The sequence below is a fragment of the Corylus avellana genome, chromosome 2 (genome assembly GCF_965113065.1).
Source record: "Corylus avellana chromosome 2, dhCorAvel1.hap1.2, whole genome shotgun sequence".
NCBI lineage: Eukaryota > Viridiplantae > Streptophyta > Magnoliopsida > Fagales > Betulaceae > Corylus > Corylus avellana.
In genome coordinates this window covers 30,854,734-30,926,822 of record NC_142491.1, presented here as the reverse complement: position 1 = coordinate 30,926,822, position 72,089 = coordinate 30,854,734, and the positions used below count along the sequence as shown (strand labels likewise).

General features: G+C 34.9%; 5 protein-coding genes and 1 pseudogene across 8 annotated transcripts in view; 3 read left to right on the top strand and 3 right to left on the bottom strand.

The window, feature by feature from the left end:
• The window catches only part of LOC132166868 (receptor-like protein 53), a 2,395-nt gene extending 334 nt beyond the window's left edge, over positions 1–2,061 (bottom strand). The window contains exon 1 of the mRNA XM_059577712.2: positions 1–2,061. This exon is cut by the window's left edge and continues 334 nt beyond it. Coding sequence (XP_059433695.2) covers positions 1–2,061 — 2,061 coding nt within the window.
• A 1,404-nt stretch (positions 2,062–3,465) lies between these two features.
• LOC148587612 (thaumatin-like protein 1) lies at positions 3,466–4,599 on the top strand. The gene is made up of 2 exons (XM_088513804.1): positions 3,466–3,623; positions 3,758–4,599. The coding sequence occupies exons 1-2, from the start codon at positions 3,557–3,559 to the stop codon at positions 4,456–4,458; spliced, it is 768 nt and encodes a 255-aa protein (XP_088369930.1). The 5' UTR covers positions 3,466–3,556; the 3' UTR covers positions 4,459–4,599.
• An 8,571-nt stretch (positions 4,600–13,170) lies between these two features.
• Positions 13,171–15,495, bottom strand: LOC148587611 (receptor-like protein 3 pseudogene; annotated as a pseudogene).
• A 19,244-nt stretch (positions 15,496–34,739) lies between these two features.
• LOC148587610 (replication protein A 70 kDa DNA-binding subunit B-like) lies at positions 34,740–37,063 on the top strand. The gene is made up of 8 exons (XM_088512720.1): positions 34,740–34,851; positions 35,068–35,263; positions 35,723–35,862; positions 35,937–36,015; positions 36,123–36,255; positions 36,411–36,571; positions 36,698–36,818; positions 37,034–37,063. The coding sequence occupies exons 1-8, from the start codon at positions 34,740–34,742 to the stop codon at positions 37,061–37,063; spliced, it is 972 nt and encodes a 323-aa protein (XP_088368846.1).
• A 3,397-nt stretch (positions 37,064–40,460) lies between these two features.
• LOC132162728 (Far-red impaired responsive (FAR1) family protein) lies at positions 40,461–47,066 on the bottom strand. Of its 2 annotated transcripts, XM_059572953.2 has the most exons (5): positions 46,890–47,066; positions 45,669–46,093; positions 43,634–43,702; positions 41,944–42,161; positions 40,461–40,980 (listed from the first exon to the last, which is right to left on the bottom strand). In XM_059572953.2, coding segments are annotated over exons 1-4 (699 nt in total). In that variant the 5' UTR covers positions 46,891–47,066; the 3' UTR covers positions 40,461–40,980; positions 41,944–41,957. The 2 variants fall into 2 exon arrangements, with proteins under 2 accessions (XP_059428936.1, XP_059428945.1); XM_059572962.2 differs by lacking the exon at positions 43,634–43,702 and having other exon boundaries at positions 46,890–47,060.
• Positions 47,067–48,501: 1,435 nt separating this feature from the next.
• LOC132167937 (protein FAR1-RELATED SEQUENCE 5) lies at positions 48,502–60,197 on the top strand. 3 transcript variants are annotated; one of them, XM_059578985.2, is made up of 4 exons: positions 48,502–48,689; positions 49,754–50,157; positions 55,631–55,848; positions 59,848–60,197. In XM_059578985.2, the coding sequence occupies exons 2-3, from the start codon at positions 49,759–49,761 to the stop codon at positions 55,832–55,834; spliced, it is 603 nt and encodes a 200-aa protein (XP_059434968.1). In that variant the 5' UTR covers positions 48,502–48,689; positions 49,754–49,758; the 3' UTR covers positions 55,835–55,848; positions 59,848–60,197. The 3 variants fall into 3 exon arrangements, 2 of the variants coding, with proteins under 2 accessions (XP_059434968.1, XP_088369932.1); XR_015911537.1 differs by lacking the exon at positions 48,502–48,689 and adding an exon at positions 55,980–56,104 and having other exon boundaries at positions 49,736–50,157; XM_088513806.1 differs by lacking the exon at positions 48,502–48,689 and having other exon boundaries at positions 49,737–50,157.
• The last annotated feature ends 11,892 nt before the right edge of the window (positions 60,198–72,089 follow it).

Genomic DNA, 72,089 nt, shown 5'->3' with positions numbered 1-72,089 from the left:
AAATCCACATAATCCTATATTCCCTTCATAGAAAGTTTCCAAGAATGTAGCAAATTGTTTTATCTGTGGAATCTTTCCAACCAATTGATTGAATGAAAGGTTAAGGACCGATAGGAAAATAAGACCATCTGCAAGTTGGAATGGAATCTCACCCGTTAACTCATTGCTTGACAAGTCTAGTGACTCAAGATTACTCAATTTTCCATAAGATGGTGGGATTTGGCCTATGAAAGCGTTATGAGACAAGTTGAGGGTATATAGTGATTTGAGTTCTCCTATTTCTCTAGGTATTGGCCCGTAAAAATTGTTGCATGAGATGTCAAGGACGGTGAAGATAGTTAGGATCTTCTCTAGCTCCTCATGTAAACCTTTGGCGGTAACTGTAACCTTATTTTCATAATAAACATCCAAAAGAACACCTTTAAATCGGAGTTGATTGAGCTGAGATGGGGTCTTATTTTTGTTTTCCATCATTGCCTTCCAACTAGAAAAGTATTTTATAGGAAACTTACCAACAAAATTGTTTGAGGCTAGGTCTAGAATTTGAAGGATCAACCATGTGGTATTAGGATCTAGACAATCAACGGGACCGTAAAATTTGTTAGATCGCAAATTAAGGACTCGCAACATGGATATGTTGTTCAAGTAACATGGGAAGACATCCTCGATTTGGTTGTTCCCGAGCTCTAAAACTTCCAAATATGTGCATTTGGCCAGAGAATTCGGTAGCTTTCCTTCTAGTTGGTTTCCATTGAGATTTAAAGCTTGTAAGCCACAATTGCTAGGAAACGAATTAGAAATTGCGCCAGTGAGGTTGTTTCTCCTTAGATTCAGCACCCCTAAAGTCTTGCTCATCTCAATTAAACACCGGGGAACCGTGCCACTCAAGAAATTATCAGACAAATATAGAGTAAGAAGATTTGTAGCATTGCATATTGATGTAGGAATACTCCCATAAAATTTATTACTCAAAAGAGAGAAGAAATAAGTGTAAGTAAGGGAGTTACCAATGCTAGTTGGTATGACAGAGTTGAAGTTATTTTCCGAGAGATCCAAGTATATAGCATATGATGGGAGAACCGAGAGTTTCCCTTGGAGCTGGTTGGAGGAAAGGTCTACGACACTCACAAAAGACATGTTGAGTAAAGGGAAATTTGGAGTCTCCAGATAGTTACAAGAAAGATTCAATGAGTAAAGATTACGAAGTCCCCATATCCATCTGGGTATCTCCCCTTGAATCTCGTTGTCAGAAAGGTCTAGATTAACTAATTCAGATTGGTTTCTCAAGAAATCAGGAATTGTTTTCAACTTGTTAGAAGCCAATTTGAACGTCCATAACCAAGGAAGGGAGGATAAAGAAAAATTAGTTTTATCATATTCAGTCAAAAAGCTGTGGTTTGAAAGATCAAGATATGAAAGACTTGTCAACTTTTGAATCATTCTAGGCTGCAAGGAGCCGCTAAAGTTGTTTGAAGAAAGTGAGAGGATCTTAAGACCTTTGAGCTCAAAAACAGACATGGGTATTGGCCCTTCCAAGTTGTTGCTGCTCAAATCAAGGGTGTCAAGCAAGTAAGAAGAAACGTTTGGAAAAAATTCATTGAGTTGACCAGAAAATTGGTTATTAGAAAGTTGTAATTCCAGCAGTGATGGAAGGGAAAACAGAGAAATTGGAATACTTCCTTCTAGTGAATTATAACTCAAGTCAAGAAATTGGAGATATTGAAGACTGAAGAGGAGGCTACTCGTATTGTCAAGTGTACCCAAGATGGACTCACGGCTTAGGTCAACACCAATAACACGCCCTTCGCTGCAAGTTACACCTTCCCACAAACAGCAATCCACACTATGATTCCAGTGCACCAGTTTTGTGGACCGACCACTGTCGAATACGAGGCTGTTCTTCAATTGGAGCATCAAGCTGGATTGCTGATCACCAAGATATTGACCAGATGCCAGAGAGATACAAAAGTGGAGGAGAAGTAAACATATGGGCATCAAGAAAAGCCATGGAAAGAAGGAAATTTTCATTGGAGGGGGTAACAGGATACACCCGAACAACATGAAATTGAAGAGTTGATGAAATCAATAATTCATCAGGAGAGTAAGACCGATGAACATGAGCTTTCGGCTAAGAAAATTCGTGGGTTTCTTGACTTTCCAAAAAGCAAGAAACGCGGTTTGGTTAGACCCTCGGTAATCAGTAGGCTTCCTTGTCAATTTCCAGAATCACACCTTTCTGGGGTCCCCTTCCTTTAATTGTTACAAAGTGAACTCACTATTCCGACTAAAATGGTCTTAGATGAAATTTTTTGAAACGATTTATAAATTTGACACGAAATTAATGGATTATAATTTAAGTGTTTGACTTATTTAATTAAATCAATTAAATTTAAATTACTTTATATAATTTTATATTCATAGTTCAACCTAATTTGAATTCTAGTATGTCCAATACATACCTACGATGTTGCCAATTGCTCTCTTCCTTAGCATAACATATCCACGTCATTACATTATGCACTATTTTGCTGTTTTAGTACTATCTCATCTATTTAAACCCAAAAAAAAGAAAAAAAAAAAAAAAGAAAAAAATGGAAGCAAATTAACCATTAACCACTATACTGAACTTTTGAAATAACTGCGGGGAGTTTTTTCGGTTGTTGCAGATTTGATGTGTGTTTAATTGTATAATAGAATGATCTATTTATAATTAGATGAAGCTATAGAAGAAATAAATACAATAATTACAAAATCACGTAAAAGCACAAAATATTTCATAAATCATAGTCTAATTACCATATAAGAATATAAAGCTAAAAGAACCCTCGATGGGTTTTAGAAAATTAAAATTTTTTAGCATACTTATAGAAACAAAATGTTAAATTATTAAGAAGATAAAAATTATTTTTAATATAATAAACATTCCACGAGGATATACTTGTATAATAAACATTCCACAAGGATATAATAAGGCAAAATCAAATCAAGCTTTAATAATCCATTTAGCAATGCCGCTACTACGGTCCATGAGGTGCCATGGAAAAGCTTTTTGCTCCCGCTGGTTAAATTTATTTTTTATTTCAGCTAAAAAAAATTAAGGAATTAAATGAACTTTCTCTCTATTTTTATATAAGAAACAATATAATATAGTATTCGAGGGATAGTTTAATTGACTGAGGATCACGTCTCATAAAGTAGAGGTTATTAACTCAAATTTTTCCTTCCTCTCTTTTGGGGACATGTAAAAAAAATATATATAATATAAATTTGAAAAACTTTCGGTCTTTAAAAATTATAAATAAAATTATTTGACTAAATAGCTTTTTCTTTACCGTTAATTACGTCCGGCTTCATCCTACAATATAACAAATTAATTAATTAATTAGAAAAAAAAAAAACACTGAAATAACAAAAATAACCAAATATAAAAATAAAAACAAAAACAAAAACAAGAAAAGTTAAAAGAGTTATTTGAGCCTGTTCAACTCAAACTCCTCCATCTTCTTCCTCAAATTTCAACGTTCACTTCGTCAGCTTCATCTTCTTCTTCAATCCTATGGGTCGTCGTCGTCTGCTACTCTCCGCCACCGTACTCACCCTCGTCACCATCTCTTCCCTCTCAGGTGACCACAAAACTCACACTCACCACGAAAAAAACCCTTTTTTTTTTTTTTCTTCTCTTAATTCCTCAATTTCCTGCTAAGTGCTAACCCACTTCGTTTTTTTTTTTTTTTTTTTTTTTTTTGGGTCTTCACAGAGGTCCGCTCTGCTTCCTTCAAGATAGTCAACAACTGCCGGCGCACGATATGGCCGGCTTTGCAATCCAACGGCGCGACGGAACAGCTCCCCACCACCGGGTTCGCTCTCAAGAGCGGGGAATCCAAGAACATATCCATTCTCGAGTCCTGGGTGGGTCGGATATGGGGTCGAACCCACTGTGGCCAGGACTCTAGTGACAAGTTTAAGTGCCTGACCGGCGACTGTGGGTCCGGGGCTCTTGAGTGCGGCGGAGGTGGGTACCAGCCACCCGTCACGCTTGCAGAGTTCTCGATTAACGGCTTGGCAGGGTTGTACTTCTACAACGTCAGCGTGGTCGATGGGTTCAACCTCCCACTACTCGTCGTGCCCAGAAGTGTGAGCGGTGCAGGTGCCTGCGACTATACTGGTACTGGGTGCTTGGTGGACTTGAACCGTGCGTGTCCCAAGCAGCTCAGCGTGACACGTGGGGATGGAAGGGAAGGTGTTGTCGCTTGCAGGAACGAATTCGAGGACGAGTTCAGTGACCCCAGCGTGGCGCCAATATATAGGCAGTCGTTGTACTTGCGCTTTTTTAAGTCCGCTTGCCCACGCGCGTATATTCAGCCGTTCGAAGTTAAGATTGGCTTATTTACGTGTGCCTCCGCCGACTACATTATCACATTCTGCCCCTCACCTAATACGGGTAAAACTACCGAATAACCTTATGGTATAAATTATTTTGTGTTGGTATCTTATGCAAATGTGGGGTTAGTTTTGGCATTTTGTAACGATGCATGGTTTGCCACGCTGTATATGGATAACGAAGTTATGAACCTTATTGAGGTGTCAATTTATTTTTTATTTTTCATTTGCTTAAACGTTTAGTGTTAGTATTTATTTAATTGATTAATGTAATATACTACACATTCCTAAGCCGAGTCCTTAGATCAATTATTATTAACAAAAAAAAAATTCAAGGTCGATGAACATTGTCATATCAACTCAGTGAAATATAAATATATAGAATCTGATGTAGTATTTTGCATTGCTCTATTTAATATCGAGTAATGTTACATAGAATACTACTATCCTACTACTATGCTAACATGTCGACCTAACGGTGTTAATCCATTATTAGATCATTTTTATATATTTGCATCCGAATTATATATGTTTTTATTATTCACATCCGCACGATTATTGTAGTTATTGAATACGGTTATTATCTTTATTTGCATTTTAGATAAGGGGCCTATTTTAGTATCTTGGACATTCTTTTGGTCTTTATTACATAATATTTTAAACGCTTTTGAAAATAATTTAGGCCAATTTTTAGTGTTTTGGACTTGCTTTATTTCATTTTAAGCCCTAATGTTTTGAAAATATATTGATCTCTTATTACTTTTGCATTTTTTCCCAAGTGAATGAGTAAATTGTGAAGAAAAAAAACATAAAACAATGTAAATATAACATATACTTAATTTAAAACGATATTTTTTTGAATTTATTAAATATAATATATAAAAAATATATAAAGTAAATTTTATATAAAGAGTATGCGGATGAAGTTAATCACCACATTTGCATACCTTGAAAAAGCTATCTGCATTCACATTTGCGATTAGCAAATAGTTGCAAATAGCGGATGCGGACGGTTAATATCTGCCTTTATGTACACCCCTAAATTCAACCTCAACATAGTGCAGTTATATAATTTTTTTAAAATGATATTGAACACTTTTTTCTTGGCACTTTTTTCTGGTTTTTCTTTTAGTATCTTCTAGTTTTGCGTGGGCTCATTGGAAGACTTAGGTCTCGTTTGATTCGCGGAATGTCTAGTTCATTAAAAAATGATTAGTTACTAATAAGAATAGAAGAGTGTGGAGTAGACTAGCTACTCACATTCCTTTGTTTGGTTGTAACGTTAGAATAGAACACGGATTATGTATTCCTTCATTTAGTACAATGCAATATGTTGATAAATGGAATCATATTGTGATCAAATTTTCTAAAATACCCTTATAATACAAATATAACTTATATTATTAAGGACTTTCTTTCTTTATTTTTTGAAACATAAACAACTATACTATAATTTATTTTTTATTTTTAATTATGTCAGGTACGTGGTCTTTTTTATTTTTTGCAATTATGCTACAAAATTATTTATATAAAATAATCACATAATCATCATATCACCATTTAAAAAAAAAAAAAAAAAAAAAACTACGAAAAACACATCAACCATCTTGATATCATTTTGTAGGAACTCAATTAAAATGATATAGCAATTGTTCTTAATTAAAAATATATAACCAAACATCTTAACCATCAATAAAGGAACTTTATCATGTTCCTTGTAGCTAAACTTAATCATGCCATAACTGTAAGCAAACAACACACGTCTATATTATAAGGTATATGAATACAAAGAATACACACTGGAGTCAAATTTCATTCATGGTTTTTTTGTTTTTTTTTTTTACAATATATAAACAACAACAATTGTTATGAATTTTGTTTACAATATATATACATACCAAAAAAACTGGTATGTGATAATCAAAGGATGCCATAAAATATATATATATATTAAAAAAAAAAAGGAAACTAAAAAAAAAAAAAAAAAAAAAAAAACTGGCACAGAAACGGAGAGAGAGATAGAGAAACAGAGAGAGAGAGGGGGATGAAAAAAAAATTGTTTACAATATATATGCATACCAAAAAAACTGATATGTGATAATTAGAGGATGCCATAAAAAAAAAATAATAATAATAATAATAAAAAAAAAACAACAAAAAAAGAATCAAATAACAAAATAAATAAAAAAATAAAAAACTGGCACTTAAACGGAGAGAGAGAGAGAGAAACAGAGAGAGAGAGGGGGGATTGAAAAAAATTTGTTTACAAAATATATATATATATATATATATATATATATATATACCAAAAAAAAAAACTGGTATGTGATAATCCGAGGATGCCATAAGAAAAAAAAAAATACTGGTATAGAAATGTAGAGAGAGAGAGAGAGGCGTGAAAAATCGTTGCTTTGTAGAGAAACGGAAAAAAGAGAAATAGAGAGATAGATAACGAAATAGAGAAGAAACAGAGAAGAGAGATCGAAGAGAGGGGGAGAGAGAGTTGCAGTTTGAGAAACGGTGTGGATGCAAGGGGGTGGGGTTTTTTTATAGCAATTTACACGATTAATTTAATCCGACAAAAAAAGATTAGGTAAGCCACTCATTTTTTAGTAGCTTAGCTAACCGTGTATGTATGAGATTAGTATGGACAAAGTTTTCCTCCAAACTGAGTTGAAGGAATTTCCTTCAACCTAGTCCATCAAAGTGACATGTGTCCATTTTTTTAATAACATGTGAGATGCACATGAATTTTTAATAAAATGTATTCCAACTTTGACCATGCTATTAAAAAATAATGTGCATCTCACATATTCAAGAGACACATGTCATTTTTATAAACTAGGTTGAAGGAAATTTCTCTAACCCAATTTGGAGGAAAACTTTATTACATGATTGACAGTGGAAAAGCAAGGGTGGCCAAGTCTAGAGTTTCACATTAAAATAGAAGCTTTTATTCCTATAAATGCAATGAAGACAGGAGCATTTGTGGATGAACATCTTCGAAGCCTTAAAGGGTATAACCCGTTTTCACTCTTGCCTTTTAGGAGGCCACCCCAAACCCCCAATGGGGTCACCGCGAGCCACCCCAAACCACCTGGTGGTGGCCGCAAGCCACCCCATAGGGGTTGGGTGGTGGTCGCTGTCATCCCTGGCTACCCTTCAATTTTTAAATTTTTTTTTAGATTTAATTTTTTAAATTAAATTAATAAAAAATTAATATTTTAATCATATAAAACGGCACGTTTTGAGCGGCCCTAACGATTGTTAAAAAATTTTGACGGCAAGGATTTTATTGTCATTTCAATTGACTCAGGGAGTAAATTTTCGAGAAAAAAAAAAAAAAAAAAAAAAAACTTAGGAAGTTTTAAATTTTGGAGGGTTGACTCAGGGACTTATTATACATTTTCCCTTGTTTATATTATTATGTGTTTGTGATGCCATGAGATTAAATTTAAGACTTCTATACTTTTATTTTATATAAATACGCATAAACACAAATACAGAGAGATTATATATATATATATATATATATATATATATATATATATATATATATATATATGTGTGTGCGCTTTTGTATTTATTTAAGTCTATCTCCCTAACGAAAAAAAAAAAAAAAAATTGTCCCCCCACTCCATAAATCCTAGGCAGGTTAATAACCTTTCCTATGCCAACCAGATCAATGCAGCAAAGGGATGGATTTAAAATATTAATAAATAATACAAATTTTTTTTTTTAAAAAAAATGAAAAGAAGAAGAAAGAAATTGCTATAATGTACTAGGTCATTTCAAAACTTATTTGTCCAAATATTAAAGCAAAATGAGCCCATAGCTTTTTGTGACTAGTAATGCCACGGAATCAGATCCTCTCCAGTGGATTTCAATCGAGAGGAGTAAGTTCCTTTTGAGTGAAGAATAAAATTGTTATATATATATATACACACACACAAAATTCTACCTTTCATTTGGCTAAATGACCTTAGGCTGGGCCGAACAAGCTAATTTGGAGTGGTTTCGACCACTCCCATTAAGGTATTAGGGGGTAGTGGGACCACCCCAATGGGACACACGGGGTAGCTTAGTCACCCCGTTGGTCAAATTGGGTCATTTCGCCGCGCATGGGGGGAAGCCACCCCCAAATGGCTCGGCCACCTCCCACTTTTTTCTTTTTTAGTTTAAAGTATTTCTTTTTTTTGAATTTATTTTGTTTTAAGTTTAGGTTTAGATTTTGGTTTTTTCTTTCAATTTTTTTTAAATTTTTTTTTTTTTTGGAATATTAACCTTTTGTTTTAAGTTTATGTTTATATTCATACTTTAACCCCCCCCCAAGTTATTTATGTTTGCACTTTACCCCGAATGCATTTTTGAAAGTTTTGGCTGAAAAAGGTCACGTGCCATGCACTTGACTTGGTTTCCGTCCAAATAAATAGATTTGATGGACGGATGATATTTTTTGCCAATGTCAGATACATTGTGAGGGTCTTTTGTCAATTTTTAAACATTGAGTGCCAAAACACAAATGCGTGGATACTTCATAAGGGTAAAATGTATTTTTTCCTATTACAAATATATGTATATGTATGCAAATCTTTTTCAGGACAATTTACATATAGTATATACTATTCAAATGGTAAAGATGTTCAGAAAAAAGCCCCAAAACAGTGAAAGATTTTGAAGCGAATTATGAAGCATCCAACACAGAAAAGAAATATTTGAATAATTTTTATAAGAAATGCAAAGGGAAATATGAGCAGGTACCTTGGTTGTTGTCTTTCTTCTGCATCTTATTTGCTATGGGTAAATATATTATAAATTCTTGAGTCATTCCGCCAAAACTGTAAAATTCCTAAGTTTTTATTTTTTATATTTTACTCCATGGATTAATCAAAATACTAAATAAATCTCCACCATTAAATTTTCTCAAATTTGTGTAACGCCTCTTAGTCCCAATCAAAATACATCGTTTTGCCGCATCGGCATAATAATTTTTTTGAAAAAATTTTTTTTTGAAGGGGTGGCCGGCTTCCTCTTTGTTTTTGGGTTTTTAATTTTCGCATGGTTATGTGAGCATTTGTGGTCGTTTTGTGTTTGATTTTGGCGGGTATTTCTCGTTTTGGTGAATGGTCCTTATGCTTTCTGGATGTTTGTTTTCTGATTAAACTCCCTAGTTTTTTTTTTTTTTTCCGGGTGTTTGATATTTTTGGTATTTTCTGTTTGGTTGCTGAGAATATGTTGGGAAAGAGACCGAAGCGTATGTTTATGTTGTTTTGGATTGGTCAAATGTTATACTGTATATCTGAGTGGTAATTTACTGATTTTTGTTTCCTAGGGCTGGTGTTTGGACCGGTGATGGCTTGGATGGTAGAGGTAGACGGTGATGAAGAGGCCAAGGGTGCAGAGATGATGTTCGATGAAAGGCTTCAAAGAGAAAAAGAAAGGTGGTATGCTGTTTAACTTGAATCACTTAAATTAGATTTATCGGTGGCTTGTAGTTTATATATACTCATGTTTGTTCTTAATATGAAACTAGAAGTTGGCCTGACGCCCATTTGTTTTTCTCCATGTACTAGGAAAAGAAGAAGAAAAGTCTAGATAAGTTTTTCTATTCAAATAATGCCGTCTTGACAATGGTACGTAAGACGAACTATGCAGGTCTACCATGTCATTTCAATGCCATCCGGGGGTGGAATCACCCTTGGCTTGGGGGCAGAACCATGTCATTTCAATGCCACCTTGGGGGCGAAACCACCCTTCGGCTTGGGGCAGAGCCCCCCCCAAGCCATGGGTTGGTCCTCAATTTTAATTTTTTCTTTTTAAAAAAATTGTCATTTAAAATTTAAATTTCTCTCCTATGATTTGTTTTTTTTTTTTTAATTTGCCCTACAAATTAAAAGTTTTAGTTCCGACCTGATGCCACCTTGAAGTTAGATAAGTTAAGGCTATAAGAATTAGCCGGCCACCTAAAATAAGTTTACAAGATTAAGGGTGTGTTTGATAAAAAAAAAATTTGTGAATTTTTAACTTGAATAGCAATAAATAATGATTGATGTGATATATATTAATTTTTGTGTGAGAAAAAAAAAAAAAAAACAATTTAAGAAGATTTTTTTTAAATTAAAAAAAAAAAAAAGAAAAAAAAAAAAGAAAGTAAAAGTAAGGATAGAGAGTTGCCAAATAGCACCAAGACTCCATCACAATGCCATGCCGTCTTGACAACGGTACATAAGACGAACTATGTAGGTCTACCAAGTCATTTCAATGCCACCTTCAAGTTTGGGCTATGTTGATAGTTATTACACCAAAGATCATCTTTGCTTGAAACTCACATCTACTGACTATTCACTCATAGGTCTTACGTTGAGTCAATCCAATCAGAATAGTTTGTCATTTCAATGCCACCTAAAACCCATCACAATGCCGTCTCGGCGACGGTACATAAGATGCAAGTCTATTTTAGTGAATCTCAATTTTCGTTGAAGATGTTATAAAACCCAGCACAATGCCGTCTTGGCGACGGTACATAAGATGCAAGTCTACCACGTCATTTTAATGCCACCTTGAAGTTTGGGCTATGCTGATAGTTATTACACCAAAGATCATCTTTGCTAGAAACCCACATCTATTGACTATTCACTCATAGCTCCTACGTTGTCAGTGAAGGTCACCTTGGCTCAAAAGTCAATCTAATCAGAATAATTTTAGTTGACGATGTTGGTGATTCGGACAAAACAATTAAAGAGGTCATTAAATATTTGGTTGGATCCGTTGAAATATGAAAAAAGAGGAAGAAGAATTGGGGAGAGAAAAGCCAGCAATGTTTGATTAAAATGTCATATTGACAAAGAGTGTTTGATTAAATGTCCAGATGGGGGACCTTGACCAGCTCATGCCCATGTACTCGATGATGATGAGTTAAAGAGAGATATTTTTGTATGGATTTTCTCCATCCGATATATAAAATTGATACGAGCATATGAGCAATACATGTTTTTTTTTTTTTTAAATGAAAAAAACTAGATGCTATAACTGGCCAAAATTATTTGCTTGGGACAATAATCATACAAGACACACGAGACATCCTTCTACAAAAAGATTCCAATATGCACCAAACTCCGTCACAAGAAAGTTTGCTTTGTATTTCAATTCCATCAACAGCAGTTGTCTTCCCCAATATATGTAGTATTAGTAGTAGTTTAGATTTGCATTAATTAATTTATGATGAGATATCATTCTCTGGGGTGACATCAGCTTTTCTATTTTTTTTTATTTATCTGAACAAATACTTCTGGTGCTGCATTGTGCTGGTAAACCATGTTTAATTTGGTTGGATGAAGTCTTAATCTAACTAATAAATATTAATTACCATATGTTGAATTGTGGCATATATTTTTCTTAACTAGATGCCATTGAATTTTTGAAATTTTTTTAGACAATTATTCATATTTGAAGCTGCAATCATCCTTTCAACCATCTTATATCCATTATGTAGAAACAAAATTATGCCAACAATAATAATTTTTAATAATCTATCTCTTTAATTATCTCATGTACTAAATACATGGGTTCTGAACAATTTTTTCAAAGCGCTTACATTTGGTTTAGCAGATATTTAGCTAAAGAACACGCTATTTCTTTTTTAGTTACTCACTTTTTCAAATATATATGTCCATCCACTCACAACTAAAATATTATGCTTTAGTAGTTTTTCATGTTTACAGTGTTCACTTTATCAGTTATAGAAATAATTTTAAAGCATTGTAATGTCAAGTGTAACTGTTATTCTAAACTCATGGTATAATGGAAAGCCAACTCAGTGTGAAAAGTCAATGATTTCTATATTTATTAGGACTGTAGACTCATATATCCGTTCTGCAATTGTGGTGACGTCCCTACAATCGTGTAGATGTTGAAGGTAGCAGGTTTGGCGTAGTTAAGGGTGCGAGCTTAGAAGTCCATGGTAGAAGAACTCTGTAACACTTCTGCTTCAAGTGGTATGATATTGTTCGCTCTAGACCTAGCCTACATGGTTTTATTATTGGATTTATCCCATAAATGCCTCATACCATTTAGAGAGAGCATATTTTATATAAATACATCATATTTTTTACACTTAGGCAATATAAGACATTACAAACTCAAGTGACCTCTACTTATGGGTGTCGACTTTAGTTAAGTCTGCCTTTGTGGATTTGTATAGATGCTTAGTATGGCATGTTGTATATTTAATTAAGATTTAGTTGTAATGAATTTATGTGATGAATTAGTATTTCTGGTGTGTTTTATTGATAAGTCTGTCAGGTTAATTAATTGAAAGATAAAAATTATTATAGGTTTTTCAGCTGCGTTAATTGTTTAAGGTTGTAATAGTGGTGTCTCGTGGTTAACTGAGAAGAAAATTTCACTTTTGCCCTTGAATTTAGGGATGGGTGAGACAAAGAGTATGATTGCAAAATATATGAAAAATTAAGAGTAGCAAATGAAAATTTTCCTATTTATATAGAATACTATCTATAGCAAAATTGAGACTTGAATATTTACTCATAAACTATGTAATTGTGGTTGCTTTCATATTTTTTAATACTTATTTATAATTTTTTTATTAAACCTAATTTGCTGGATACAACCTATTTCTTAATGGAGCACCTGGTCAATGTAGTCATACAACCTATTTCTTATTTGGAGACTGTCGCAATGACTAAATAAGCTTTGATTTTACACTTCCGACCGATGGCAAATGGCATAACAAACAATGTAAACAAGATTAGTTTATTTTCTCCACAACGGGGATCACAGTGAGTGCAAATTGAAAATATGAAAACTAACAAAACCATAGCTTATTCAAATTGATGACAGACTCTAAAGCAACCGATTGACAACATACATACTCTAAAAGGACCGATATACAATTTTAAAGAAGAAGACTACACACTTATCTTTTAGGTTATCAAGGAATTGGAAATATGCAACTCTCCACTTATAGCTAAAAAGTAATGGACCGCAAATTCCCCAAAAGCCTGTAATGAAGCCAAGAGCAATAGTAATAAAGAGCCATGGGATTCTAGGCCCGTTGTCTTCATCCTGAGTGTCTCCATTGTTGCTAACAATGTGAGGACACTCATGTGAAAGTGGGGCACCACAGAGTCCAGGATTGCCCTCATATGCAGAAGCATTAAAGCTTTGGAGTTGAGTGCCTAATGGTATTGGTCCATGCAGATCATTGTTTGCAACACTAAAATGTGACAAAAAATTTAGACTACTTAGTGATGCTGGTATTTCGCCGGACAATTGATTTGCAGAGAGGTCCAATATTTCCAAGTTTGTGAGCTCAGATAATTTCTCTGGAATGTTGCCGGAGAAGTTGTTATGACTAAGATCCAGAGCATGAAGCAGCTTCAAACGACCGATCTCAATGGGGATATTGTCGCTAAGACAATTGTTTGTAGCCAATATTGATGGTCGCACGTTTAACAGAAAATTGTACTGGATAGTACTTCTTCTTGAGGAGCCAAAAATTGGTAAATCCAAATAATTGTTGTCTTCTAGAGCTTTTGGTGACACTAATGCTGGCAATGCACCAAGTTCCTTTGGGAATTCACCTGAAATGAGGTTATTAGAGATATCCAACCCGATGAGCATTGGAAGAGTCGACAACCAATTAGGAATTGAACCCGTTATACGGTTCGAATTTAGATTAAGGTATTCTAGCTTCTTAAGCTTTGATAACCATATTGGTAATTGACCTGTCAGTTGGGAGTCGGCAAGATCCAAAAATTGGAGATTTTCAAATCCATCAGACCCAACCATCGTATCGTCAGCTGGCATTGCCTCATGCAGAAAATTTCCTGCAAGGAAAACTATCTTGAGAGTCTTGCAATGCATCAAAATCCTGATTGCGCCTGTGATATTGGTCAAACTATTGTGAGAAAGTGAAAGGAAGGATAAGAATTTCAATTGAAGCACTTCAGGTTGGATTTGTCCCTCCAGTCGATTTTTAGCTAGTCGAATTGCAATTAGGGACTTGCATGAGTAAAGGCTTACTGGCAAGTAACTGGAAAATTCATTAAACGCCAGGTCAACTATAGTAAGTTGATGAAGACCAGAGAAATTAAGTGTGAAGATATCTCCATCAAAGAAATTGAAGCGTAAAATCAATTCTCTGAGATTTGTGCAATTCATCAAAGATGGGGGCAAAGAACCTGTTAAGAAGTTCCCACCAAGGAGTAAGTGCTCTAATTTGAAGAGCTTCCCAATATCTACAGGGAGTTTGCCACTCAATTTATTTCCATATAAATCAAGGTAGGTGAGTTTGGCAAGGTTCACAATGTCACCACTAATGGGTCCTGAAAGATTATTGAAAGGTAAGGAGATTTCTTCTAATCCTATCACATTGTATATATCATGAGGAAGCAATCCTGAGAGAGAATTAAAACCTGCCCGAAAAACCCTTAGTTTGGAACATTCCCCAAGCCCACTAGGAATATGACCACTATGATGATTATGGGAGAAATCGAAGAGCTTAACAATGGTAGAATTAACACAAGGAGATGAAGGAATAGGACCTGTCAAACTATTGTTGCTGACATTAAGTTGAGTCAAGTTCCAAGCTTGTTGGAGGAAGGAAGATTGGATTGTTCCATACAAGCGATTACTAGAAATGTCAACAATTTGAATGGAAGCTGGCCAACCAAATATGTCTTCAATATCTCCAAATATTTTGTTGTAACTCAAATCAAGGACTTTTAGTTGAGTTAAGGATGAAAACAATTTGGTAGGGAGAGGACCCAAAAGTGAATTGTGTGAGAGATTAAGGTGGGAAAGACGTGTGAGGTTTCCGAGATAAGGAGATATGCTCCCATTGAGGCCTTTAGAAGGTAACCAAATATGGCTGACTTGACGTTTATGATCACAAGAAATGCCTTCCCAGTGACAACAATCAATGGAAGACCAATTTAGTGGAGGAGAAGATGTACGGTTGAAGGCTAAGGACATGAGAGAGTCGCGTTCTATTTGATTGCAGGCATGATTCATGGATAAAATGCAAAAGAGAAGCATGGTGAAAAGGAGATGATAAGGGTTTAGATATAGCATGGTTCTTGTTTGATCTATCAAACCAGAAGAAAAATGGGTAAGAAGTAGTCCTTAAGGTACACCTTATATATATATATATATATATATATGGCTCTAACCTCCAACTTTGCCCAAATGGTAAGTCTATATAGTCATGTCAACTTTGCCAAAACGACAACTAGGGATATGCTTTCATTTTTTTATTTAAATATTATTTTTGAAGAATTTTTTTTTTTTTTTTTCTAACATTCATATATTTAAAAATTTGTCATTTTTCTAACGTTTATATTTTCAAAATTTATCTAAAGAATGAAAGAGAAGAAGAGGAAAGAAAATTCGTGAGGAGTGAGAAACAAAATTTTTAGGGGAAAGTCCACATAACCCCCTCAAACTACCACTCAATTGACAATATCCCCCCTAAACTTTCAATTATGACAATGTCCCCCCCCCCCCAAACTACCAAAAATTGTCAATGTTCTCCCCAATGACGAAATTACCCTCAGTAAAATATAAACAAAAATATTAAAACTTCTAGAAAAAACCTAAAACTAACAAAAAAAAAAAAAAAAATCCAAACTTGGCCAATTTTTTCTTTTTTAAAATCAATTTTATAAGAAATATTTTTTAAAAATTTCGATTTTTTTTTTATAATTATTTTTTTTTATAAAAATTGAAAATTTTTCGTTTTTTTATTTTATTTTATAATTTTATTTAAATAAAAATTTACGTTTAAAAAATAAAATTTTCGCTTAATAAAATGAAATTTTTTGTTTTTTAAAACTAAATTAAAAAAATTCCCTTTTTTTTAAAAAAAAAATTGTTTTCACAATTCAAAAATTTTTAGTTTTTTTAAAAAATCAAATTTTTTTTTTTTTTTAATTTATAGGAATATTTTTGTCTTATTGAGAAATCTAGAGGGGCATTTTTGTCTTATTGCTTGCCTTGGAGGGAACATTGTCAATGTTTTGGTAGTTTGGAGGGGACATTGTCACAATTAAGAGTTTGGGGGGACATTGTCAATTGAGTGGTAATTTGAGGTGGGTATGTGGACTTTACCCAAATTTTTATTTGTTTAATAAGAAGTGTACGTGGTCCCCCACTTTTTTCCTCAAAGTGGGGGGCAGGTTGGACGCTAAAAAATTAAGTAAAAAAAAAAACATTTTTACTCTCTTAAGTAAGAATTTTGTTAAAATAAAGAGCTAAATGAGAACGCATTTAAGAATTTCAAGAGTATGTATATCCTAATGAAAGACGCACAATCAGCCACATCATCTCCATGTACTAGGAAAAGAAGAAGAAAAGTCTACATAAGTTTTTCTATTCAAATAATGCCCTCTTGACAACAGTACTTAAGACGAACTATGCAAGTGTACCATGTCATTTCAATGCACCAAGGGGTGGAATCCACCCTTTGGCTTGGGGGGCTGAACCATGTCATTTCAATGCCACCTTGGGGCAGAACCATCCTTTGGCTTGGGGCCTAGCCCTCCAAGCCATGGGTCGGTCCCAATATTTTTTTTTTTTTTTTAAATAGTCATTTAAAATTAAATTCCCCCTATGCAGTTTTTAAAAGATTTTGCTCCACAAAATAAAAGTTTCAATTCCGCCCCTGATGCCACCTTAAAGTTAGATAAGTTAATGCTATAAGAATTAACCGAACCACCTAAAATAAGTTTACAAGATTAAGGGTGTGTTTGATAAAAAAATTTTGTGAATTTTTTGCTTGAATAGCAATAAGTAATGATTGATGTGATGGATATTAATTTTTGTTCTAGAAAAAAAAAAAAAAAAAAACAATTTAAGAAGATTTTTTTTTTTAAAAAAAAAAAAAAAGTAAAAATAAGGATAGAGAGTTGCCAAATATCACCAAGACTCCATCTACGTGGTAGACCTACATAGATGAACTATGTAGGTCTACCACGTCATTTCAATGCCACCTTGAAGTTTGGCCTACTCTATAGTTATTACTCCAAAAATCATCTTTTGGACTTGAAACCCACGGCTACGGACTATTTACTCAGCTATTTCTTTCTTTAGCACTTTTTTTTTTTTTTTTTCACATAAAATAATATTTAAAGAAAATAAATAGTAGAATAGAAAACTTTTTAGAGTGTGTATGAAAAAATGAGTAACGACAGTAAAAATTTATACTTTTTCAATAATTATTTTGCCTACTTTTATTAAAGGATTGAATTCCCTTAGAATTTTCTTTAAATTTGAAATTCTTAAATTCATAAATTTCAGTCATTCATTTCGTCTAAGAGTCTAAAATAAGTCATGTTTCAACATATCCCCAAGAAGTAGCTCAATCGGTTGGGACTACACTTAATGAAGTAGAGGTCATTAGTTCGAATCCCCCTCTCCCCTCTTGTGCGGACATGTCAAAAAAAAAAAAAAAATCATGTTTCAACATTTAATGAGAAAGTTACCCTCAAGAAATTTAATAAGTCATATTTGTTCATTAAACGTTAAAACATAGCTTATTTTAAATATTTATATGAAATCAACAGTTAAAATTTATTAATTTAAAAATTTTAAAAAAATTTAATAAATCTCAATCCTCGTTGAAGATGTTTTAAAACCCATCACAATGCCGTCTTTGCAACGATACATAAGATGCAAGTCTACCACGTCATTTTAATGCCACCTTGAAGTTTGGGCTATGCTGATAGTTATTACAGCAAACAGTGGCAGAGCCATGTTGCCCCTTGGGGTTTAATTTTTTTTTTTTTTTTTGCTTTAAAAAAAAAAAAAATGATCTTTTTTACAAAAAATTCTTTTCTTTTTACCCTCAAAATTCTTTTTTGTTTTAACTCATGGCACCTTCAAAAAATTGTTTTAACCCACGGCACTCTCAAAAAATTCTAGACAATTTTTTTTTTTTTTTTTTTTTTTTTTTTTTTTTTTGTATTTTTATCTTTTTGATATAATGTCGACATGTTACATTTTTAATATATCAATTTGAGCACATATGTATGAACTTTTATGGATATTTTTTGTAATGCATATATTGTGTGAATTATCAAATTTTTATGATAAAGAAAATTTTTAAGGCATAAAAAAAATTTTAGTGTCACGTCCAATATAAAATGGTTGGCTCGACCGCTGATAGTGGAGGACTTCTTTCGTGAGGACTTCTTTTGTGCATATACTTTTCACCGTCCTCTTTCGTGCATATCCTTTTCACAGGGGTAGTGGAGGACTTCTTTTTTCAAAGTCATGTCCAATACGATTATTGTAGTAAAAGATAATTTCTGAGTGATAAGTTAAGGAGACCAATGCCACTCACGCTTATTCTATTCCCATACCAACACAACTTGTCAAACAAGGGAATGAAATGTGTGTATATAATTGGTTCACTTTCCGTTTGTTAAAGGCTTTAGAGGTTTAAGTGGAAATATATTTTTTTGACGTAAAAAAAAAATATATAAGATTTTTTTTTTTTTTTGGAAAAATGAAAAATATGGACGTTTTGTATGAAAAAGTGAAAATTTTTTGTTTTGTAATGATTTTTTTTTTAACAGTAATAAAAAGTAATTGGTATAATATAAAAAGTAAGAATGTTATGAAAATGAAAAGGTAAGATAATAGTATCCAGTCTCAAAGGCCTTTGCCAAATGAAACCTAGGAGTTGTTTGTTATCAATTTGTGAAAAAAAAAAAAAAGAATAATAATTAGTATAGAAAAGTAAAAATAATGATATTGAAAAGTAAAAATTTTTGTTTTGTAATGATTTCTTTATTTGAATTGTAGTAAAAAATAAATGATATGATATAAAAAGTAAATCAGTGGCGGAGCCACGTTGCCCCACGGCACCCCAAGGATTTTTATTTTATTTTATTTTTTGATTTTTGGTTTTAACCCATGGCACCCTCAAAATAAAAAATAAAGAAAAAAAAAATCTTTTTACAAAAAATTCTATTCTTTTTACCCTCAAAATTCTTTTTTGTTTTAACTCACGGCACCTTCAAAAAATTGTTTTAACCCACGGCACCCTCAAAAAATTCTAGACAATTTTTTTTTTTTTTTTTGTATTTTTATCTTTTTGATATAATGTCGACATGTTACATTTTTAATATATCAATTTGAACACATATTTATGAATTTTTATAGATATTTTTTTGTAATACATATATTGTGTGAATTACCAAATTTTTATGATAAAAAAAATTTGTAAGACGCAAAAAAAATTTTAATGACACCCTCAATATAAAATGGCTAGCTCCGCCACGGACACCAAAGATCATCTTTGCTTAAAAGCCACATCTACTGACTATTCACTCATAGGTCCTACGTTGAGTCAATCCAATCAGAAATATTCATCATTTCAATGCCACCTAAAACCCATCACAATGCCGTCTTAGCGACGGTAAATAAGATGGAAGTCCACCACGTCATTTTAATGCCACCTTAATTCCACCTTGAAGTTTGGGCTATGCTGATAGTTATTACACCAAAGATCATCTTTGCTTGAAACCCACATCTACTAGCTCCTACGTTGTCAGTGAAGGTCACATTGGCTCAGAAGTCAATCTAATCAGAATAATTTTAGTTGACGAGGTTGGTGATTCGGACAAAAGAATTAAAGAGGTCATTAAATATTTGGTTGGATCCGTTGAAATATGAAAAAAGAGGAAGAAGAATTGGGGAGAGAAAAGCCAGCAATGTTTGATTAAAATGTCATATTGACGAAGAGTGTTTGATTAAATGTCCAGATGGGGGACCTTGACCAGCTCATGCCCATGTACTCGATGATGATGAGTTAAAGAGAGATATTTTTGTATGGATTTTCTCCATCCGATATATAAAATTGGAGTAATGATACAATGCACGCGGCGTGCGTGGCACGCCCACGCACGCCAGTGCAAAATTTTTTTTTTTTAAAAAAAAAAAATAATAAAATAATAAAAAAAAAAATTTTGTGCCTGGCGTGCATCACTGTTGATGCACGCCAGGCGTGCATTATATCATTACTCATAAAATTGATACGAGCATATGAGCAATACATGTTTTTTTTTTTTTTTAATGAAAAAAACTAGATGCTATAACTGGCCAAAATTATTTGCTTGGGACAATAATCATACAAGACACACGAGACATCCTTCTACAAAAAGATTCCAATATGCACCAAACTCCGTCACAAGAAAGTTTGCTTTGTATTTCAATTCCATCAACAGCAGTTGTCTTCCCCAATATATGTAGTATTAGTAGTAGTTTAGATTTGCATTAATTAATTTATGATGAGATATCATTCTCTGGGGTGACATCAGCTTTTCTATTTTTTTTTTATTTATCTGAACAAATACTTCTGGTGCTGCATTGTGCTGGTAAACCATGTTTAATTTGGTTGGATGAAGTCTTAATCTAACTAATAAATATTAATTACAATATGTTGAATTGTGGCATATATTTTTCTTAACTAGATGCCATTGAATTTTTGAAATTTTTTAGACAATTATTCATATTTGAAGCTGCAATCATCCTTTCAACCATCTTATATCCATTATGTAGAAACAAAATTATGCCAACAATAATAATTTTTAATAATCTATCTCTTTAATTATCTCATGTACTAAATACATGGGTTCTGACCAATTTTTTCAAAGCGCTTACATTTGGTTTAGCAGATATTTAGCTAAAGAACACGCTATTTCTTTTTTAGTTACTCACTTTTCCAAAAATATATTTCCATCCACTCACAACTAAAATATTATGCTTTAGTAGTTTTTCATGTTTACAGTGTTCACTTTATCAGTTATAGAAATAATTTTAAAGCATTGTAATGTCAAGTGTAACTGTTATTCTAAACTCATGGTATAATGGAAAGCCAACTCAGAGTGAAAAGTCAATGATTTCCATATTTATTAGCACTGTAAACTCATATATCCGTTCTGCAATTGTGGTGACGTCCCTACAATTGTGTAGATGTTGAAGGTAGAGGGTTTGGCGTAGTTCAGGGTGCGAGCTTAGAAGTCCATGGTAGAAGAACTCTGTAACAGTTCTGCTTCAAGTGGTATGATATTGTTCGCTTTAGACCTAGCCTACACGGTTTTATTATTGGATTTATCCCATAAATGCCTCATACCATTTAGAGAGAACATATTTTATATAAATACATCATATTTTTTACACTTAGGCAATATAAGACATTACAAACTCAAGTGACCTCTACTTATGGGTGTCGACTTAAGTTAAGTTTGCCTTTGTGGATTTGTATAGATGCTTAGTATGGCATGCTGTATATTTAATTAAGATTTAGTTGTAATGAATTTATGTGATGAATTAGTATTTCTGGTGTGTTTTATTGATAAGTCTGTCAAGTTAATTAATTGAAAGATAAAAATTATTACAGGTTTTTCAGCTGCGTTAATTGTTTAATGATGTAATAGTGGTGTCTCGTGGTTAATTGAGAAGAAAATTTCACTTTTGCCCTTGAATTTAGGGATGGGTGATACAAAGGGTATGATTGCAAAATATATAAAAAATTAAGAGTAGCAAATGAAAATTTTCCTATTTATGTAGAATACTATCTATAGCAAAATTGAGACTTGAATATTTACTCATAAACTATGTAATTGTGCTTGCTTTCATATTTTTTAACACTTATTTATAATTTTTTTTATTAAACCTAATTTGCTGGATACAACCTATTTCTTAATGGAGCACCTTCCTTTTTTTTTTTTTTTTTTTTTTAATTTGTGTAATACGTTTTGCTGAATATATGTTCTACATTGTCAGCGAAGGCCATATTGGCTGAGGAGCCAACCATATCAGAATAAATTGAGTTGCTCAGATCAAGGTCATTAATGATTCAGAGGAAATTTTCATCAACTCATTATGATAAATACTAAGTGTCCTCTACTATGTTGGAATTTCTTAAAAATTAATGTTTAGGTTCCTAAATAATTAGTAGAAGAGTAATAAATGACGGTTAAAAATGTTAGAAAAAATGTGTTTTCTCACATGTTAAAAAAAACCTTTGGGTAAAGTCCTCTTAACCCCCTCAAACTATCACCTCAATGATAATTTAGCTCACAAACTATCAATTGCGATAATTTACCTCCCAAACTACTAAAACAATGACAATTTTCTTCCAATTTTAATAAAATGACGAAATTACTCTTACTAAAATAAATAAAAAAAATACTAAAATTTATAAAAATTAAAAAATAAATAAAAAGCAAAACATGGGTGCCAAACCACCCCTGGATGGTGGCTGGTCACCCCCTAAAAATGTTTGGTAGTTTTATTTGGTCAAGAATTGGGAGAGCAAGGCCTTCTCTAAAGTTGATGGTGTGGGCAACGCCGGCTTTTTGGATGGTCGGCAGGCCAAGCTCGTAGTTTTCTCTGTTGATTTCCATGGCCAAGATCTGCAACAATCACAAATAGAATTTTTTTTATTTGTTGGGTTCATTTTTGAGAGGTTTAATTTGTAAATGTGTTAATGTTTTGTGTAATTTTAGTACTTGTCCATCATTAGGAATAGCAAGTGATGTGGCGAGGAGGGAGTAGCCTGTGTAGACGCCGATCTCCATGGTGTTCTTGAGATTTCTGGGGGTAGCGGTTTTCGGGGGTGGCCGGCCACCCAAAGAAGTTTTTGGTGGTGGCCCGAGAAACCCCCTAACACTTTTTAGCCACCCCATGCACCTGGGGGGGCTGCAAAGCCGCCCCTTGCCACACAAGGGGTGGTTCTTTCTAACCACCCATGTTTTTTTTTTTTTTTTTTTTAACTTTTGTTTTTTAATTTTTAATTTTTAATTTTTTAAATTCTTTTTTTGTTTTTTTTTTTTTCAAATTTTTAGGGATATTGTCTTATTGAAAATTCTATAGGGATAATTTCGTCATTTTGCTAGGGATGGGGAGCATATTGTCATTGTTTTGGTAGTTTGATGAGTAAATTATCGCAATTGATAGTTTGGGGGGTAGATTGTCATTGAGATGGTAATTTGAGAGGTTTAAGAGGACTTTACCCAAATACTTAACATTTATTAAAGTATGAATTTTCTCTAAAAGTATTTAAAGTATGGGAGAAGACGAAGAAGAATCGAAGAAAAGTCTGGAAATGTGATATTGCCTTAAATGCCAACTAGTTACCATCAAATTATTATTTCAATTGACAAAGAGGTCACTAATTAGATGGGTATACAAAAAGGTGGATTGAGATCCCCTAAAACTTTTTTAAAATTTGAGATTCTTAAATTCATAAATCTCACCCGTTTATTTCATCTAAGCGTCTAAAATAAGTCATGTTTCAGCATTTAATGAGGAAGCCATCCTCAAGGAATTTAATAAGCCATGTTTCCTTGTTAAATGCTGAAATATGGCTTATTTTAGATGCTTAGATGAAATGAACGGGTAAGATTTATGAATTTGAGAATCTCAAATTTAAAGGAAATTTTAGGGGATCTCAATCCCAAAAAGGTTGCCCAACAACATTTTTGTAGAAATACATAATGCGGAATAATAATATTGCGAAAATAATAACAAAAGAGAGGAAAGAGAGAAAAACATAGAGATTAAGGGGGAGATAATAATATTGTCAAACCCGCAACCTGCGCTTCCAACACTGCTACGTGGTTCTGGATATCGTTATCTGGAATATGTGGAGCTCCAGGTGGAGGAGGCAGAATCTGTTGGATCGGCTGGACGATTGCTGTGCCAACTACCACCTAAATTAATAGACAATATTCGGTACGTTTTACTCGCAAGTGCATAAGATCAAACGATAGTATAGTTAGGCAAATACGAGATCATTCCCACGAGAATTATTGATTTTGCTTAAAATTGATTTTCCAAATTAAAATACCAGAATCGTCACAATTTTGAAAAGATTAAAAAAGAAATGGAAAATACACTTTACCCCCTGAACTATCCACCAATTTGCACTTTTAACACAAATGTTTAAAAAGTGACACTTTACCCCACCCTAAAGTATCTAACATTGACACTTGACCTCCATGATGTACACTTTACTCCTGAAGTATTTTGAGTTGACACTTTACCCCCCTGAAGTAACTAAGTTTTGGCGGGGTAAAGTGTCAAGTCAAAATACTTCAAGTGTCAATGTTAGATACTTTGGAGGGGTAAAGTGTCACTTTTTAAACATTGGGTTAAAAGTACAAATAGGTGGATAGTTCAGAGGGTAAAGTTTATTTTCCCCTAAAAAGAAATAATAAAGAGAGGGTTAGAGTTTTGATATCCACCACTAATGAGATTAATTAAGATAACAATATCCAAATGTTACAATCATACTGGTATATTTAATGCTTGTCAACCTAAGGGCATGGTATCTACTTCTTAAGTTATTGATCTCCATAAGCAATGAATTAGACATGGTATCTACTCTAACTCTTTTCTTCCCTACAATATTTAGCATGATATCTACTGAGTTGTTCTTTAGGAAATCATAAATCTATGGAAATCGACAAACATATGAAGCCTAGAGCATGGTATCTACTCCCGGTTTTCCATGTTGATTACCCTAAGAACCCGTGATGAGATTCTTTTGTCACTTTATTAAGTCCAAGACTCAATCATCCAAATTAACTTAATTAACACATCCAAACACAAGCATATGATGATCAGGCACATTCATATGAGGAATTCAATTAACCAGAAAATAACCAATTTAAATATACCAAAATATGAATGTAACAAAGACACCAATATCGAAATCCTAAAAAGACATGATTAGGGCTTCAATTTAGCTCTAACAAAGGGTTTAGTTACACATAATTTAAATAAAGGGAAAAGAAAGAACCGATAATGCTTCTAGACTGAGCCTCCAATTCTTCTCTCCAAGATTGTCTATTTTTCGTGAGGCTTAGAGGTCTATTTATAGGCTTAGGAAAATCCTAGAAGCCCGAGAAAACTTAGTAAAATCGGAGGTCTAACTTCTAGTCCAATTAGGGTTTGGAAAACTTAATTTAAAGTGGAAAATGACTCTTTTTGCATCTGGGCTACTCGAGTGCGCTCGATCCGAAGGGTGTGCACTCGAGCGCATGCCTAAGCTTGATCCTACTCTCTACTGTGCTCAAACGATGGTGCGCTCGAGCCTTCTGCTTGCTGCGTTCGAGCACTGGTGCGCTCGAGCCTAAGTTGTGCGCTCGACCCCTTCCTCTTTGTAGCTTTTTACCAAAATTGGTATTTTATGCTTGAAACTTTCCATAAACGCTTCTTTTTCTTCAATCATCTAAAAACTGACAAAAACACAAAAAGGAAAGTAAACATCACAAAGTAACACAACTAAGAAATTAACATACGTAAATTAATGGGCTAAAATATGTATATTTTAGACCTTATCATACCCCGAAACTTACATATTGGTAATCTCTTAGCAATACTAAACTAAAAATAAAAAGAAAGTAAAACAGAAACTACTCTACCTCCACTGTCGTAGGAAACATGATTGTATTTAGCATATGCAACAAGCCTTTTAAACCCATAGGCATGCTTAGTAGGACGAGTGAAGTCCCGTGAGGGTTTAATAGAAATGTTACTGTTAAGTACTAAAATATTCATATTTTTAGCCCTTAACTTACATGTGTTAATCCTTTAGTTTTTGTTAATTCATGCTATTTTATTTCCTTTTTGTATTTTCTTTGTTTTATAGGTTTTTGGAAGAAAAGAAAGCGTTTCCGGAAAAGTTCCAAACTTAAAGGGCAAATTGGGGAGACCTAGAAGATATGGTCAATCTTAACCAATCATGGTTAAGTTTAATCAAATAAAAGAAAGGATTAAATAAGAATTTCTCAAATTGGAGTCAAAATCATATTGGATTCAAATTTGGATTCTGCACATGTCTCAGTATTTTGACCATAACTTTCAGCTCAAATATCCTATTGAGGTGATTCAAGCAGCATTGAAAAGCCAACTCAAAATTATACAAATCGTTGTGAAATAGAATTTTCCTAATTTGGAGCACCGCCACAAGTCTCGTATAAGATAACTGCCACAAGCACCGCCAAAAGTGGCTAAGGAATCGCGTGTCGCGATCAGAAACTATGGACAATGGAAGGCCGTGGAGACGGTATACTTCTCGAAAATACAATTGCACCAAGTTCACGGCATCGGCAGTGTTTTTACACGCAATAAAATGAACCATCTTAGAGAATCGATCAACTACAACAAAGATAGAATCATTACCTTTTGGGTCCGAGGTAAACCCAACACAAAGTCCATGCTCACATTAGTCCATGGACCCTTAGGAATAGGTAGTGGCATATATAAACCGGCATTTGTAGCCGCTCCTTTTGAAACTTGGCACACCCTATAGCAGCGCACCAACTTCTCCACCTCCTTTCTCATGCTTGGCCAATAAAACTTCTCCGCCACCAACTGGAAAGTTTTGTCCCACCCCATGTGCCATTCATTACGGCGCTCTTGAATAATCCGCAACCGGAGACTACCCTCGGGGATGCATAGCTGTGTGCCCTTGAAGAGGAACCCATTATGCAGCCCAAAATCATTCCGATTTCCCAACAACACTTCATCAACAATTGGGCCAAAAAGATGGTCAGTTGATAAAGCATCCTTTAAAAGGTCAAAACCAATTACCTCATTTGGCATGGTAGTCAAGAGAGTCAACTTCCAGTTAAGGGCGTCGGCCACTTTGTTCAAAGCTCCCGACTTGTGTTTGATGGTGAAGGAGAATTGTTGTACATATGCAGTCCACTTCGCATGCCGGGAGGAGAGTTTATCTTGACTATTGAGGTGCTTCAACGCCTCATGATCCAAGTACAAGATAAAATCATTGTAGGCAAGGTAGGAACTCCAATGCCTCAATGATTGCACTAGCGCATAAAATTCTACGTCATATGTGCTATAGTTGAGTCTTGAACCACTCAACTTTTTACTAAAGAATGCCACCGGTCTCCCACCTTGACTCAAAATTGCTCCAATGCCGACTTTGGAAGTGTCACAATGCAATTCAAATGGTAATTCAAAATCCCGAAGGACAAGTAGTGGGGCCATCGTCAACTTGAGCTTAATCAACTCAAATGCTTTGGTAGCCGCCTCACTCTAAGAGAATTTTCCCGCCTTCATGCACTCCGTGATAGGTGCCATGATGGTGCTAAAATTATGAATGAAACGCCTATAAAAGGACACTAATCTATGGAAACTTCTTACCTCGTGTAATGTCGTAGGAATGGGCCAATCCCAAACAGCCGCCACTTTTGCTTCGTCCACCGCCAACCCGTCTTTAGACACCACATAGCCAAGAAAAGCACCGAATCTGTCATGAATGAGCACTTGGCCAGTGATGCGTAGAACTTCTCTTGTAGGAGTACTTGAAGTACTTCCCTCATATGTTGAAGGTGTGTTTCTCTATTGGGGCTGTAAATGAGTATGTCATCAAAGTATACTACGACAAACCTCCCTATAAAAGGCCGAAAAGCTTGGTTCATCACTCTCATGAATGTGCTAGGTGCATTAGATAATCCGAACAGCATCACCAACCATTCAAAGAGTCCCTCCCGCGTCTTAAACATTGTTTTCCACTCATCACTTGGTCGCACCCAAATTTGATGATACCCACTCCCTAGGTCCAACTTGGTGAGTATCGTTGCCCCACTCAATTGATCTAACAAGTCATCCAACCGGGGAATAGGGAACCGATATCTCACAGTGATCTTGTTGATGGCCCTACTACCCACGCACATCCTCCATGAACCATCCTTCTTAAGGGTGAGTAAAGCTGGTACCGCACATGGGCTCAAGCTCTCTCGAATGTGTCCTTTGGCTAATAACCCCTCCACTTGTCGCCTCAACTCTTCATGCTCATTGGGGCTCATGCGGTAATGTGGTCGGTTAGGTAGACTCGATCCTGGTGCCAAATCAATTTGGTGTTGTATGTCCCAAACAGGGGGTAACTCATCGGGTAAGTCAACCGGAAATACGTCTGCAAATTCTTCGACTAACCCCTTGGCTTCTTCCGGTGCCTCTTCTATCTTCTTGCCTTCTTTACCCACTAGTAAGTACCCACAATTCGCTTTTAGCTAGGGGTGTCAATGCGGGCGGTTAAAAACCGTTCGCTAACCGCTAATCGCTTAACTGTATTAACCGCTAACCGCCTAGCGGTTATTGGGTTTACTAACCGTAACCGCTAACCGCTAACCGCCTTTTTATATAATATATTTTTATAATTATAATTATAAAAATATTTATACATATAACATAATCACTTTATCATTAAATCACAATTTTTTTAAAAAAATAATTAAATCACAATTTGAGTATTAATATATTATCACTATAATTTATATGATTATATCATATAATCACTTGATCATTAAATCACAATTTTTTTTAAAAAATAATTAAATCACAATTTGAGTATTAATATATTATCACTATAATTTATATGATTATATCACATGATCAATTGATCATTAAATCATTTGATTATATAATAACAAATTATACATATATAATATGACATAACTCATAAGTATACCAATTCATATTAATACAATAATTAAATATCTAGAGACTTATTTCCAATGTATGTTATAAACTTATAAGTCTATATAAGTCTACATATGCATATGAATAATATAAATGTATAATATCAATACTTAATCATATGATTGAATGACAATTCAAATACTTTATTCAAGACTTCAAATGAATCATATTATTAATGTACAATGATGATATGATTCGTATAATATCAAATTAAGTAATTGATATTGGATTAAACAATTACCAATGTGTTACTTATAAACACAATTTAAGTATTAATGTATTATCATTATAATTTTAGTAATTTATATATTATCACTATGATTGATATGATTATATCACATGATGACTTGATCATTAAATCATATGATTATATAATAATAAATAATACATATATAATATGACATAACTCATAAGTCATAAGTCTACAAGTTAATCTTATGATTCATGTACAATGAGAGTCACAATTGATTCAATTGAATTAAACAATATATTACTTATAACTACAATTTAATTAAAGCATTATTAGATACTTTAGGAATTTAGGATTTAGGAGTTTGAACATTACCATTTACCATTAGATATTAAGTTCAATTCAAAGAAAAAATATTATACGTAAATATGATAATAATTTAAATAATTAATCATATGATATAATTTAATGAGATTATGTGATTATATAATATCAAATTAAGTAATTGACATTAAATATTCAACAATGTGTTACTTATAATCACAATTGAATTTTTTTTTTTTTTTTTTTTTTTTTATGTTGTTTTTTTTTTTTTAAAAAAAAAAAAAAAAAGTTAACCGGTTATGATTTAATATTTAAGGAAATTTTTTTAAAGTACAAGTAAATGTAAATTTTGGGTCAAATATTTTTTATTTTTCAATATGGGCTCTTTTTATAGCAATTGGGCCCAAGAAGACACTTAAAAAAAAAAAAAAAAAAAAAAAAAAAAAAAAAAAAAAAGGTAAAAAAAAAGCCCAAAAAGGCCTAGAAAGCCCAAAAAAGGAAGCCAAAAAGCCCTAAAGAAAGCGAAAAAAAGGCCCAATTTTGAAAAAGCGGTTAGCGAGCAGTTATCTATTTCACTAACCGCTAAGCGGTTAGCGGTTGCGGTTCGTGAAATCTACTAACTGCTAAGGTGGTTACGGTTAGCGGTTATTGCCAATAACCGCTAACCGTAACCGCCTTGACACCCCTACTTCTAGCATCTCCTTAATGAACTCATGTCTGGCCAACAATGTTTGACCCGTTCCAGTTGAAGGCTTGAGCCCTTCTCCCGGATCAGGTAGGAGAGTGAGCTTCACATTGTCCACCAAGAAACTGTATGTGTTCTTCCTTCCGTCATAATGCGCATTCCTATCATATTGCCATGGCCTCCCGAGTAGTATATGGCATGCATCCATCGCCACCACGTCACACCACACCGTATCCTTATATCTTTTCCCAATTGAAAAATTCACAAGACAACGTTTAGATACAATTACCTCATCCCCTTCTTGAGCCACTCCAAGCGATATGGCATAGGGTGCTTCTCCGTTGCCAGGCCCAACTTCCAAACCGCTTCTTCAGCCACGACGTTCTCACAGCTCCCCCCATCAATAACAAGTTTGCACCCCTTGCCTCCAACTGTGCAAATTGTGTGGAAAAGATTATGTCGCTGCCTGTCGTCTCCCTCCACCTTCCGAGGTGTATAACATATCCTTCTCACCATCACTAAAGGAGTGTCATCCCAAGTGGCAAATTCTTCATCAGCCCCATCGAAGTCGTCAAAATTTGCTTCTTACTCTTCTCCATCGCCTTGCTCATCGAAGGTTTCTCTCGAATCGACGAGTATGACCTTCCCATACTTCTCTCCCTTGCGACAATCCGCCATCCGGTGGCCCATCTCTCCACAACAAAAACACCTGGGCCAGTTGCAACCCGGGGTCAGCTTGGCTGCCCCATGGGTGTGGGGTTTTTACTTGGGCCTGTCAATTGGGGAGGGGTCTCCCGAGCTGTGAACGAAACCCTTGACCGGTTGTAGCCTCCATCGCCGCCACACCCAAATGAGTTTAAGGAACCTCGTGCCGACACCTTCTCAATTAGCAACGCCCTTTGGTGAGCCTCCAACACCTTGGCGGGGTCAAAGAGGTTCAATGTGTCTTGAATTTGTGGCTACAAACCCCCAATATACCGGGACACTAATTGTTCCTCCGATTCAAACAAATCAACTCATGTCAACAATTTGTAAAACTCCTCCGTGTATTCATCCTCAAAGTTCGAACCTTGACTCCAATTTTGCAGTCGTTGCTACATGGTTCGTAGGTAATTGTGGGGCAAAAAGGTTAGTCATATCTTTCCCGACAACCAATTGTCGAGCTTTCTCTTTCCCTTTCGTGCCCTAGTTTGCTTCAATTGCTGCCACCACGCCGCAGCCCTTCCTCGAAATTTGGTTGCAACCAAAGAAACTTGCCGATCTTCCGGTACCCCCTTGAAGTCAAGAATCTCTTCAACTACCGCCACCCAATCTAGGAATTCTTCGGGTTGAAGACCCCCGTGGAATTCTGGAATCTCAAGTTTGAACCCACTCTCCCACCGATTAGCATGAGCTTGCGTAGGGGGTCGACGGCCCTGCATTTGGCGCTCCGCAAAAGGGTTTACAGATCCATACCCGTCGTCGTCTTCGTCTTCCTCCTTTGGCACGCATGGTGGGGGTCGACGTAGATGCCAGCCATGGAGGCGTGCCTCGGCCAGTTGGGTGGTGAGGTCTTCAATTTGATCCCTTATAGCCGCAAACTGCCCTTCCTCGCGCCTTCCCGGTGTCACCTCATGCTCTTCATGAACTGAATCATCGCGTTCATACACGTCGTGTAAGCTTGCAAAGCGGTTGCCCTTCTTCCGTCTTGTGTTTGGAGCCATGGAAAGTGACTGATCTCTGATACTAATTGATGCAGCCTGACTAAGTGGAAGTGAGTAAAACAATACAAGAAAAATGATAAATAATTCTTAGATCTTGAGTCTATCAAAGATCTGATAATTCTTCTCAAAACTATAGAGTCTATTTAAGGTTTTAAGGGAATATGAAGAAAACTCCTCTGAGTAATTCTTATTGAAAGAAAATTGATCAAATAACATAAACTGTCTTTTCAAGATGCTATAATCATGTATTTATAGCCCTAAGACCCTCTGTACTAGTAAATAACGAAATTATGGCTACTACAACCATAATCCTAGTAAAATAAGTAAACTAAGTCGGTTTAAAACAAATAACAGCAGAAAAATAACATAGAATTCCCCGAATGCGCTCGATAGCAGGTATAGTGCGATTGATCGCACTACCAGGGACTTGTGCGCTCATTCGTAGGCTCAGTCATAGTTCCAAGGGTTTTATGCGCTCGATCATGCGGTCGATTGCAGAAGCAGGGAGGTATCGGTCTCAGTTCCAAGGACTACCTTCTCCAAATCAGGTGCATTGTGCTCGATCGCAATCAAGGTGCGATCGTTTGCAGTTCCAGGGACTACCTCTTTTGGTGCGCGAGTCTGGGATTGTGTCACCATCTTTCGGGGCGTCTTCACACATTTATTCATTCAGGCCTTCCTCATATATTCCTAGGCATTGTAGTTTACATCAATAAGGCCCTTCTAGCTAAGCAAGGGTGGAGGATTATCCAAAATCCAGATAGCTTGGTGGGAAGCATTTTAAAAGCAAAATATTTCAGCCGAAGTTCTTTGTTAGAAGCAAAAATTGGTAGCAGGCTGTCCTTCCCGTGGAGGAGTTTATTGGCTGCCACTGATCTGTTGAGGGAAGGGACGGTTTAGCGGATAGGGAATGGGCAGAGTGCAAAAATCTGGGGGTCCAAATGGCTTCCTAAGCCAATGTCCTTTTCAGTTCAGTCTCCCTACTCTCTTTTAGCAAGTGATGAAACAGTAGCAGCCTTTATAGACCTACATCTAAGGGGTTGGAATGTCCCATTGATACAATCTATTTTTGAGAGAGAAGAAGCAGAACTTATTTGCAATATCCCTCTGAGCAGCTTTGACCACCCAGATAAAATGGTCTGGAAAGCAACGCCATCTGGTACATTCACAGTTAGAAGTGCCTATTTTTTGGAGCAAGAAAGAAACTAACGTGAGAAGGTGCGAGCTCAAAAGGAAAAGGTTGGGAATCTTTCTGGAAATTGATCTGGGGTCTTCAAATCCCAAATTCCACGAAAGTATTCCTCTGGAGGGCATGTAGTAACCTATTGCCGACCAGAGATAATCTTCTATGGAGGGGTATGGATCTGGAGGTGAGGTGTTTTATATGTAGCCAAGAGACTGAAACAATACATCACGTGTTGTGGGAGTGTCCAACTGCACGGGATGTATGGGGGGTATGTTATCAAAAAATTCAAAAAATGGGGGTCGTGGGCACAGATTTCAGAGAGGTTTTGGTGACGCTATCAGAAAAATGCAGTTTTGAAGAGATGGGATTAATTGTGACTATTTCTCGAAGCCTTTGGAAAAGGAGAAATACAGTCTTGCATGGAGGTCTCTTTACATGTCCAAACCGCTTGGCCCATGAAGCAAAGTAGTCCCTAGCACTTTTCCTGGAAGCAAATGAGAAATATGAGTTGGCGAATGAAATTTCAAGTGCAGCAGGTGAGGAGTCGGAAGTTTGGAGGAGACCGCCACCTGGGGTCTACAAAATTAATTGGGACGTTGGCATGGTGGACCTGGTTGGGTGTGGGTGTGATTATCAGGGAGTCACTTGGAGAGGTTATAGCAGCAAGGAGTCTGACAATTCAGACCAAACAACAACTGGTTATCGAGGAAGCCATGGGAGCTATTTATGCAGCAGAGTTTGGACGTGATATAGGTGTTCAAGATGTAATCTTGGAAGGGGATTCTCTGATTGTGATTAAAGCATTTCAGGCCGTGACAGAGAATTTTAGTCCTTACGGACACTTATCGATGATACTAGAATGCTCCTACGACATTTTCAAACGGCCCAGGTCAGACATGTGAAAAGAAATTCTAATAAAGCCGCCTATGGTTTGGCTAGAGAAGCCGTTAAAAATTGTATTTATAATATATGGATGGAGGAGACACCCCCATGTATTTCTGGTACAATTGCTTTAGAGCGTGTAGCTCTTGTAATTTAGAGTTTTGTAACTCTGGATTTTCTCATTAATGATAAATTTCAACTTAAAAAAAAAAAAAAAAAAAAAACCTTTTTTTGACTGAAGCATTTTTGTTGAAACAAAATGGAATAATGGAATTTAACTATTTATTTTTATTGGTTGCTTTTATTATTTTTATTTTTTTGGTGATAGTGTTTTGGCGAGCATTATTTCCTTCTATAGAAAACCCTTTGTGCTATCAAAAAAACCCAGTTCCCTGTTCGATTGAGTTTTGCCATGACAATAAATAAAGCCCAAGGACAAACTTTAGATTATGTGGGAATATATTTACTCCAACCAGTATTCTCTCATGGACAACTCTATATGACTCTATCTAGAGCAAAAATTGAAAATTCTGTTAGCGTAGTTATTAGGCCAACTACAATTGGTAATTGCCATAATAATTGCACAAAAAATATTGTCTATAGAGAACTATTAGCACTAGCAAACATCTTCTGACAGTGATAACATTCCAAACATAGAGCAATATTCTTTTTATTGTCTTTTTTATATGAATCAATTCAATATAGTTTATATATAAATAATTCTTTCTAATGTTTCTTTTTCTTTCATGATTATTTACAATGTTTACATAAAATACTAAGCATCCCTATTATAGATTCCAATAAGAACTAAAACTCATTGTTCATGTTTTTATCTATGTTCAGGAAAAAAGGATGCTGACACTTTATAATTCTCTAAACGAAATTACTCCTAAAACAAAAGAATGGAGGCTTAAGCTAGTTGTTGCTGAAAAAATGATGACACGCACCACCATTTATAGCCCAAGCAAATATCAAAGACTTATATTGGCTTATACTAAGGTAAAATCAAAGAATAACATATAGTTTCTAGTTTATATGGTTATCTTTTTGTTTATAAATAAGTGATTCTATTTGAAATAAACTTATGCACAATTCATCACTTTCAGCACAAAATTATATATAACAATACTTCCAATGCATTCTTAATCTATTTCATCCACTGCAATACTTTTTATTATAGGGAAATCGAGCCAAGCAACTATTTTTGGACACGATATTCAGTTGTTCGAAGATACATTAAAGATATCCAGCACATATTACATTACCGATGCTCTTGTTAGACCCATCAAACTAGAGCATCACATAATGGAGAATGAGTACCAATGGACAATCAATTCAAGAACTCTAATTGAAGATGCATCAGAAGATCAAATACAGTTAGCCACACTTAGACTCAGCTTTGTTCCTTTTACATAATTTTACAAATATATCGATTCTCAATCCCAAATTGGTAAGAATTACTGGTTTCAATTTAATTTTTTTTTCTTCATAGTTTAACATTTTACTAATAAAGTTGTTGCATCTAATCTTATAGATGTTGCTCTTGCCATTGACATGCAACCAGCTCGACAACTTCGAACTAAAAATGGTGAAGCAAAGCTCCAAGAACTAATTCTCATTTACCAAAAGTAATATCTAATAATTGATTTCTTGGTTTATATCTCTTTATATTATTCATTATAGGTTAAATTCAATTTTCAAGTAGCTTTTGTTTAGTAACAATCCAACTTACAAAAGAAAAACAAAACACATTCTCATTTTATGCATTTCTCCTATGTAATATACAAAAACAATTAAAAAAAAAAAAAAGGCTTAGATCTAACTACTATAGATAGGTTTATATGTTACAACCTCCAACCTATATCTTTAACAATGTGGGATCATTTTGTGGATAATGAATCGGCGGTCATTTCAAATATCATAAAGAGCAACCACATCATTGTTGGGGCAAGATTGAAAGTTATATCCCATAATGGTATGATTTATTATAAAATAATATGATTTTCATCATGATCAATCTATCTAATAGAACATCTCTATTTATCATAGGCATGTCTCTTTCAACAAGAACATCTAGCTCATTCATGATCAACCCCAACATCTTAGAAGCAGCTACACTACGAGACTGGTAAAAATATATCACTTTATGATTTAACATCTCCTTACTTTTCAACTCTACTTTTCAACATACTTTATATCTTTATGACTAACAAATCATTTTTTTGCTTTACATAGGGCTCTTGCAAATCAAAACATGTTGGAAGAAATAGTTAATGATAAATTCTATCTCAAACCTTCATCAAGCTTAATGACACAGCCCACAAAAACCGTTAAACAAATTGTTGCAGTACTAGAATTAGCTAAAACAGTAAGACATGTTTTAGTTTATCAATTACTCCTATCATAATACAAAATAAGTAAAAAAATTATTGTACAAACTCATATATGATTAGCTTACTACATTTACATTCTCAACAAACAAAATTCATCAAGATTATAAACTCTTACAAATAATTTGTGCAGCAATACAGCTTTTGGGTCAAAGCAAAAATCGTTATTCGTGACTTACGACAAGCTTTCTGGTATATGGCTTGTAACAAGTGTACAAAAGGTACAGGTATGGAGTACAATGAGGCATTGTTTTGTCTAAACTACAAAGAACCAGATTCTCTTGCACAACCTCGGTATGTGCATTCTAATTTTATGTCACATTTTTCCAACTTAAAGTATGAAATATCAAGTTTAATACTTTTTCAAATTAGCTTGTCTAAACTTCTCTTATATTTCATTCATTCATTGTTTTATTTTAGATCTCAAGTGGGCATAGAATTACAGGATACAACTGGATCATTGGTGGCATCTTTATTTGGAGATGTTGCAGAAAAGTTCATGGCATGCTCAGCAACAAAACTAATGTTGGAAACCACTCAGGTATATATATATTTCTTACTCAATTCCATTAGTATAAGTAATTTGTATGCCTTATTGTAGTAAGAAGAAAACTAATACAAATGCTTTTAAAAACAAACCAAATCCTATCAGAAACAATTTTAAGGATATTCCAAAATAAAATATGCATATGTTAACTTATTTTATTTGCAATGTTGATGCCTATATGCTTTCCTTTTATATTTTCCTTTATTCAGCTTCATTGCCTTGTACTTCCTCCTGATTGAACTATAATATAAACAAAATAATATTTGGACAAGCATCACTTTTTTCGTAACAAATAGAAAGTTTAGTTTTATTCTTCTTTCTGTTATTAGTCTGGATAATATAGCTAGCAGCTTCAACCATCTGTTTCTTCATAGTTAATTTCCTTGAGTTTGATTACTTTGCTACCTCAACTATACTACATCATTTTTCAATTAGACAACTTTAAATCCATCTATGTGCAAGTATAGCTAAACCATTTTTCTTCTATTTACATGTTGTTACTTATTCTATAAGTTAAAAAGAATAAAACCATATTCCCATTTCTTTGTTTTCCTTTATTTTTTATTTTTTAATTCATTGATCTATTTTCTCTCTCTCTCTCTCTCTCTCTCTCTTTTGTTTTTTTTTTTTTTTTTTTCAAAAATAGGATGGCATCACAAATATAGAAAGCATTGCAATGCTTTCTTTCGAGAAGCAATTTATGGTCCTACTTCGACCTTCAGTACTTGATGCACGTGGAGGACCACACTATAGGTTCAATATCACTACTATTCAATAACCACCAAATGAAGATGAATCAGCTTCCACAATCTAACAAATTGTGGCTTAATGTCTCTTTTGTCTTTATTGGAACAACTTTTGCTATTAACTAATGGCACAAAAAGAAAACAAACAACTACACTATTATTCTAGAGTGTTTTTGTTTGTATTCTTGTGGTAGAAAGTCTAAACCAAAAACTATGCTCTCTTTTTGTGTGAGAACCTATCTATAATTTTCTTGTTTTGCACATGTATCTACTCATTTACCTAATATTATCATCTTAGTTAACTTGATTGTATCAAGAGCTATTTGCTTATTGAATAATCTGCATGACACCAAGAATTAAGGCACGTGCACTCCCACTAGTAATATATAAAGAGAACAAAAAAAATTATTTTGTCATTATATTTTATTTACGCCCCTGTGAGAATGAATTCCTGGATCTGCAACTATGCCCAAACTCGTCTCCCCAAGCTAAAAAATGAGGAATATGGCATATTAATTGCTATTATCTACTTTTTCCCGTCATTGTTCGCTCTTTACTTCCGCGGCATATTAAGCCATGCAAGCATACATATATACATGCATCCATTCATGCATGCATTCACTCATGCATGCATCCATACATATACCAATGCACTCATGTTTTAACCTCGTACTACTCAAATAGTGCACAGATATGCCTACCTACCAAATCACCATCTTTGGATTGTGTACGAGGTATCTTCTTGGGCCTTCTGGCACTAAACACACAAACTCTACTCCCGACTTCACCCAAAGGTCATGCCCAAAGGCCAAAGGGCACTCTACCTGGAGGTCCAATCTTCCAAAAGCCAAAGGGCCTTGTGAAAAAGCTATCCAGACTTAATTCCCATTGGGCTACTATCGTGACCCAAGGGAATGACGGACTACTGGAATGGGCCTCAGACAACTTAATTCCCAAAGGGAATGACAGACTACTGAAGTGAGCTTTAGACATCAATTAATTTACATTGGGCCACTACCATGACCCAAAGGAATGGCGAACTATGAAGAATCCTAAAGCACAAGGCCCACAAATGAAAGATCTATTAACACTCCATGGCTCCGGTCCAACAACATGTGAAATCTGACAGTTGCTCAACAAAAACAGCATAAACGTAACTAACACTTTAGTTCAACAAATGAAAGAGTTTTGAGAGTTTTACCATGATTCTTCTGCTAAACAAACTCAATCTAAAAGATACAGTCAACCTTTATAATAGCATCTTCAAAAGGTGGTTACAGTGAAGATTGACATCAAAACAGACCCCATATTTACCACAACACCGAAGACATAGTGAAATCTCTATTACTCTCAACTTGTTATTATCATTACTCAATTATTCAATCTCATCTCTCTACAATTTCAAACTTAAGCATCGGAGGTGGAATGGTCGTCACACCCTTCACTTCACGGCCTTCCATCATGGATCCCTCCTCTATTCTTAGCAGGGAATATATATATATATATATATATATATATATATATATCTTAGATGGGGCTCAATTGAGACCCTATCATATATATATAAGACCCAACCTTTGTCGACATATGTTTTGATTTTTGTCTCTCTTCTGAAATTTCAATTTTGAACTTGACACAACTCTTATGCGACTTCATGCCATGTAAGTAAAAGTTGGGTCTTAGATAAAACTCAATTAAACCCCTATCATATCTCTCTCTCTCTCTCTCTCTCTCTCTCTCTATATATATATATATATATATGAGATTCTATTTATGGTTTTTTAAGTAATGTATTAATACATATAATTCTTGATTCTATGTATGAGTTTTTACTTAATATACTAAAGGTTTCCGATTTTAACTTTCTTAAAAAAATAATAATAATAAAAAAATAAAAACCACCTTATATGGTTTTTTCTATATATTTTTTGATAAGTACCGATGTATTAAAGAGCGCAGGGGGTTTATATATATATATATATATATATATATATATATATATATATATATATATATAGCTTTGTAAGTAATGTATTAATACATATAACTCTTGATTCTATTTATGAGTTTTTAACTAAACGTATTAATATATATTAAAGGACCAGTTCAATTTAAAGGTTAAATTCACTTTATCTCCTGAAGTTTAAGAGGTTTTTCAATTTGAACCACAATGTTTCAAAATTGGTAATGTACCTCCTAATGTTTCAAAAATTTTCAATTTAGACCCTTCATTACTAATTTCCATCTAATTGGACGGAAATCATCCCACGTGCATCTCACGTGGGATTTTGATGCTCTCTATTCTAATTTTGTCCTCATTAAAATCTATGAAATTACATAATTACTCTTAACTTCATAGGTTTTAATGAGGGTAATTATGTAATTTCATAGGTTTTAATGAGAGCAAAATTGAAATAGAAGGCATCAAAATCCCACGTGGAATGATTTTCATCCAATTAGAGGAAAATTAGTAACGGTGAGTCTAAATTGAAAATTTTTGAAACATTAAGATAGTATATTGCCAATTTTTAAACATTGGGGTTCGAATTGAAAACTCCTAAAACTTCATGGAAGTAAAGTGAATTTTCCCCTCAATTTAATTTAAGACCGGTTCACCGTTCACTTACTAAAAAATATGAGTACACGCCACATATTGCAATTTTAAAACTTTTAATAAGGGGTTTCGGCTATAATAATAATAATAATAATAATTCAGGGTGTTTATAACTTTAAACTTGATATCAATTCTTTTCTCGTAAAACTCAAAACAATATAATTGAATCATGTTATTGGCAAGTCAACCATATGGGAGGGTGAATTTATGGCGTACTATATAAACAAAAAGGATGCCCAATAGATGAAACACAAAACTCACTCTAACAAAAATGTGGGCATGTTGCTGGTGTGGGCTTCAACCACACAGCTGACATAGAAAAAGCACTGAATTTCAATATCATATCAACAGTATACATGTTACAATTGGTTTAGATTCTATAAATCCAAGTCATATATTTGATCCAGTACAACCCAAACTCACCTCTTCAACAAATTGGACTATGATATAATCAGCAAAAGAAGGGGGGAAAAATTAAAAGAAAGAAAGAGTAAGAGGAATTCTATCTAAATTTTCAAAATACCTATGCCCTATATGATCACAGATATGAATCACTTAAAAAGGTTGAAGGAATTCATCTTCTACCCTTAAAATATGCCCTCAAACCCAGCCATTCTTCTTCCTACTTGCTACACCCACAAAAAAAAAAAAAGAAAAAAAGAAAAAAAAAGACAATAATATTACAATGTACAGCCTTTATAAACAATGATACGAAATCAGGGCAGCTCCATCATCACTTGCATTTTACAAGACGCAAAAGGTCATGTTGGTTTTCTGTCATTGTTTCTTCCTATTGCTGCACCCAAAGAAAATAAATAGATTATTTTCAACTTTTTCTTCGTTTTATTTTTTTCTACTGATACTATTAAATTTTATATTGGTAGAGGATATTGAAAACTTACAGCTAAAGCTAATCTTAAGAAACTTTCACTCTAACGTATCAAACTATGGCAATTGCATACATATCAAATGGAAAAATGAAATGGACCAACAACTCATCCTTCCAATCATGGACAGAAGCAAAAATGACAACTACACATCCCCCCCCCCCCCCCCCCCCCCCCCCAACATTAAGCTACTATTCACAGAAAGCTGGACTGTATTATGACTTGCTCTCAATGCCAACCTGGCCAATGTTTTGAACAACTCAATTCACAGGCCAACCAGATGACAACAGAAGCAATAAAAGAATGATATATACTGATTCGATTTTTTTTTCCTGCACAAAACAAAATAAGAAAACATATTGAAAGATCCAATTAATAGTCTAGCATGCATCTAGCAAATAGTCATTCTAAACAATGTATAATTTGAGTCTAACTTAATTATTCAACCCATCACTAAAAGCGTAAGGTACCCTTAAATACAGGAAATATGTAAGAGGAAACCCCCTAACTAGAAAGAGCAAAAAGAACAAGAATGTATACTATTTTAAGATTCCACTGTGTAACTATGTCGATGGTGCCCTCTCGCACTGGACCATATGAATGACCATACAAGAGGCTACCTCTCACTCATTGAAAGAAATAAATGTTGAATTAGAAAGGGTTACCCGTGTAAAACAAAAAATCTCTGCTAGAAATGACTTCCACATAAACAGAGCAAAAGTTCAAAATGAAGTTTTTCTTTTTCTTTTTTGACGAGTAAGAATCCCATCTTATTAAAAAAGTTCAAAATGAAGTTGACTTCCACATATAGAGAACACAAGTATGAAAAGAAATGCGAGTACAATTTGAAGGTAAAGTGAAGAAGTACTTACGCTAAGTGCCAAGGCTATCTATGGGGCAGAAGCTCCTTCTCTATTGGCTCAAATTCTTTAAGATTGTCAACTACATTTTGAACTTTCTTGGATAGCTGCTCACTATGCTCTTCAACCATTTTCATAAATGCATTTAGCTGTTCTTGATACGTTGCACATAACCGTTTCTTATTCCGCAGTTCTGTAGTTAATTCCTGGATTTTTTTATCCTTTTCATCCTACAATATTAATGCAAAAATCAATTGATTAATATCATAATTGATAATCAATACCATCACTATTTTAGGTAAAGCACCCACGCAATAGGATCATTTCATTGTCCAACTAAGGTGATATTCTACAAGATCGTCACTGACTGAACTTGAACCAGTATCTAGATAACCCATACGTACATGTGTGCATACAAGTGATATGTATTTTTTGAAATAGATAATACTAAAACAGAGAAAAGCACAATAATGCTTGTACACATATGTAAACATGTAAGAAATGCCAAATGGTAAAAAGAAAACCTAAACAAGGGATAACAAGCAGCTTGTCCATGATGCCAAAAAAGAAATTCATGGGAAATAAAGGGATGATAGAACATGTTAACACGTCCCAAACGTAGAAGTTCCTGCCATCTAGTCAAACAGTTTAAATATCGAATCAAGAAGCTAGGTATATTTAAAACAAAATGTTAGTTGAAATAATTACAAAAGATGTGCATAAGTTTGAGAGATATCAAATATCCTTTATACTACAATTATGTTAAAGATACAAATGAGCTGTTTATACACAACATTTTTCCCAATTTTTATATGTGAAACCAGGGTATCACTATCAATTGAAGTATCAAAACCAGGGTATCAGTATCAAACCAGGGTGTGTTGCTGGTCCAACACTATGACACCATGAAATGTGTAAAGCAGTGAAGTAGATTTTCTTAGAATTAGAAGCATCCTAAACTCAGTTTGGCATGATTCTCTGCTTTGACACTTCTTTTGGTTCTTGAGAATTACAGTACTGGCCAAGTCTCGGGAAGATGTCTACAGTTGCAACAATGCCTCCGAAAAGCAAAGGCTTCCCTTTTCGCCATCTTTATTTGATCATTTCAATGGAGGACAGCCTAAAGCTTCTTTCAGAAAGAGCTATATTGGACAGACAGCTCTGACACCTAATCTCAGATGGACAGATTCTCAGATGCTAGAACATGATGCAAGATCTTATTCTTTCAGCACTAAGATGGGTTTGCTCATAGAATTTGATGTTTTGATAGCAGCTTAAAACAGAGAAAACATGTAAAAAAATTTAAAATAAAAAGTTAACAGCTTTAAGGAAGAGGAGTAACCAAATAAACTTCCACCATATCTTAAAAAGTAGGTGCGAATATGAGCTCCAATCCAAGAATCACAACCCCACTTATACAGTGCAACTATTGCCAAAGGCCCCAAGACAATTTGGAGCAAATGTTTCAGAACTACATAATTTTATATTTATTTTTTGATAAGTAATGAAACTACATAATTTAATAAAGTTCAACTGAAATATTTAAGAGATTCTAATACTTGAACTACCAGAAGGTCCAGAACCCTCAAATACAGCACTTTAGCTCTTGCAAGGATCCTTGAACACCCTAGTCTTAGATAAGAAGATTAATACTTCTAATTTGATTTCTATTGAAATGGCCAAGCCCAATGAGCTGAATTACCTTAAAAACGACCATCAGCATTAGTTTGATGTAGTTCCTGAAGGAAAATTTCCAAGGCAACCATTGATCCTATGAGCAAAAAAGCAATTCATCACATACCTAACAACTAAAGTTTCTCTTCTACTCTTCAAATATTATTGTAGACATTTTAGCCAAACGACACAATGGAATTGCACTTGTTCCAGAAACCCAATTTGATGATCCTCTGTGACCTTAATGAACTACCCAAGTGCTTGATTAATAAAAAAACCCAGCAAAATATAACCCATACTAATAGTTACAGGATATCAAAAGGCTTCATAAAAGACAGAGGTAGTCTCACAGATAGCTAGTTGGGTTGCCTGAACATAATATCATTGTCAATGCCCCTTGAGGAAGCACGACCTTAAAAATCACTATGGCTCCCAACCAACCAAAATCTCCCGGAAACTTCCTGAACCAGTATTCTAACTGTGTTCAAAGACTGACATATCTAGCACTGCAATACTTACTCTGCTTGCAATGAATCACTCTATTCATGCATAAGGCTCATAACAGAACAGGCAGTCTGAGGATAAATAGTGTGTGGATGAAATTTCAAATTAATCTTAAAGTCAAAACCTTTAGAAACACTTTTTTTAATAAGTAATTCAATTCTATTAAAAACGCAAAGGGACTAAGGAAAATTAGAAATGGGCAAGCTATTGAATGTTGCTATCCATGTGTAGAGGGATTGGAACATGTTTTTCAGCTCTAGCATTGCAGTCTCTCAATCTTCAAAAAAATTATGTCCTACGAGTTTAATTTTTCTAATATTTCAAAAACAAAACTCATTAAAATAACTGAAGGGACAAAACCCAGTTTGGTTTGTCAAATTACACACTTAAAGAGGCCAATCCAGTGGACTCTTCCAAAGAAGTAGGTTAACATCCTTTAAGGTTTAGTTTCTACCAGAAAAATTCTTAATAGTCCATGGATAATTCCTTTAGTTTCATTCACTTTTCCCTTATCTACAAAACCTGCAAGCCTAAAAAAGGAAAAAAAAGGAACTTAAAACATTAAGCAAAACAACTGCCCAAAATGGACAGCTTCCAATAACTCCCACTAGAAGTTCTGTAAAGCTAGTGAATTTTGGTATGGAAAACACCAGTTAAAAAACCACAATTTCTATATCTACAATCATTAGAAGTTTTGATGTTCAAGACTGGTTAAGGGATTATTCAAGCTTCCATTCGCCAGGCTTGGGCAGATAGTTTTTAGTAATTCATGGGTACTCAAAAGTACTAAAGTAATTGCCAGAAGCAAACTCTACTTGATAGAATTTCTTCTCTCTTTGTAGCCTATTTAAGCGATGGTGTCCATTTACAGAAAAGATTTATCTATGTTTTGTTTCAATACTTCATAAATTGAAACATTTGTTAGCGATTTATGCAACAAACACGTTATGCGCAACATACTATCTGTAAAATAGAAAGCCAGTTATTTTGGGTTTTAATTCCTGGCGCTACATATTTAGGCCAGAGCTTATAATTACTTTTGTCTATTTTTATTGGGTTAGAGGGTAATGGCAATTGGCAGAGTAGGTAATACATTTACAAAGCTACAGAAAGGACCATCTATCTTGTTTTGGTGAAAATCCAAGTTATACTAAATGAGCCCCACTTTATTTGGCACTTCTTCAATTATTTAATGTTCCAAATAAACTCCACAAAAAAAATCCATATCTTTTCCATTTGAATAGACTCTTTGCCTTCTATATGTATGTAAGACCCCTTTCTATATCCAAGGCCTAATCTACTGCACTGCTATTTAATGTTCTCAATTCTTCTTTAAAAAGTATAACATAATAGATATATTGTGTAGTTAACAATTGTATCAGCCAAATAAAGAATATGAACTAGAGAATTAAGGTAACAAAACATAGATACTTATTTATTATGTAGATGGATAAGTAAATAAACCCAACAGGAACAGATACAGATTTATGAGCAGGTAATGTAGTGAAAAGAAAAGAAAATATTGCAGCAGATAATTGTATAAGAATAAGAAAACTCACCATCGTTTGACGGGCTTCACGTGGGGACACCACAAGTGGATGATTATGATCCTTTACAAATTTAGTTATCACCCATTTTCCAGACTTATCATATTTTACATGAATCATTGCCTTACAACCTTCCCTAGTGCTTGCCCGTGGCTTCCTAACTGGCCCAAACTTACCGCGAATGCTAACACAGTGCCCCTCCTTATTACATCCAAGCCGGCGGGCAAGAATCTTCCCATCTCTTTCAGAGCGACGGCAAGACATCACACGCATGACAAATCCTACCTGTCGTGCATACTCATCATAGAATATCTTGGCAGCATCTTCAGATTCAAATTCCATGCCCTCATACGGTTCTACAACCATTTCAGTTTCACATACAACCAACTCCGCTCCAGCAGAACTCTCCACTGCTCTGGCCCCCTCATCTGAATCCACTGCCACACAACATTATTTGCCATTATCTTCCAAACCCATACAAGAATTTCATCATCTTATAAAATAAGCTAAGTCATTCAAGGTCATAATAAAAGCAATAGCATTCTAGTTCCTCGCCAAGGGAATGAAGGAGACTAAGAATGGCAACAGCTGAGGTTTTGAATTGTATGCTTTTGTTTATTGGGTGCCAAAAAAGAAAAAAAGAACTCAACTTCATTCTAAACCAAGTAGCCGTATAAGGAGTAATTGGTGTTTTCTTTCCTTCAGAGCAACCAACCAGAGCATATAAAAGATTTAATTCCATCTATCTTTTTTCCTTTTCCAGCATATGAATCGATGTTTACCTCTTAGTTAGTTTATCAAACATTTGGCGAGTACAAACAAAAATACATACAAACAAATTTCAAAGATCAAGGCAAACAAGTATTATAGCCAATTAACCAATCTTGGTAGACTTTACACATCAAATGCCACATAAAAGTAATATTCAAGCAACAAGTACAACTGCGATTTAGCACATTTGGCACTCCATAACCAGTAGCCAGCTAACACTAGAAAATGGGCATAAAGTATCAAACCAATTACTACTGCAACACATCCCAACAGCCCAAACAAGCGAAACCCATTAAATTTAAAGCTTTTCATGATCTAAATTCACAGCTTTTAGCAATGAACTCGAGTGACTTCAGAGACAGGTAGACCACGAAAACGGTAAAAGAAACTAAGGGGTTGGATACGAGGAAGAGAAAGAGGTGAAGGGTATTGTAGCAATCGTGAAGAAGAAGAGTCGCTTACTTGAATACGGGTGTGAGCGACGATGATCTTGGCGCTTGTGATGGGGGCCAGAGAGATTTGGCTCCTAAAATGCAACTTTGGAGAAGTTTCAAAACGCTGGGCGAAAGTGTTTGGGGGGACTTCGGGCCTTTGTTAGTAGGTTGCAAGGGAAATCAACTGTGGAAGCGTGGATATCCATTCCCGTGTAGCCACATGGCAAAACTATTCTTCCTTAAACCATCTTCTTTTATGTGTAGTTGAGAAAACAGATGGGCAAACAATCCTTGCATAACGATGATGTAAGAATAAGGTTGCTTAGAAAGAAAAAAAAAGAAAAGAATAAGGTTGTGTACTGATGAAAGTTTTATTAGATGTTTAACAAAATAATCAATTTTCTTTAACTGATGGAATATATATATATATATATATATATATATATATATATATATATATATATTTGTGTGTGTGCGTGCCGGTGACCACCTTCATCCAGATCTGTGCTGTGGCTTTGGGTGGATTCGGTAGCACTAGCTCTTTTGTTTCATTGCATTAAGTTTGGTTTTTTTTTTTTTTTTTTTCATAAAATCTGTTGTTTTCATGTTTATTGTATTTAGTTGTTGTAGCTGATGTGTCACTTTCTTACAAGATGCTGTAAAATATGACTTTTACACCCCATTTTGATTAAAGTTACTCATCCTAATTGCAGTTATTCTCTCTCTCTCTCTATATATATATTACCAATAATCAATCTCTTATAAGAACCACCTATGGCTTGGTCTAGGAGCACTTGGATTGTCTAGTTGGAACTAGATTTCAAGTTCGAATCTTGCAATGGAAAGTGTTTGAAGTTATTGACTTGTCCATTGGCTTAGGTGTTATTATAGTTATCAGTGGAGTTGGTATTAAGCATTGGCTCAATTTGTCTTGAGGGAGCATTTGCGGTTCTTACTATTTAGGCTCATTTTAAGCGAAGCCTAGCGGGCAATAGCCACTCTAATCGCTCTCTCTGCCTTTTCAAATAGAACAAAATAAAAATAATCTCTTATAAGAGAAGTGCTTAGATATATCATTCTCATGAAGAGTAAATGTAAAAACCGCTATCCCACAACTTTCCAACTATATTGATTTGGCATTATTAATTCACATTTAGATCAAGTTTTATTAAAAAAAAATAATGGTAAATTAATAATATCACATCAATATGGTAGGTTAATAGTGTTGTATGTAACATTTCTTTTTTTTGTAAAACCATTGGTTTTGGGGCAGATGATAGGCTAATTTAATTTTGTTATGAGTAATATTATTTATATATTTGACATGTCCACGAAGAGTGAGAAATTAAATTCGAATTAGTAACCACCGCTTCATGAAAAGTAGTATCTAACCGATTTAACTATCTCTTAGGGTACATTCATGTACATCACCTTCTCATTCTAATATATATATTTGACATGTCCACAAATAGGGAGAAAAAAAATTCAAATTAATGACCACCGCTTCATGAAGCGTAGTATCTAACTTATTGAAGTATCTCTTAGGGTATATTCACGTACATCACCTCCTCATTCCACTCGGCTAATTTGGCATTACTCCTTACCTTTGGATCGACCCGATTAAAAAAAAAAAAAAAGAATCCAAAAGATAGGGGTGTGTATAATTTTGGATACATGTAGCAGTACCTAGAGAAGCTCATTTCTACAGTTCTATGTCCAGCAAAGCAGAGTCTCCTCTTTCAAACCCAAGCCAAGCCCTCTGTTTACAGTAACATTCACACGAATCACACCCAAACATTAAGCAAACCAAAACCTCAAATTTATTCAGGTAATTCTAATTCTCTAATTTTCTTCTTCTACCGTGATAATATACCATTACAAACTCTTTTCTTTTGTTGTTGTTGTTGTTTTTTTTTTTGGTGGTTTATTTTACATGTGATTTAGAACCCTAGAATTTAATGTTAACGGTTGGTCAGAACTCACTATATCGCTACACACTGATATTCACAGCTGTTCGTAAAGTTCGTTTCTTTGTGTAATTCCGATTTGTGGGGACTCAGCCAAATTGGGTTACGTTAATTTATGAATATGGATTTAATGGTTCATTTTCGTTATTTTAAATCTGGTTCGAGTTTTTTTGGTTCCTAATTTTTTCTAATTTAGCTGGAAGTTTGCTAATGCTCCATTTCCAAAAAAATTTTTTGGTGGGGGTAGGGTGTAAAAGAGCAGAAATGAATTAATGAAAGAACATTAAAAAAAAAATGGCTTGGAACCTCATTGTTGAAAAAAATTTCTCCAATAGAATTTGTTTACTAAAGGAATTATTTGGGTTTTCATTTTAGGGGGAAAAAGAAAAAAAGAAAAAGAAAAAGAGAGCATCATAACAATGACATATTCTAGACTATATTTGTTGTTTCCATTTCAAATCAGTTGAGATGTCTTGGCTTTAATCTCGAACTGGAAAGGGAGGGAAAAAATAGATGCCCAAGACAACATAAAACTCAATTTAACTGCATGTTTTACATTTTGTCGAGCAAATTCAGTTGAACTTTATTATAGGACTACATAATGAGAAATGTGAGAGACACCAAATTCCTTTTCCTTTTCTCACTTAACATATGTATCATGTATGCTACTTTCGACACAACAAACATTCAATATCTACATTGACTGTACGTGTATGTGAAGCAAATGTTCTTTTGATCATTTTACACAAACTTACTGCTAGATTACTTGAGATTTATGAGTTCCATCATTTAATCTTGTTCATCCATATTTGAAGTTATTGTGTTCAAATTGGCTCTATACATATGTAGTAAAGTTGTTGGGTTGACCGGCATGCTTGGAGGGTGCATTATTTTTATGGTGTTAACTTGCTATATGGTGCAACAGTGACTATGGATGTGCATGACGGAAATGGAAGAATGGAAACTTCTGCTGGAGGGGAACCTAATACACGTATTGTTGTTGTTGAAACAAATCAAGAACCATGTGTTGGTATGCATTTTGAATCTGAAGAAGCTGCCAGAGCATTCTATGATGAGTATGCCAAAGGAGTAGGATTTGGAACCCGTGTATTGTCATCCCGAAAGTCTGAGCGTGATAGGTCAATCATCTCCCGCGGACTTGGATGTAGAGGGGGTTCTGTTAATCGAAAGCAAGGTGGGCAGCGGGAGGTTTGCACAGCAATGGTTCTGTTGAAGAGAGAGAAATCTGGGAGATGGCTGGTTAGGAAATTTGTGAGGGACCATAATCATCCATTGATGGTTCAATTGCGAAAGAGTCGTCGAACACTTGTAAGCTTGTCCTGCTTTGAATAATTCCTCCAGTAATTCTGTTCGTTTTCCTTTTTGGTAATTTTTAAGTTCTACTTATCGTTTTTCAGCCTATTTGAGCTTTTTAATATGATTTTGAGCCATACCAGGAAACTTTGTCATTGATTTTGTCTCTGAAGATGTTCTGGCTCTATCTTTGGTTGGCAGGCAAACCTTTTTATTTATTTTTTATTTATTTTTTTATTTTTTATATGAGAGGGAAATTTTGGGACTTGCCTGAGGTTTGGGACTGCTCTTTGTTCGAGATTGATTTCTCAAAATGAACAGAGCTGTCATAGCTGGATTATCCAGGGGAACCTTTCTTCTACATTGATTTCTTTGTTGCCTTTTTATTTGATTGTTGTTCTTTGCCTGGTCTAAATAAGGTCCTTTTCATTCTTGTTGCTGTATCTGTTTATTTATCAATTTTTTCATTGCTTGATTTCTCCTCGAGTTGGAGATGGTTCTTCAATCTCCAGAGTTGTTCCATTGCTTGCTGTCAAGGTTGTAGAGAAGATTATCTCAAAGGCCCAAAATGCATTTGTTAGAGGTAGGAATATCCTCGACTCCACTCTTACAGCTAATGACTGCATTGATGGTAGGATTTGATTTGGTGAGCTAGGTGTGCTTTGCAAATTGGATATTGAGAAGGTTATGATCATGTCAATAAAAATTTCTTGTTATATTTGCCAAGGAGATGCAGTTTTGGGAAAAAAAATGACGTACTTGGATAGCGCGTTGTATTTCTTCAGTGCATTTTTTCTGTTTTGGTGAATGAAAGTTCGTCTAAATTCTTTGGTAGCTCCCATGATTTGAGACAGGGAGATCCATTGTCTCTTTTGTTGTTTGTCATCGTCATAGAGTCTTTAAGTAAAAGGCTATCTGCTATTGTAAATGGGGGCTTTCTTTTAAGCTTTTTTGTGGGGTCTTGGAACATTGGTGCACTAAACATCCCCCACCTTTGGTTTGCAGATGACGCCTTGATATTTTACGGGGCAATCCCAGTTCACCTCCTTTATCTGCATGCCTTGTTCTTAAGCTTTGAAACTGTATCTGATTTGAAAATTAATATGGCTGAGTCTGAATTGGTTCCTGTGGGTAATGTCAATAATGTTGATGGACTGGCTAGTATTCTCAAATGCGAGTTTTCTTCTTTGCCTTTGAAGTATGTTGGTCTTACGTTGGGAGCTTCTTTTAAGGCCAAATCTATTTGGAATAGTGTTATTGAGAAGATCAAGTGCCATTTGGCTAGCTAGAAAATGATGTACTTGTCTAAGGTGGAAGGATTACATTGATTAGAGCACCCTATCCAATTTGTCTTCTTATCTCTTTTTCCCTTCCCTGCTAGTGTTGCCAATTGCATAGAGAAGTTACAGTAGGCTTTCTTATGAGATGGGCTGCATGAAAGTTTTAAATTTGACCTAGTAGATCTCTGAGGGAGAGTTTGAAGGTTCAAAAGTTTATTTTATTCAATTGTCCTCTTTTGGGGAAGTGGGTATGCTATTATTGGCATGAGAGAGGGGCCTTGTGGAGAGTTGTATTGAATTCTAAACATAGCAACTCATGGGGTGGGTGTTGTTCAAATGAGGTTCATGGGTCATATGGGTGAGGTTATGAAAAAATGTCAAGAGGGGCTAAGTGAGTTTTCTACTCATACTAGATTTGAGGTGGGCGACAACTCCAAGATTAGATTCTGGCATGGCATGTGGTGTGGGGATTAAGCCCTTAAGGAAGATTTCCTAGATTTGTATAGTACTGCATTCATTATGGATGCTTCGTGGTGGATAAATTAATGAGTTATCTATTGCTCATAAGTGGAATGTAAGCTTTATCAAAATGGCTCATGATTGGGAGGTGGATGTCTTTGCTTCATTTTGTAAATTTGTCGTACTACTTCAGATTGAGTCAGGGAGGTGTAGATAAACTTTGCTGGGCTCCTTCCCAGAGAGGGTTGTTTGACGTTAGATCTTTCTACTTTTTTGTTTCTCATGATAGTACCACTTTCCCTTGGAAGAGTATTTGGCGGAATAAGGTCCTCATGAGAGATTTTTTGGCTTGGTCAGCTGCCCTAGGGAAGATCCTCACCATGGATAACATAAGGAAGTGGCATGCCATTGTACTTGATTAGTATTGTATGTGTACGAGGAGTGGGGAGTCATTGTGAGATTGCTGGTGCCTTATGGAGTGTCATCAGTTGTGTTGGGTTAGCTTGAGTTATGCTTAGACGAGTGGTAGACCTTTTCACTTTTTGGGGAGGGCTGTGTGGTAGTACTTAAGAGTGCAATAGCGTGGAAGATGGACCTAGACCCGGGAGTGTTGTCTTCATTTGGAGGCCCGGTTCCGCCCCCGATTGTCAAGCTCCTTCCTTTGGTTGCCTCTATAGGTGGCTCTATCCCTGGGTCAGCGGCAGGGTTCTTAGACCTAAGGGTGTCGACATTAGACACAGGTTCTAGAATGGGTTTTGGTGCAGGTCGTGGCTATCAAGCCCCTTCCACAAGTTGATGGCTCTTCGGAGGCCTCACCGGCGGTTATGTTAGCTTGGTGAGCTTCTCTGAACTTGGCAGTTCAGCACCCTTCGTCTTCAGGACCGGACTTGGCAATCAACATGGTGGTAGGTGGCTTGACTTCTGGTGTCCTCCAATTACGTGGCGGGTTTGCTCCGTCTAGGTTGAAACTATTGATGTTGGAAGTAGATGTCGCTAGTGGGTAGAGGCCGGTGTTTGTTGGGGATTCCTCCATGTTCTTGCCGGTAGTTCTAGCCTCCCAAAGCTTGCTGGTTGCCCAACCCAGGCCTCGTTGTTTGCTTAAGCCCATGAAGGTTTTTTTTTAAAAATTTTTTTAAAATTTTTAATTTTTTAAATAATATTCGCAAGCCCAAGGCCAAGAGAGTTTCGAAGGACTCGGCCTTGGGTCCTGCGAGTGACTCGGGTATTGTTTCAGGTCGCGATCCGGGTCTCATGACATCGCCTCCTGTCTTGGGGGTGGCTATCGCGATGCTCTATTCGTTTGTTTCCAACCCTGCGAGAGAGATTCGGCCTTTGGTCGATGGCTAGTCTAGAAGCACGCTGGCTGTTGGTGACGATATTGTTGGGTCTTCTACGTGGGCTTCTCCTCCCTCTTAAGGTAGAACAACAAGTGGGGGTGGGGAAGTATATTGTTTTGTGTTCTCTGGTTTTGGGTGAGGTTGGTGAGGCCTTGTATCCCTCTCTGTGTATCGATCCCCCTGTTTTGCCGGGAGATTTCGGCTACTCAGATTGGGCTTTGCATTGTGTGAAGGACATTTGTCATATTGTGGGGATCTCTTATTTGGGCACGGGGGTTCGTGAGGAGTAGGCTTTGGCTCTTTTGACAACCATTGAAAAGGAACATCGGCGTGAGGAATCATCTTCTCTCTCTCGAATCATGGTATAAAAGGCCGCAGGGAGCCCAAGAATTTGGAGAGCTCCATAAACTACAATGTCAGAGGCAATTCAAGCCGTGGAAAAGGCAAGGCTCATTAGAGTTTGTGAGCAGATTATGGGGATGTCGTTAGGTGGGGACGAAGTTAGGCGAGTGGGTGGGGTTTTACCTTGGCTGTAATTCTGATAGGGTTAGAAAGTTTCTTTGGGTTGAGGTGGCTGGTTTGTTCAGCTGGTGGAACCTGCCTTGGGGTTTTGGGGGTGTTTTTTATTTTTTCTAGTTAGGTATTTCCTTTCGTATACTCCGTGTGTACTTAGAGGCGCTTTATGCTTTTAATAAATTTTGTCGATTACTACTTATCAAAAAGAAACTAAAAATTTTGTCGATTACTTATTAAAAAAAAAAAAAAAAAAAAAAAAAGTTTTGAAAACCACGAAAGGATGGTGGTAGAATTAACGTCTTTCTTTTTCAATACTCTTTACCACTTGACAATTGTTTTAGACTATCTTAATTTGCTTAATTTTTATGATTTTCTTGATCGTTTTTCTCTTTCTAGTTAGCCGTGTCTCTTGTATAGTTTCTTTGTACTTGGGTTGTGCCTCTTGCGCATATTAATTATATTTTGATTACTTATAAAATTAAATTGTTGTAGGATTTACCCCGTGCAAACAAGATAAATTTTCAAACTATGAGACAATTGTTTCATATCTTCTTTTTCAATGCAAATAGGATTTGTAAACTGATCTCCCGTTATCGGAAGAACTGTTGCTGATTTGATTTATAGGAGTTAGTGTTAAACTACCATTCATCCCAAAAGCTTAAACTGGTAGGAAGAGGTAAATTTAATCACTTAATCATTAGTTTAACACTCTTCCTCATGTGTGGGCTTAAACCCCCTTTTAATAGATGAGGCCCGACATGTGGAATATTTAATTAAATGGGGGATAATTTGACAAAGTCAAGGTTCGATCCCAAGACCTTTGGCTCTGATACTATGTTAAACTACCATTAGGAAGAGGTAAATTTAATCACTTAATCATTTGTTTAACACTTAGGATGCATTTAGAAGTTGACCAAGTACATGGGGTTTCTTAAAGGAATTACTTTAAGGTCATAAGACTCCAAGGAAGTTGCCTGCTGGTCCCACTTTTTGGCCCAAGGTAATGCAATGCAAATAAATGTTTTATCTTGTTAGTAAACACCAAGTATCCCACTAAATTTTGAGGAACAAGTTATTCTATTTCAAAATCACCAATCTATCTATCATCCAAGATTGAGAGCTTTCATATTCTTTCAAGTATCTTTAGTGAAATTATTTTTATCGAGACCAATTGCTAAATTTCAATAGAGAATAGCTGGAGTTGATGTTATATTTAGTGGATGATATTGTGAATAGTTTATAAAATTAATAGCAGTGTTAGTTACAGCAGATCAAGTCTAAGGCTTTATGAAAAAGTGCATCTTTGACTGTTTTCATTATCAGTTGTAAGCCCTGAATTTATGAAAAGCAAGGCCCTTTATATGTCTAAAAGTAGTGCATTAGAGCAAACCTTGTAGTCCATTGGTACTTCTCCCATATTCAGTATGGCTTTGTTATGGGTGTTAAGGATTGTCTTTTTGTTTAAACCCCCCTCTCCCCCTTCAGTGATACATACAGGCAAACGGTGCCATCTCTATGTAAGCCTAATATGAAGTGTTAGTATTTAAATTTTATGTTGGTCTATATTTCCTAAAGTTCTATTGTGTGGGAGACTGTCAATAGCTCTGCATGATCTTGGACAGTTCCACAATGATGTCTGATTCTTGCAAAAGGCATGGCTCTTAGCTTTCTTCTTATCTTTGCATTTTTTTCTTCCCAATAAAGGTTCAAGTATCTATGCTGTTTTCAATAAACTTCAACTTTCAGCCTGCTCAAACTAATAATTGTTTTGGGATTTTCCAAGTCCATTGGGTTAGAAAATGATCTTCTACTTGTGTGGTTAATATGATTTGCTCCATACCATTGTACTTCCATCTCCTTAATATGTATCTTTTTTCTTTTTAATCTATTTTCAAGGATGAGAAGGATAGGAAAATTCTGGAATTATCGGCGGAACTGCGGGCAAAGAAGAGGTTAAGTGCAGCATATAGAGAGCAGCTACTTATATTTATGAAAGATGTTGAAGACCATAATGAGCACCTATCGACAAAAGTTCAATTAGTTTTTGACAATCTAAGGGAGTTTGAAGCCAAAAGGAAAAAGGTCTCAGACCATAGATAACTTCTACATATGGAGTGAGTACCCTACCCTGTCTTCAGATTGTTAGTCGTGCATGTTTGTTCATTTTTATTTATTTGGCCTCAGTTTGGTTTGCTTGAAGATCTTTTTTCCAAATTATAGAACTGGGTGCATGTATTTATGACAGATCCATTCTTGGAAAGTGACTAAAATTTGACACATGCGGAATTTGGCCCTCTATGCTCTATGACCCTAAATGTTGGACCGTTAAGAAATAAGATGTTCATGAAGAATGAAGTCATCCGTTCAAAGGTAGGAATGACTCTTATTGAAGAGAAGAAAATGGGAGTTGCTCAAGATGGTTTTGGTGCATAGAGACATTAATACACTACTGAAAAAAAAGAGGTTATTTAATTCAAGTTGACAGAGTGAAAAGAAGTAGGGGGAGGCTTTTAATAAAATGGATAGAAGTCTTGAAGATGGATATGTTAGGTAAGCACCAAAGAATACAATTTTGGATAGAATGTAAACAAAAAAAAAACCTGTGGCCAGCCTTACTAGTTGACGAGGATCCATAGAGTCTACCCATTTCAGTTGGGTTGAGTACAAAACTGAGCGTATGCAGATATCACATGGAAATTCAATGATTATATTTGTATTTTATACAGAATTGAAAATACAAATAAAAAATTGAAACAGAGAATTTGAAAAATTGGATCCATTGCCAAATTGATGGTTTTGGACTGATCTAACATATGTGGTATTTGCAGTTTAACCATATTTTCCTTTTCCATTTATGTTCTGTGCTTGCTATTTTTGGTGGACTTCTCTCAGAGAATTGGAAATAAGTTGTCTTCATCTGTTTTGGTAGGTAATAAGAAGAAGCAAATGATTGCCTTTATTGGTTCGCTTCACTTTTTTTTTTTTTTTTGGGGGGGGGGGGGGAGGGGGGTTGGTCTTGCAGGAATAATTACTTTTACCAACACAAATGGAAATAGACTTATTTTGTTTTATTCACCTTTTTATCTGATTATGCTTTTGAGGGCTGAACACGTTAGTTGCAACAAAAATTGCTTTTTGTAAACTGGGATTAGTAGACCATCTCGGCCATAATTTTATGGAAGTAACCTTGAGTCAATCTTCATGTCTCAATCTGATCAAATTTCTAGTCACATGGATGAGCAGGAGGAAGCACCAATAGAGAGCTCCATAGCTTCTTATATTTATGTACTAAGCAAGCATCTACAGATCTGCCATAGAGATGGTGGCAGTAGTTTTTGTTGGCATAAGAGCTCACAGCAGCCAATGTGTCCTTAGATTTACTTAATGTTGAAGTAGCAAAAGAAGGTTATGCATTTAAATAGAAAAATGTTTATATACGCCTTTGTAATTATGCATAAGGCTTATTTTCAAAGAGACCTATATGGTCAAAATTGCTCATTGTTCTTGACCTTTATGATTGTAACTTGTAGAATGGAACTAGCATCTTAGTGATGACATATAATACACATCAGAGAATTCAACTTGCATAGGACTCATTTACTTTTTTTTTTTTTGAAAAGCAAATTTATTCGAGTTTTTCTTTAGTACAAATTTTGCTATAATTTTTGTATGTCAATTTAAGTTCTCGTTAAGGAATTCATTATCATCAAAATGTTGATCAACATTATGACCATCGCGAAATATCTGAATTCTAATTTGGAATTAATATTTGTTTTTTAAAATTCTTTCATCTCATCCAGTCTTTAGTGCTCTTAACCAGATATTTTCTTTTTGTGCTTTATTCTTGAATATGATCCAATTATGAACTTAGAAAATCAATCATTTGGTTCGATATCCAATTATGAACTTGGAAAATCAATCATTTGGTTTGAACAAACAGAACTAGTTTTGCAATTTGAAACATGCTGGAATACTTTTCCGTTTGTGGAGAAGTACCTTATCATTATTTTATTCCAGCATTCAACATAAGATGTAATACCCTAACCTATGCTAAACTATGTTAAGGTAGACAAACCAATTTCCCTTAGTTTTGAACTCAAATCATCTGTGGTCTGATGGGAAAAACCTAGTCATGCCTATTTTCAAATTTTGAATGCCTATGGGATATAGTTTGCAATTTGGATATGGGTTATGAAGTGCAATATTTGGGGGTCCCTATTGCAATTTGGAAACGGGGTCAGCTGTAGAACCCCATCTTATGCTACATGTGCTGGAATTGGAATTGAGAACCAGCTTGGATGCCAACTCATACTTAACACATTTTTACTTTATTTAGACCATTCTCTGAGGATCTGAAAGTGGGGACAAAGTGAAAGAGTTCTGCTGCAGTCTTTATGTTTAGGCCAAGACAAGAAGGGAAAGAAGATAAGGGAATGGATTTCTATTGGGCTTGCAGGATTGAGGCTGGTAGAGAAGGATTAAGAGGCTTAATTAGAACATTCTTTAAGCATCTAAAATCAGGGAATGAAGTGAGAGTTCTTCCTACTTTATGTTTAGGCCTAGAGGCGGAAGGAAATAGAAAAGGGAATGGATTTCTATTTGGATTGCATGAGTGAGGCTAGAATAGAGAAGGATTAAGAGTGCTGGAATGATTTCAGTTCTTGGAAGTGACTTCTTCCACGGTTCTCTCTTCTTCCAGTCCTTACTCCTAAACTTGAATATTTGTCCATGGATTGATCAGTAAAGTTAGTTTTGTTGCAAATCATAAACTGAGTTTGCACCTTTGCTGAAGCTTCGGAATTCCCATTGGTGAAGTTTCTAATTTTAGATATGAGAATTCAATTTTGTACGCTTGATACTTTGATATTAGGTTGTTCTCTCTTTGTTTTCTCTTCAAAGCTGGTTTATATCCTCTTCAATAGTAATCATGTAACCAGCTCCTGCTATGTAAATTTTGATTCTTTGACAAGTTTCTGTTTTTTCTGGTCAATTTAGGTATACTTAACTTCTACAGTGGTATATAGTTTATGAGCTGATACCATTTCAGTCTAGTTTGATGTTTCAGATTTGAATTCAATTAGCTTCTGTGACACTCTTGAATCTGTCATCTTAGATTTATCACTTGAGTCGTTCCTATTTAGAATATCTCTGACCATTTAGTTGCAACCTGGTGATTTTAGTTGTTTCCTTTGGTTTTGTTTCTGATCTTAATCTAATTTGAACGCTTTCCAATTGTGTTTCTAAATTCTGTTTTAGAATTCAGCTTGAAATGAAAACTAGTCACTTTTTGATCTCCTGAATCAGATTGAGCATTTTAGTTAATTTATATCCAAGTTAATAGCTTGGGTGAGCTTCTTCTCATAGCTGCAACTTCCTCTTATTCAAGATTTGAACCCCAATTCAAGGTGAATGTATTCAATTCACCTCAGCTTCAAACCCTTATTCTCTTGGAATATTTATTTGCTTATGTGCCTTCGGCTAAAACTTGAACCCAATGAAATCACAAGGTTCTTATACACCATTATATTCAATAATTTGAGCCTTTAAAACTATTATTATTACCTATGCACTTTTGCTTTGGATGTCTGAAGCTGGGCATCTCAAAATCTGTTTGGTGCCATTTAGAAAACTGATGGTATGTTTGCCTCATTTGAAGTAGCGGTGGTGATTTTTGCCTCATCTTTAGATTGGAGGATTTCGCCTAGTAGTAGGATATTGGACTTTTGGCCAGTTGGAATTGATCCTTGTCTAAAATATTGGTGACAATGTGTGAACTTTTCTAGAATTTGATATTTGAAAAAGGCTTTAAGTTGGAACTAGTTTGTTTTTTGAGCCATACAATATAATCTGTTATGATAACTTCGAATCATATGGATATTGTGACTCAATAAGCTTTTCTAATTTGAACGATTCTGAAAGTCCTTGCTTATATCAGATTGGTACTTGTATTATTTGCGAATCTGTGTTATTAAGTTATGAACTTGTATTTGATATTATAAACTCATATCTAGGGTTTATTTTTTATGAAATCTCTGATCTCCCTTTTATGGACTATGGATTAGCTACTTACTGAGTGCTGGTAGCTGGCTGATACTACTTCTTATTGTATTCAGATTTGAAGTCACAAAGTGGAGAGTATTTTGAAGGTTGAGGCTATGCTATTTGCACATTGAGTCTAGTTTGGTACATTTAAAATCAAAATTATGAGATGTAACATGTTGCATTATAATTCTGAAACCCTGAGGTTTGTAAATATTTCGGTTAAGCTTGATTTGTAATGCAAAATGTTATTGATATTGATTTTAGTTATGCTCTGAATGATCATGTGTTATTGTTTCCTTGTAACACTTAGTTATGTCTAATGCTTTCTCTTCAAAACTGTATTGGTAGAATCTGAAATGCTTTGTTGCAGTCGCTGTAAATCATTCCAACTAATCCATATCTATGGTCTTCGTGAGGAACCTTTTTCTTTGTTTGATTGTTTTTTTGTTTGTTTTTTCTTACAAGTCTCGATAAGCGTATGAGACTCAAACCATGGACTGACTTCACTCACCATCCTATACTTAAAGAAGTGTGTTTTGATCCAAAGAACACTAATTGGTTACTTAAGGTTCATTAATGTTTTATTTAATACCGCAAATTCTATAGGTTTTATTTAAGGTGAAAATTGAATAAAAGTGTCATCCGCTTCACATTCGAATGCATGACTCTCTCAGAAGTGAAAGTCCATGCTATATAAGTGATCGTGAGTTTCACATTGTTCTTTTGACAGTGTTGTAAAAGAATGACAACTCACGTGGTTTGTTCAGTGTATTGTATCCGCACAAACACATAACCTAAAGTTCACACTTCACATGATCAAGATAGATAATTATAGTTGATGTGTTATAGTCTTATCAAATGGAATACCCAATTCTATTACTGACTATGATTTAAGTCATATTCAATGTACAAAGTTTATGATTTAGATATTTTGTGCCATATTCATTGTAGCTTATGGATCTTACATGCATATGATGGGTAATAATTATTAAAGCATACATGTAAACAGTTATATGCTCAGTGTTTATTAAATGAAATCAATGAATAAACCACTCTTTTCAATTAAAACTAAAATATTATACAAAGTAAATCCTAACATCCTTGAACCTATTTACCTAGTAAATAAGTTTCAAGAGATCTTAGACCCTCTGACCAGATGGCTAACAGCAGAAGACCAAGTCACTTATATTACAAGATAATTGTTTCTTGGCCACATCATATAACAACCAGAGCAAAAACTAAAGTATCATAACATAACTTAACATAGAGAAATCATCTAGTATCCCAATCAAAGACCGGTCGCCAAGTCAAATATTAAAATATCACAACCCAAGTCTAATAGTCATGGAACATCAAAATGCAAAAGGATAATTAAGTCCTCAATGGACGATGCGACATAACACTGTGTCGCACCTATAAGCATGAAACACCCAATGAAACACACAATCGGGATATTCAAACCATGAGTAACTTGACAACCCAAGATCCCAACCTCTCAAAGACTAGCCTAACGAGGTCATTAACTTCCTACTCGGCTCCCCTAGTTCCATCCTCTGGAAAGTTGCATGTGAAAATAGATTGAAGTGTAAGTCCACGACTTAGCGAGTAAAGGACACAAGAAAAATGTCATTAGATGGTGAACTCAACAGTAATAAAAAGATTTAGAAATTACATGCAAGATTATGCAATATAGTCCTTATCAAAGTAATAAGGCAGAAAATCATGCTGATGGATAATAATAATAATAATAATAATAATAATATATGATATCAATGTGAACAAGTCATAACAATTCTCATATGGTCTATCCATACATTTAACCCTCTTACAAGAAGTTTGTGCATCCTGTAAGACTTCTGGTACAACACTGGTGCCCTATTGAGGTGCATAACTAGCCACTGCTAGTGGCCCGTCCAGGTCTAGCCCCAACCCCAAGTGATTCACACCTCTAGTGATGCCGCAGGTTAAGACCGCCATCTGGACATGGCTACATCGGTTAATTGACCAATGGATCCAAAGCATCCTAGATCTATGATCTCTAGGCGATGTGATCAAGGTTATATAATGAGATGCCCATGCTCTAGATACTTCACCAATTTTTCCCATGGTAGTCATATCATAGAATGCAATTAATCATTGCATTTTACATGCATACACTTATAAAATTCACACAATGCATCATCCCTTTTACAAATACTCGTTTACACAAAAATGGAGTTCATGTCATTATACAAACATTTTATGAGAGTATTAAACATGCATGTCTGATAATAAAATAGACATGCTTTATAGCTTTGATATTTCCATGTAAATTTCACTCGTAATAATCCTAAAATCCTCTAATACGTCTCCTGCAAAAGATTCTATTGTTGATTCTGCATTAGGCTAAATCACCTTAAAACCCCTTTTAGAAATTCTACCAACTGACCGATAGATTGTTGCTAAGGAAGGTTTGATTGTTCTTGGCAACAGTTAATCATTGGCCACGATTGACCATTGTTTTGGACGTTTGGTCCTTCACTGGGTAGAAACTTTGAAATCCCAAAAAGGTCATGTTTGATAGTAAAATAGACATGCTATAAAGCTTTGATAAAAGTTTCCACGTGAATTTCACTCATAACTATCGTAAAATCCTTTAATATCGTCTCCTGTGAAAGATTCTATTATTAATTAAACATTAGGCTAAATAACTGCGCCTTTAAAGAGAAAAATGCAAAGTTTGGAAGAAAGCTGAAAAAAGAGCCATTCGAGGAAGTGGGATCAAGCGCACAACCTTGCGCTCGAGCGCATCTATGCTCGAGCCCAGTAGAGTTACGCTCGAGCGCATGCGCCCATTGAGAAACCATCAGCGCGCGAGCGTTGCGCCGCAGGAGGAAGATTGCATACACGAGTGCGATTGAGTGCACTGGCCGTGTGATCGAGCGCACTCGTCTGACAGCTAAGCACCAAGGTTTAAAACCCTAGAAACCCCTATAAATAGACTGCTAAGCCTTAAGAAAAAGAAGTTGGAGACCTAGTCCGAAATTTCACACATTTTTCCCCTTTTAGCTTTGTTTTTCTTTAGGTTTAGGATTTAATTTTAATCATGTGTAGCTAATTTCTCAACTAAGGTTGAGGATGAAGCCTCACCGATGAAGAACAACAATATTTTTATGTAAATTGATATTATCCGATTATATGGGTTTTAATATTTCAATTGTTCTACTTCAATTCAATTATTGAGATGATTCTTGGATATCTATTGTGATTTACGGATACATGTGATGATTTGGGATAGTTTCATTTAATTAATTACTTGGATTTTCTTTTATCAAAATGATATTCATTGTGTTTCGTTCTACAGATACATTTGATGATTTGGTTTTAAACTGGATATCTTTTGTGATTTGTGCAAAGAATGGATTCATTAAATGATTTAATTAATTTTGTTGTAAAATTTTAATGTACTCACAAGTGCACGAATCGTTTGCAAACAAGGGTTGCAAGTGTGAGGTCGAACCCACAGGGAATTGTGTTTATGAAAACAAAATTTATATCTAAACTAATTAAATCTTAACCTCATTGCGAAAAAGATTTGATTTTTTGTTTTGAAAATAAAAGATAAACTAAACAAAGTAAAATTAACCAAATGAAAAAGCACTAAGGTTTTGGAATCCGCACTTACCAAATCATAGCAACATATTCTCATGTTCATCAATATATATCTGAAGTTCTCACAATAAAATCTTATGTACGTTCTACTATGCTTCAAAAATGAATTAAATCATTCAATGAATCCGTTCTTTGCACAAATCACAAAAGATATCCAGTTTAAAACCAAATCATCAAATGTATTCGTAGAACGAAACACAATGAATATCCAATATTTTAATAAAAGAAAATTCATGCAATTAATTAAATGAAACTGTCTCAAATCATCACATGTATTCGTAAATCACAATAGATATCCAATAATCATCTCAATAATTGAATTGAAGTAGAACAATTGAAATATTAAAACCCATAAAATCGGATAATATCAACTTACATGAAAAGATTGTTGTTCTTCATCGGTGAGGCTTCATCTTCAGCCTTAGTTAAGAAATTAGCTACACATGATTATGAAAAATAAAGCCTAAACCTAAAGAAAAACTAAACTAAAAGGGAGAAAAGAGTGAAATTTCGGACTAGGTCTCTAACCTACTTTTCTTAAGGCTTAGCAGTCTATTTATAGGGGTTTCCAGGGTTTTTAATCCCAAAAATGGCACTGGTGCTTAGCTGTCAGATGAGTGCACTCGATCGCACTCGTGCATGTAATCTTCCTCATGCAGCACAGCGCTCGTGCATTGATGCTTTGTCAATGGATGTGGGTGAGCTCGATCCCACTTCCTTGGATGGCTCTTTTTCCAACTTTCTTCTAAACTTAGCATTTTTTCTTGTAAATGTGCAGTTTTTCTTTAGTAACCTACAAAACACTAAAAACACAGAACTAACACAAAACATTACATTAGGCCACAGTTAAAGGATTAACAAATTCAAATTAAGGGGCTCAAATATGCAATATTTAGCACTCATCAGTTCATCTCCCAGCCCTATCACTCGTGGGACAGAACTTAGGGATCTTAACTTCTCCTATACGAGAGAATTCAGTGGAAGAATTTATTACTCTAGGGAAAGGGAAAGGGAAAGGGAAAGCAGTAACTAAAACAACGACAAATTCATACACCAGAATAATCATAACACCTCATAATTTAAATAAGTCACTAAATGTATCGGTCAACAAACCATCATCAGGATAAAAATATTACAGAACCATAATATAATTGTCTTGCAACAAGATAAAAGATCAAATCCTAAGTTTGAGTATTGTCAGCGAGATGACAATCTCTATCACATTTGCCTGTGCGGTTCCTCCATCATCCCACATCGATTTCAGCCATACCGGGTCCAGGTCTTCAAACACAACCCTAATCAAATCCTGTGCCACTACCCAAGTCCGATCCGTAGGCATCCTCCTCTAGACTAGCTAGATTACGCAATTTGTATATAATGGAAGGGGAAGACATAAAAATAAAGGGGATAAGTCCAAAGACTTAGTGAAAGTTAATGCACATAATACCTATGCTATTTTAGTGATGACCTCTGTTTGGTAAAGAATGCAACAATTTAGTCATGATAGTTATCCAAGGATGATATAGATATAATATATGCTCATAACATAAGTAATAGTGATAGTTCAATAGTATGGTCTACCCGAGATATTACCCCTTCTCAGCAGGGTTGGCACTGTCTCGAGGGACCTGTAATACAACACTGATGCCCTGGATATTGTACGCTACCATCCACAACACTAGCAGCCTGATCGAGTCTGACCTTGGGTGGCCCGCGCTACTAATGATGTACGTCCTGTAGTGACCGTCCGTTAAGGCTGTGCTAGTCATGAAACAACCATTAGATCTAAGACCCATATATCACACACACATTTGACCATAAAGTTAGCATGTATAGTATTGTGAAATTTTATTGTACTCGCAAGTGTACGAATCATTTGTAGAAAAAAGGGTTTGCAAGTGCGAGGTCGATCTCATAAGAATTTTATTGTACTCGCAATTCAACCCTAACCTAGTTCCAAAATTTAAGAGATTAATTGTGTGAATGAAAAATTAAAAGCATGAACGAATTAAGGTGAAAATAATCCATTGACAAAGCACTAGGGTTTCTGAATCCGTGCTCACAAATTCATATCAACATAGTTCCATAATCTATAATATTTCCCGAAGTTCTTACAAAGAAACCTTAGGTATGTTCTACTTTTGCTTCAAAGAATTATATCAAAACATCCCATGTATCCATTCATTAGCCAAATCACAAAAAAAAATCCAATTTCAATTAAATCATCAACTGTATCAGTAAATCACAAGAAGATATCCAATATTCATCAAAACATCAATTGTATCCAGAGAATAAATCACAAGGGAAATCCAATTTAACAAAGAAAACCAAGCAATCAATTGTATTGAATTATCTTAAATCATTAAGTGTATCCTTGAATCAAAAAAGATATCCAAGAATCGTTCAACACAATTGATTTGAAGTAAAACAATAGGGAAATCAAATAATTAAATTGAAAATACCACATTTATGAAACAAAGTTGTTAATCATAAGTGAGGCGCTTCATCCTTAACCTTAATTTAGCCTCTCATGGTATTGAAAGACAAAACAAGATTAAGGGAATTCATAATAAAAATTGAGTACTTACAAGTATGAAACCACAAACTTGAGATCCAAAAGCTAGGAAACCCTAAAACTCTCTTCTTTGTCCTCTAAAATTTCGTAAGATATGCAATTTTTTTTTCTCTTTTTTTTTTTTTTTTTTTGGTGGGGGGTAGGCTATGTAGTGTTTAACTCCCTTAAGCTTTCTAATTGACCTATGTAACAAGTGTTAGGCTAGTGACTCCCAAACCAAATGATTTTAGAATAGTAGATGTAGAACATCCCTAAGGGCTTATTAACTTAAGTCAAAAAGGCTACGAAGCCAAACTAGCCATACCATCAATCAATGTTAACTTCACATCTTTTGACACAAACACTTAATGCTTAATGAGACAAAAGGTCCGGTTATTCAGTGAAAAACGCAACATGATCTTTTTTATTTTTTATTTTTTTATTTTTATCTTGCAAGCCAAATCATCCAACAAATTTCAAAAGGAACAAGCTTAAGCTCAAACATCATACCTCACAGAAAACATGCTAATGTACTCATTAAAATTCAACTTAAAACAAGTGAAATCTCTTTTACCCAAAAATAAGTCAAATGACTCAGACTCCTAATGACATGATGATGTGTTCAACCCTTTAAGCAAGCCAACAAAATACAAACTACAGTTATAGTTTAACTCAAACTTGACAACAACATAGCATTTTATTTAAACAAAAAAAAAAAAAAAAAAAAAAAAAAACAAGAAACACATAGAAAGAAAACATCTAAAAGAAAAATGGACAATGGTTTTTCATACCCCCAAACTTGAATCACACAATGTCCTCAATGTGGGTAGAAATACAATACCGAGAGTTGAAGAGAACTGGAGTGAGCAGAGAGACGTCCCCCAAACTTACTCGTGAAAACACATGTCCTAGAAAACATAACAACAAAAACAATCACAATCAAAACAAAAAATAAAAGGAAAGAGGGGTGCTTCCCATAAACGCTAAGTTTACAATTTTTAGCTAGACTTTCCACAACATATGATCATTTAGACGAAGTAGGATCCTCCAAGGGCAATTCCTCAATCTCCGGAATCTCCAATTCTAGGAACGGCTTCAACCTCTGACCATTGACCTTGAGAGTATTTCCATTCTTGAGATCCTAGATCTCGATGGCTCCAAGAGTAGACACTGCACACACTGTCAATGGTCCAGTCCATCGGAATTTGATCTTACCTGGAAATAGATGCAGACGTGAGTTGTAAAGGAGGACTTTCTAACCAACTTCAAAAGATCTTCTCAAAATGTTTTGGTCATGAGTCTTCTTCATCTGAGCTTTGTACATCTTGGCACAGTCGTAGGCATCATTCCTCAATTCTTCTAATTTATTGAGTTGGAGCTTCCTTTGATTGCTAGCCTTGGTGAGATTCAAATTCAGCTGCTTAATAGCCCAATATGCTTGGTGCTCCAATTCCACTGGAAGGTGGCACGTCTTGCCATACACAAGTGGGTAGGGAGACATTCCAATTGGAGTCTTGAATGCTGTCTGGTATGCTCACAAAGCATCATTGAGTTGCAGAGACCAATCCTTCCATGTTGGGTTCACCGTTTTCTCTAATATCCTCTTGATTTCTCTATTGGATATCTCAACTTGCCCACTTGTCTGAGGATGGTAGGGAGTTACAACTTTATGAGTGATGCCATTCTTTTTCATGAACTGCTCAAAAAATCGGTTGGAGAAATGCCTCCCCCCATCACTGATGATGGCACGTGGTGTCCCAAAACGTGCAAACACATTTTCCTTTAGAAATTGCAGCACGACACTATGTTCATTAGTCTTGCAAGCAATGGCCTCCACCTACTTGAAAACATAATCAACCGTCACAAGGATGGAGAAGTACCCATACAAGGATGGAGAAGTACCCATAAGAGTTAAGGAAGGGTCCCATGAAGTCGATGCCCCAAACATCAAAAACCTCCACAATAAGGATCAAGTTCAACGACATCATATTCCTTCTTCTAATACTTCCCAACTTCTGGCATCTCTCATAGGCTGAACAACTGGCATGGGCATCACGAAAAAATGGAGGGCCAATAGAATCCACTTTAAAGAATCTTCACCTCGGTCTTTTTAAAACTGAAGTGGCCTCCATATGCAGGATCATGACAAAAGAAGAGGACACTTTGGTGGTTACTTTCAGGAATGCATCTCCTTATGATTTGATCTGGGCAGTATTTGAACAGGTAAGGATTATCCCAGTGACTGATAATAATCAAAAGAGTTTGGGCTCTTACTTAGCTCTTCAAATCTTAAACCTTTGTTCTTCATGAGTTAACACAAGAACTACTAATTTTCAAAGAGTTTTTGAAGAATTAATTATCAAGGGAACTTAATGAGTGGTTTGAGAGCTTAGGCTCTTCTCTATTTATAGGCTTAGCATGTTTGCAGAGGTTGAGAAATAAACCATATGGGACAAATTAGCATTAGAAGAACTAGTCCAACAAGGACTACTTAAGGGGAGTGGACAGTTAGGGCCAGGAAAACCCTAGCCTCCATTCCTCTAGTTAATGCATATGGCCAAGGATTATTTCCCTGACACATGCGTCTTCTTCTTGTCATTGGGCTTGGTTTTTAATTCCAAGCCCAAATGCCTTATATCCAACTTTAGAGCAATGCATAGGCCTATGGAATTTTTCCTTAGCCTAATGCATTCTAGTCTTTGTCCATTGGGCTTTAGGTTTTATCTCAAGCACAATTCTCCATACATGCATCTTTGCACTGTATCTTTCTAGCAGTGTTTTAAATAAATAAAATAAGCAGCCCAATAAATAAAAAAACCTAACTTTGGTTAAATTATATCAGCTTAGTGAGGGACTTAAAGGGAAAAATAATTATTGGCTTAAATATGTCCGTAATTATATCTCCCTGACATTCCTTATGCAATAATATTTTAATTACAATTAATTCCACTAAATAATTGTGATTGCAATCCAATAAATATTTTTATTAAACAATTAATCCCTTTGATTTACTTAATGTTGACTTATAATCCCTCCATGAAATCTTCCGTAGTAGAATTAAGGTTAAGGATACTACTACTTAATTTTCTACCTCTTTATCCTTAAGTCACTGATTTTATGATACTTGTGAAAACACATGTATATATTTTGGTATGCCAACCAAGATGCATCGGCTAAAGACTCTGAGAATAATATCCATAAAATCTATCTTAAGGAAAAAAATTGTCTCTAGGGAAAATTTCTCGTCTCTTTGTTCTCTAACAAAGCATTTGGATTCCCTCTTGGAAAAGGCTTTCCCATAATGTTACATACGATTACTCAACGTATCGAGGTTATTCTCACTCCTTGATACATCAAAGTAACATACATGCAACATATGAGTCTACAAGCCCCTCAAGATTTAGAATAAAAGTCGTAAGTAATCTTTGAGGAGTTATTATCTTTCCTTATAGACATCATCTTTGTGGAAAGATAACTCTTTGGTCCGTTTAGTGCTTTAGGGTCTTAGCACCTAAACATTAATCAGAAGTCTCTGCTTCGCTTGATCAAGGTAGATCACCGAGATTCGATGTTTAACTGTCTTACTCAAAATGGAATACCCAGTTCTATTTACCGATTGCAAACTTTTTATATTTAAAGATACAAGGATTATGGACTAAGACCTTGTGTGTCAATCACATTACTCACACCCATAGCCATATTCAATGTTATCCTAGGATCTTTCATATGCATAATAAATATGATGAACTTTGATAATAAGCATGTAAAATATATTTTATATGTCATATGCTCAAATAATTTAATCAATGAATAAAACATATATTCATTATAAACATTTGATGTCAACATAGATATAAAATCATTGGGATTTAGTACATAAGTTTGAATATAAGTAAAACAAAGGTTCTATATGTCACATGGGTTGATTCTTACATATTTTACTAAAAACACTTAAAGGTGATATTTTTAACTATTTTTATTTCAAAACTAACTCATTTGTTAAACCATTATTAAAATAGTTTAGATATGTACTTAATGAAGATGTTACTACCATTATGTACAATATTTACTCAAATATCCATGTTTTCCTGCAAAAATTCCTTTAAATCAAAACTAATTTTTAAGAGAATCATAAGTTTTATTGAACTGTTAACTAAGCATGTAGCAGTAAAAATGCATTATGAAAACAAGGGATGGAAGCTAGATTACCTTGGGGCAGAAGTCCCCCAAGCTTTAGGGAGACCAAATCTCCAAGAGTAACCCTTCCTCCCTCTCTTTCTCTTTCACTCTAGGCTTAAGGTGGGCTGGAAATCAAATAAGGAAGGTCTAAGGTTCATCTTAGGCATATTTATAGAGGTATTCGACGCATAAAAGGCCAAGAAAATATCTCTTTCTTATCCAAAAATTATTCTATGTACAAATGATCTTTCGAATACCTTCGAACTTTCATACTCGATCGTTTAATGGAAACCTCAAACATTCTTCCTTGATCATTCCAAGGGAACTTCGAACGTTCGTATTTGACATGTTTTCATTAAATAATAATACAAAAATTTTTATTAATATTTTGAAAAGAGTTATGCTTATTGAAATATTTGAAATTTATATAAAATGCATATTCTATTCTATTCATTAAAAAATGATTAATTATTTAGTGTATTACACTTTAAATGTCCATTGATTGCAAAAACTAGCTCCAAATCTTAGACTTCTTTCTTTTTATGGTTGCATTTGTTCTTCAAGTACTTCTACAATTTCTTGGCTCTACTCTTCTGTCAACTTGTTTTGCCATTGACTCAAATTTCTTTTGATCCCAATTTCGGTTTCTTCTTAGAACTTCTTCTTCTTGCAACTGTGCCAAACCAAATGCTGCTTGTAGTGATGTTGGCATTAACATAGTGACCTTTATTCTAATATCTTCCTTGAGTCCACTTACAAATGTACTCACCCAAAACTCCTATGTCAAATTTCTAAGGATCCTGATGAATAGTACCTCAAACTTTGATCGATACTTCTCAACTGCTGATGTTATTTTAAGATTGATGATAGCTCTAATAAGGTTATCAAAGGCACTCTATTCTCTGAGCGTAGCCATTGCTTCAGCTTATTGGAAAATCCATATACCTTTGGTATTGTTGCAAGAACCTAACTCTGATACCCATTGTTATGAGCTTGTATATTTGGTGGTCATAATTTGTAAAGAAAGAATAATAAAAAGAACTTTACCACTTCAAGGGGCCAATCCTTCCTGTAGCTCACGGCTTTTCTCATACAAATATTTGATACCTCACTTTATTTACAATGGTGAATTTAAATACAAAAGACAATTCAAATAACTACAGCCCACTAATGTGATGTCTCAAAATTTCAAACCCGAAAAGAAACACAACTATTTGAAAACACAATCGTTCTTATTAAAAACTTCCATAAAATGCATGCATTTGTTTTAAAACCCTCTTTATTTCAGAAACAGCCAAAAATCCAACCTTTAGCTTTTTGCTGAACATTTGATGGGGGATCACTGAACTTTCGACCTTAACCCCTAGCACAAACGTTCGAGGCTTGCCCATACCGAATGTTGGACCCGCAACCTTAGAACTGTTGGGTAATAGTACACCGAATGTTCGAGCATAGTACCGAACATTCAATGATAGTCTGAAAAGCAATTTTAAAATATTATCTACTTTCTCAGCCTTTGGCATGCCTCACCCATTATAAATACCACTCGTTTTTGCCCTCAAACTTCATCCCTCACCCCAGTAATCCTAATCCTTGAGTGAGAAAGAGATTTTAGAGAGAGAATGAGGAGATTTTGAAATTGTTTGCCATCTTGAAGGTAAATCCCTTTTAACTAAGTTTGCTTTCATATTATTCTTGTGATTTTCATGCTTCTTATAAAGTTTTAGAGTGTCATAATAAGTTTGTGCTAGTATTCTCCTTAAAATGCAAAAATGTTTTCAAATGTTTTAAAACATCTCTTGTGTTCTTAGGCTTGCATGTTGTTATGGTTTACTATGTTTTTATGAACTTATTAAGAGCCTAGGATGAGATTTGTTACGTGATGATTTGAATATAGGAGCCTTGCATGCATTTTGGCTTCGGACTGAA

Bases quoted from the DNA above. Each gene is read 5' to 3' on its own strand.
- LOC148587612 (XM_088513804.1), top strand. From the start codon at position 3,557: ATGGGTCGTCGTCGTCTGCTACTCTCCGCCACCGTACTCACCCTCGTC. The intron at 3,624-3,757 runs GTGACCACAAAA...GGGTCTTCACAG, and splicing joins CACCATCTCTTCCCTCTCAG to AGGTCCGCTCTGCTTCCTTC.
- LOC148587610 (XM_088512720.1), top strand. From the start codon at position 34,740: ATGCTGACACTTTATAATTCTCTAAACGAAATTACTCCTAAAACAAAA. The intron at 35,863-35,936 runs GTATGATTTATT...TATTTATCATAG, and splicing joins GAAAGTTATATCCCATAATG to GCATGTCTCTTTCAACAAGA. The intron at 36,256-36,410 runs GTAAGACATGTT...TAATTTGTGCAG, and splicing joins TACTAGAATTAGCTAAAACA to CAATACAGCTTTTGGGTCAA.
- LOC132162728 (XM_059572953.2), bottom strand. The intron at 43,703-45,668 runs GTGAGTTTTCTT...TTTTGCTCATAG, and splicing joins GTGAAGCCCGTCAAACGATG to GATCAATGGTTGCCTTGGAA. The intron at 42,162-43,633 runs GTAATTCAGCTC...TTAATATTGTAG, and splicing joins TGCTGATGGTCGTTTTTAAG to GATGAAAAGGATAAAAAAAT.
- LOC132167937 (XM_059578985.2), top strand. From the start codon at position 49,759: ATGGATGTGCATGACGGAAATGGAAGAATGGAAACTTCTGCTGGAGGG. The intron at 50,158-55,630 runs GTAAGCTTGTCC...TCTATTTTCAAG, and splicing joins GAAAGAGTCGTCGAACACTT to GATGAGAAGGATAGGAAAAT.